General features: G+C 40.4%; 5 protein-coding genes across 10 annotated transcripts in view; all 5 read right to left on the minus strand.

Annotated features, from left to right (window-relative positions):
• Window positions 1-17560: 17560 nt before the first annotated feature.
• Window positions 17561-36573, minus strand: exoc7 (exocyst complex component 7). Of its 6 annotated transcripts, none has more exons than XM_084078903.1 (20): window positions 36388-36573; window positions 36145-36210; window positions 35274-35458; window positions 34903-35008; window positions 34286-34508; window positions 32678-32845; window positions 29654-29746; window positions 28866-28934; window positions 27472-27617; window positions 27082-27234; window positions 26866-26964; window positions 26660-26722; window positions 26272-26338; window positions 24017-24082; window positions 23406-23526; window positions 23044-23139; window positions 22851-22914; window positions 20978-21019; window positions 19795-19928; window positions 17561-19446 (listed from the first exon to the last, which is right to left on the minus strand). In XM_084078903.1, exons 1-20 carry the CDS (start codon window positions 36445-36447, stop codon window positions 19344-19346), a joined length of 2124 nt encoding a protein of 707 aa, XP_083935029.1. In that variant the 5' UTR covers window positions 36448-36573; the 3' UTR covers window positions 17561-19343. The 6 variants fall into 6 exon arrangements, with proteins under 6 accessions (XP_083935029.1, XP_083935026.1, XP_083935024.1 ...); XM_084078900.1 differs by lacking the exon at window positions 29654-29746 and adding an exon at window positions 31715-31726; XM_084078898.1 differs by lacking the exon at window positions 28866-28934 and adding an exon at window positions 31715-31726.
• Window positions 36574-42647: 6074 nt separating this feature from the next.
• tvp23b (trans-golgi network vesicle protein 23 homolog B) lies at window positions 42648-47088 on the minus strand. Its single transcript, XM_084078556.1, has 7 exons — window positions 47007-47088; window positions 45223-45293; window positions 44933-45077; window positions 44739-44828; window positions 43438-43563; window positions 43218-43346; window positions 42648-43094 (listed from the first exon to the last, which is right to left on the minus strand). The coding sequence occupies exons 1-7, from the start codon at window positions 47010-47012 to the stop codon at window positions 43068-43070; spliced, it is 594 nt and encodes a 197-aa protein (XP_083934682.1). The 5' UTR covers window positions 47013-47088; the 3' UTR covers window positions 42648-43067.
• Window positions 47089-48059: 971 nt separating this feature from the next.
• On the minus strand, window positions 48060-55622 carry trim16 (tripartite motif containing 16). Its single transcript, XM_084078534.1, has 6 exons — window positions 54835-55622; window positions 52534-52629; window positions 51756-51989; window positions 51462-51633; window positions 50928-51017; window positions 48060-50738 (listed from the first exon to the last, which is right to left on the minus strand). Exons 1-6 carry the CDS (start codon window positions 55537-55539, stop codon window positions 50125-50127), a joined length of 1911 nt encoding a protein of 636 aa, XP_083934660.1. The 5' UTR covers window positions 55540-55622; the 3' UTR covers window positions 48060-50124.
• Window positions 55623-60451: 4829 nt separating this feature from the next.
• fads6 (fatty acid desaturase 6) lies at window positions 60452-69156 on the minus strand. The gene is made up of 6 exons (XM_084079496.1): window positions 68141-69156; window positions 65535-65701; window positions 64035-64215; window positions 63714-63901; window positions 62239-62418; window positions 60452-61721 (listed from the first exon to the last, which is right to left on the minus strand). The coding sequence occupies exons 1-6, from the start codon at window positions 68430-68432 to the stop codon at window positions 61572-61574; spliced, it is 1158 nt and encodes a 385-aa protein (XP_083935622.1). The 5' UTR covers window positions 68433-69156; the 3' UTR covers window positions 60452-61571.
• An 895-nt stretch (window positions 69157-70051) lies between these two features.
• Window positions 70052-71791, minus strand: part of ush1gb (Usher syndrome 1Gb (autosomal recessive)) — a 9120-nt gene continuing 7380 nt past the window's right edge. Inside the window, exon 4 of the mRNA XM_084077883.1 lies at window positions 70052-71356. The gene's annotated coding sequence lies outside the window, so the exon portion shown is untranslated. The remainder of the gene's footprint in view (window positions 71357-71791) is intronic.

Below are 71791 nucleotides of genomic sequence, written 5' to 3' on the forward strand. Positions count from 1 at the left end.
TACAGATCTAATTGCTCCATCTACATGTTTTACAGATTTAATTGGCCCATCCATGTTTTACACATCTAATTAGCCCATCCACATGTTTTACATATCCAACTAGCCCATCCACATGTTTTACAGATCTAATAGGCCTATCCACATGTTTTACAGATCTAATTGCTCCATCCACATGTTTTACAGATCTAATAGGCCCATCCACATGTTTTACAGATCTAATTAGCCCATCCACGTGTTTTACAGATCTACTGTGATTAGTTCATGTGTACACAGACATCTATAGGTGCGACTGCAGTAAGCCACTTACTGTAGTTAGTTCATGTGTACACAGTGGTTACTCCCTATGGTCTGAGTATCTACAGGGCTGACAAGTAAAGTCTAATAGAGAGTATTAGAGTCTGCTAAAGCCTAGTACACTCTAGTCTAGCCTAGTCCAGCCTGTTCCATGCTAGTATGGCCTATACCACCTTCCCCTAGTCTGTTCTCCCAACAGGCTGGACTATACTAGTTTTGGTGCACTAGGCTGTACTGTACTGTACTGTACTGTACTGTACTAGACTCTACTGGTCTCTAATAGGCTGTTTTAAGCTCTAGTAGGCTTTGCTAGGCTTTGCTGGGCTCTATGAGGCTATAAAAGACAGTACTTTACTGTGGCTCATGCAAAACTATGGCTCGTGAACACAAGCTATGGCCCGTGTACACAGTGGTTACTCCCTATGGTCTGAGTATCTACAGGGCTGATGTAACCCAGGTTTCAAAAGGTTTTCAAAAGGTTTGTGTCACTGCTGTCTGTGTGTCACTGACAGAGTGACACACACAGTCACACACACACACTCAGTCTCACTCAATCAATCAGTCACACCAGTGCTTGCAATTGTCAATCATTGCAATCACAGCCACGCCCTAAAGCAGAGACAGTCTGCAATAGCAGAGTGAGGTGCACACCACTCTGAGGCTACTGCAGACTTCCACCCAAACTAATACTCTCTATTATACTTTACTAGTCCCTTGTCAGCCCTGTAGATACTCAGACCATAGGGAGTAACCACTGTGTACACATAGTGGCCAAATTATTCAAGAAGCCCAATAACCCTCATTTTCAGAACCACATGTTTGTGTGTGAGGAAAGTTATATGGACGCGTCCGGGGTGAAGAGCTGATCAATAATACGTTGTCCGATTGTTTCAGCGCCCCCTAGGGGCCGAGATAATAGTGAAAAACTGTTTGAAAGGAGTAAAAACAAAATTGGACACCTGTTTCTGGGTCAGCGCGTCGCCCCGAACGCGCCCATATAACTCTCCTCGCACACGGCCTTACCATACTCCTTAATTGGCTAGGGTCAAATGTCAAGTTATTTCGCGCAATAAAGCGATATATCTCAAAATCGATGCATTTTTAGAATCCACCTTTCGGATATGTTGTACAGCTCGCCAAGGCGCACGCATGGATGTCTTGTTTGTCCCGGTACGACACTCCTAAGTTGACCTCCTACACTTTCAGAAGGCACATAGAGTCTTATATCTTAAGACCATATCAAAGGACAAAGTCAGAAATAGAAGTGTGTCGTAACGGGACAAACAAGACATCCACATGTGCGTCTCAGCCAGCTCTACAACATATCCAAAAAGTGGACCCTAAGTCCTTATCGTATTCGAGATATTGAGCGAGATAGCGAAGCCGTAACCATAGCCAATTAAGGGATAATTAAATCATGATTTGATATTAGGGTTTGATTATTTCAAATTTTAGCATTATTTTACGTGTAGATTTGGAAAAAAAATGTATCGGAGAAATCACAGGCTTGGAACACCCTAAAACCAACTAGGAAGTGGCCTTTTGAGGCACTTCCTGTTGTCCGAGAAAAAAGAAACTTGCATATTTGGAATCAGCGCCATCACATTAGTCTAAAGCCAGAGTCTCGAAGAAAAATACAATTTCTAAAAATGTAACGAGGGTTGACCTTTGCAGTCTTTTCGCTGACCTTTGAGCTTTATCAGTGTCAGAAAAAATCAGGGCCGGTGCCAAAAAATCTGGCTTACTCTCAATATGGATTGAGAGAAGTTTCGGATTTTAAAAAAATATCTGGAGCGATTAGTTACAGATTTTGTGCTCAACAAAATCAGTTTTTTATACAAAAGTCAACGTCCAATCTTTTTGGTGACCGTTTGTATTTCTCAAGGTCCTAGAAAATCGAGACCTATCCCATTCAATTCAGCGTCTTTTTTTGAGTCTGAAAAGGTGTTTTTTAATTTAAAAATAAAATATTTTTTAAAAATGTGAGAAAAGCTAAACTTTGAACTATTTCAAAAATCTATAACTTCTTATTAAACAATTCTAGACTATTGATGTAACCTACCATTCGACTCAATATCATATAAATAAGAGGGTGGAAGGGTCAAAATAAAATAATAATATGTTTGTGAAAAAAGCTTCAAGTTTACTAAACTTTAACGCTTGTTTAAACCACTTTTTAAGGGTCATACAAAATCGAGACCTAGCCCATTCGATTCAGCGTCCTCTTCTGAGTCTGAAAACGTGTTTTTTAATTTAAAAAAAATATTTTTGAAAATTGTGAGAAAAGCTTAACTTTTTTTTTTCAAAAATCTATAACTTCTTATTGAAGTTATAGATTTTATGATATTGAGTCGAATGGTAGGTTACAATAGTCTAGAATTGTTTAATAAGAAGTTATAGATTTTTGAAATAGTTCAAAGTTTAGCTTTTCTCACATTTTTAAAAAATATTTTATTTTTAAATTAAAAAACACCTTTTCAGACTCAAAAAAAGACGCTGAATTGAATGGGATAGGTCTCGATTTTCTAGGACCTTGGGAAATACAAACGGTCACCAAAAAGATTGGACGTTGACTTTTGTATAAAAAACTGATTTTGTTGAGCACAAAATCTGTAACTAATCGCTCCAGATATTTTTTTTAAATCCGAAACTTCTCTCAATCCATATTGAGAGTAAGCCAGATTTTTTGGCACCGGCCCTGATTTTTTCTGACACTGATAAAGCTCAAAGGTCAGCGAAAAGACTGCAAAGGTCAACCCTCGTTACATTTTTATAGCCTCATTAAGCTAATCATATGGAGACCCACTGGACATAATTTGGGAATCCCCAGTATGGAAACAACTCTCTCAGGAGAGCAGTGCAAAGACTAGCCATGGTTTGTGTAGAACAAGGTGTCTCTGGGGAGGGGATGGGAGGCTGCCAAGTGGGATGAGACATCTGTGACAAGGCTCAAGCCCCATGCAGGGACTGCTGATGTTCTCTGTAAATCTTTGTGAAATGTGCTGTTTATGGCATTCCAGAGATTTCACCTTATGTGTACCTAATGGCCCAGTAAGAGTATGCAGGGACGAGAGGAAAGTTGGATGGACTGAAATGTCACATCCTGTTCAGCTAATACCTTCATTCACAATTTTGGAGAATAAGTGACTATTTCTTTGGTTTTTTGTTAGATCTTTATTTGCTCAGCATACACCAGGGTTTCCCAAAGTGGGTGCCGTGGCACCCTAGGGTGCCTTGATGCCTGTCCAGGGGTGATGAAGAATAATTTGATAATGTTTGGAATTCACCAACATCACTTCAGTAAGTTTAACCACTTAGATCCACTATATATATCAGCGTTGCATCATTTCGTTTAAAGTACTGAGAATTGGGAAATACTCCAGTAAAGTAAAAATACCTCAAAATTGTACTTAAGTACAGTACTTGAGTAAATGTACTTAGTTACTTTACACCAACGCCCTATAGAACCACAAACAGCAATTATTTGATCTGTTTTAATGTTTTAATGTTTATGTCCGGTGGCAGTATAGCACTTGGAAACCATAATACATTATGGCAGTCATGGCGAAACTTTAACCTGGTGTTTGCACTTCTGCATTTACAGCCTGTACATCAACATAAATCTTCACACTTTAAATATAAAATTATTAACTCATGGCCACAGATGTTAAAATCATGTATGGGTTCTCAAAAGTACCTCTATCTTTTGTAATGTTCAATAAAAAGCCTTTTAATCCAATTGCTGGCCATTTTCTCCATATGTTTTCACCTGACCCTATGGGTTGAAAGGTGTACTGCACTCACGCAACATTACAACTCTCTGATAAAATGGCCACCAATCAGATTAAAATGCTTTTTATTAAACAATACGGAAGATACGGGTACTTTTAAGGGCCCGCACATAATTGTAACATCCGTGGCCATAGGGTCAGCACCTTTTTAAAACATTTGAACGTTTAGATAGATCATAAAACATTTGTTTTGTCAGATCTTTATTGACACTGACAGAGACATGAGTACGAACACGCGGAATGCGGAAGTAATCTGACGTGACGTCACGGGGTTGGAAAAGTTAAACAAATCTCTCGTTCTCAACAAACACTTATCGAAAAATGATCAACAAAATATGAAAATGCACAGAATATTTCCAGGTTTGTTTGGGTGGTGATGTGTGTTATGTTGCATTTAAACCACGTCTCTTAGCTCACGTTGTGTCAGTCCAATGTAGATAGATAGATAGATAGATAGGTTTCATATCATGACACTTCAACCTGATGTTTGCACTTTTTCCATTTACTATAAAGTGCTTACCCCATGGCCACGGACGTTACAATTATGTACGATCCCTCAAAAATACCCGTATATTCCGTGTTGTTCAATAAAAAGCATTTTAATCCGATTGGCTGCCATTTTCGTATAGAGTTATAATGTGCAATACACCTCCCAACCGATAGGATCGCATAGTTGAAAGCTGATGAAAAGACGGAGAAAATGGCCGTCGATCGGATTAAAAGGCTTTTTATTGAACAATACTGAAGATATGGGTACTCAAGCTGGAACGTACACCATTTTAACATCCATGGCCTTTAGTTAAGCACTTCATATTTGAAATCTGATCGTTTATGACCTGGACGTTAGCGTTGTAAATGGAGCAATCCCCACCACACCCACCACACCATGTTGAACGTTCCTTTGCACATGCGCAAACCACATAGTCCCGTTTGGACTTTTTAGGGCGTTAGGGAGAAATAACCAGGACTATATTTATGCTAAATAGTAAAGAAAAAGCCTTGTGATGAATTGCTGTAGCAGTAAAATAGAAACATCAACAGAATGAAGTGGTATAAGTGAAATTAAACTTATTTGAAATTAAACAATGAATTGACTTCATGTGCTAATGCAATGGTTCTCAAACTTTTTCGTGCCAAGGACCCCCAAATAGACACTTATTAGACCGCGGACCCCCATTTGAAAAGATAAGCCAGGGACCCCCATAAGAGAAGATTTTTACGGCTCTCTAGCAGTGATTTCAACCATTTTAATTTCAAGGACCCCCAGTTTGACATGCATTAGGCTACGGACCCCCATTTAATGGCATGTAGGTCTCTGGGACCCACTTTCATATTGTAAAATCAATGTTCATTTAACTCTGAGAGTGTACAAATGGAACCAAATGGACCTGTTAGGGTCCATTTGGTTACATTTGTACACTCTCAGAGTTACAGACCCATAAGGGTCCATTTGGTCCCTGTCCATCATTTAGCTGGGGACCCCCTGGAACCCCCTCAAGTACCCCTGGGGGTCCCCGGACCCCACTTTGAGACAATGTGCTAATGGTTATCAGCGGTAGGCCTGAAAGATGACGGTCATGGACATTCTTCAACCTGGTGTGATGAATTGCTCAATTTACAACTGTAACGTCTACACAAACGTACAGATTTCAAATATGAAGTGCTTACCTAAATACCCAGGATGTTATACATGCCGACGTTTCAGCATGAGTACCCATATCTTCCGTATTGTTGGATAAAAAGCATTTTAATCCGATCGTCGGCCATTTTCGCATAGAGTTATAATGTGCAATACACCTCCCAACCGATAGGATCGCATAGTTGAAAGCTGATGAAAAGACGGAAAAAATGGCCGTCGATCGGATTAAAAGGCTTTTTATTGAACAATACGGAAGATATGGGTACTCAAGCTGGAACGTACACAATTGTAACATCCGTGGCCTTTAGTTAAGCACTTCATATTTGAAATCTGATCGTTTATGTTAGCGTTGTAAATGGAGCAATCCACCACACCCCTCCCTTACCAAACTTAACAAATAAACTGATTTTTATCATTTAATAATGAATAAACACGATGGCCCAAATTACATTATCAATATCATTAAATAATTAATAATTAAACACAATGGCAACGCAATTTCGGTCAGCAAAAAATAAATTAAAGAATGAATAAATAAATACATTATAAAAAAAAAATCATATAAATTCACTGAAGGACGGGAAAATAAAAAAGAAATTATAAATGTGACAATATAAATGTTATATAATCAAAATGCATTTAAAACCACCGCAATATTAACCCATGTTGCCATGGCAACCTCTCAATACCATTAAATGGGACTTCTGCAGTAATTTTTGTAACCCGAGTCTGAAAGAGGTGGGCGGGGTGTCCGAGAGAACAGCCAATGGAGAAGACTTTCCATTAAATGGGGTTTTAGGAGTAATTTCGGTAACCTGGGTGAGCGGGGTTGCAGAGATTGTACAATTCCACCCCATAGAATGGGAACATTTGGAGCAATTCCTTTCCATTGAATGGGGTGATTCATAGTAGATCGGGTGCACCTTAAGCGTCCCATGCATTGTGGATGCGGCAAAGGGAAACGAGTACAGGCTACTAATCCTACATACTTACTGCTAGTAACCCCATTCATACTTTAAAATGTTCATCTTACTGTGGACATGTTTGCCTGAAAAGGAATCTTTGAAATGTTTAATAGTTTTAGAATTGTACTCCTTTAAAAGTTCAGAGATTTATAATGGATGTCGATGGAAGAATTTGGGACATCAAAAAAACACAAAAAAAACACTTTCACCTAGAAACTCCATTCACAGTTCAAAAAGTCCACCTTACTGTGGACATGCATGCTTGAGATTTGTTCTTTGAAATCATTTGTAGTTTGGGAGATATTTAACTTTAAGCGTCCCATGCATTGTGGATGCGGCAAAGGGAAACGAGTACAGGCTACTAATCCTACATACTTACTGCTAGTAACCCCATTCATACTTTAAAATGTTCATCTTACTGTGGACATGTTTGCCTGAAAAGGAATCTTTGAAATGTTTAATAGTTTTAGAATTGTACTCCTTTAAAAGTTCAGAGATTTATAATGGAGGTCGATGGAAGAATTTGGGACCTCAAAAAAACACTTTCACCTAGAAATTCCATTCACTGTTCAAAAATTCCACCTTACTGTGGACATGCATGCTTGAGATTTGTTCTTTGAAATCATTTGTAGTTTGGGAGATATTTAACTTTAAGCGTCCCATGCATTGTGGATGCGGCAAAGGGAAACGAGTACAGGCTACTAATCCTACGTACTTACTGCTAGTAACCCCATTCATACTTTAAAATGTTCATCTTACTGTGGACATGTTTGCCTGAAAAGGAATCTTTGAAATGTTTAGTAGTTTTAGAATTGTAGGAGGCTGACGACAGGGGAACAGGTTCTCCTGAGAGCAAGAAGCTGCGATGGAGAGATGAGTGAATGACATGGTCCAAGGAGTCTCAGATTCACTGAAGCAGTTAAACCGTGCAGGGCACAGAGGTCTGACTGTTTTTTTTTACCACTATAGAACTGTTGTGTGTATTTGAGCATTGCCCTGCATGCTCTTCAGTGAAAGATTACAGCCAGCTACAAACATGAAAAAACACCTACAGTGTAGGTCAGGGGTCTTCAACGTTTTCAGGCCAAGGACCCACTACCTGAGAGAAAGATGAAGCAGGGACCCCCTCTATAATTGTATAAAATTGTGTTTCAGATTAAACTTGTTTACTTAGTCTGCTCTTTTTACCCTCTACACCTCTACATCTTTCCCAAAAATAGCCGATCTACAAGCTCACAGCGCCTCGCAGCGCGAGGCGTTGTGAGCTTGTAGATCTGCTATTTTTGGCTAAAGTTCTCCTCAGAAAAGGGATGCTAGGGTTCAAGTGGTTAATGTAAAAAAATAATAATCATAGCACACAAAGTTTTGGCAGACCCCCTGTAGTAACTCTGAGGACCCCCTAGGGGTCCCGGACCCCTGTTGAAGACCCCTGGTGTAGGTATATTTTGCTTGTTGATCTTATTTTTGTTTGTTTTTTCCCACGCTTTGTTTCGATGTCCCTAATTGATTGATTAGCTCCTGATGTGTGTCCCCTCATCACCTTTAGTTTATGTCAGGTGAGGTGTGTGTTTGGGCAGCCTGGCATTCAGTGAGAGAATGGGGGTGAGCTAGGCTCAATATTTTGAGTTTGGGTTTGAACCCCTAACCTCTGGTTTGAGAAGCAACATATCTCTAGCTCAGGGGTGGGCAACTCTGATAATGGAGAGGGCCACTATATTTCCACACTCACTATGCCATTCTATGTAACACAAAAGTTGCGACACGTTTTGAGCTTGTAGATCGGCTATTTTAGCTATTTTTTTTACTGGAATCCTGATTTTTTTAGCGGCGCTAGCCGCTCTATACGGAACCTGCTCTATACCTGACTTTGCCCGTCAACAAAGTGATTGGTCAAGCTTCACATGACACATGGGTGGACTTAATACATTTCACCATTGTGTCACTACCGAAACGAAAGTTGGTCACTACCGAAACGAAAGTTAAATCCGAAAAAATCACTAAGTGTGGAGGCCAAAATCGTCCCCCCAAAAACCTGTTAGGAGTACGTTTCAGGCAATTTAGAGTTGATTGGTAATTTTCGTTTCGGTAAAATGTATTTTACCGAAACGAAAGTTAAATCCAAAAAAATCACTAAGTGTGGAGGCCAAAATCGTCCCCCCAAAAACCTGTTAGGAGTACGTTTCAGGCAATTTAGAGTTGATTGGTAATTTTCGTTTCGGTAAAATGTATTTTACCGAAACGAAAGTTAAATCCGAAAAAATCACTAAGTGAGGAGGCCAAAAAAAAAATCGTCCCCCCAAAAACCTGTTAGGAGTACGTTTCAGGCAATTTAGAGTTGATTGGTAGTACTTTGTAGTGACTTTTTTTTTTCACCATTGGGTCACTACCGAAACGAAAGTTTGTCACTACCGAAACGAAAGTTAAATCCGAAAAAATCACTAAGTGTGGAGGCCAAAATCGTCCCCCCAAAAACCTGTTAGGAGTACGTTTCAGGCAATTTAGAGTTGATTGGTAGTACTTTGTAGTGACTTTTTTTTTTCACCATTGGGTCACTACCGAAACGAAAGTTTGTCACTACCGAAACGAAAGTTAAATCCGAAAAAATCACTAAGTGTGGAGGCCAAAATCGTCCCCCCAAAAACCTGTTAGGAGTACGTTTCAGGCAATTTAGAGTTGATTGGTAATTTTCGTTTCGGTAAAATGTATTTTACCGAAACGAAAGTTAAATCCGAAAAAATCACTAAGTGTGGAGGCAAAAATCGTCCCCCCAAAAACCTGTTAGGAGTACGTTTCAGGCAATTTAGAGTTGATTGGTAGTACTTTGTAGTGACTTCTTTTTTTTCACCATTGGGTCACTACCGAAACGAAAGTTTGTCACTACCGAAACGAAAGTTAAATCCGAAAAAATCACTAAGTGTGGAGGCCAAAATCGTCCCCCCAAAAACCTGTTAGGAGTACGTTTCAGGCAATTTAGAGTTGATTGGTAATTTTCGTTTCGGTAAAATGTATTTTACCGAAACGAAAGTTAAATCCGAAAAAATCACTAAGTGTGGAGGCCAAAATCGTCCCCCCAAAAACCTGTTAGGAGTACGTTTCAGGCAATTTAGAGTTGATTGGTAATTTTCGTTTCGGTAAAATGTATTTTACCGAAACGAAAGTTAAATCGGAAAAAATCACTAAGTGTGGAGGCCAAAATCGTCCCCCCAAAAACCTGTTAGGAGTACGTTTCAGGCAATTTAGAGTTGATTGGTAATTTTCGTTTCGGTAAAATGTATTTTACCGAAACGAAAGTTAAATCGGAAAAAATCACTAAGTGTGGAGGCCAAAATCGTCCCCCCAAAAACCTGTTAGGAGTACGTTTCAGGCAATTTAGAGTTGATTGGTAATTTTCGTTTCGGTAAAATGTATTTTACCGAAACGAAAGTTAAATCCGAAAAAATCACTAAGTGAGGAGGCCAAAAAAAAAATCGTCCCCCCAAAAACCTGTTAGGAGTACGTTTCAGGCAATTTAGAGTTGATTGGTAGTACTTTGTAGTGACTTTTTTTTTTCACCATTGGGTCACTACCGAAACGAAAGTTTGTCACTACCGAAACGAAAGTTAAATCCAAAAAAATCACTAAGTGTGGAGGCCAAAATCGTCCCCCCAAAAACCTGTTAGGAGTACGTTTCAGGCAATTTAGAGTTGATTGGTAATTTTCGTTTCGGTAAAATTTATTTTACCGAAACGAAAGTTAAATCCGAAAAAATCACTAAGTGAGGAGGCCAAAAAAAAAATCGTCCCCCCAAAAACCTGTTAGGAGTACGTTTCAGGCAATTTAGAGTTGATTGGTAGTACTTTGTAGTGACTTTTTTTTTTCACCATTGGGTCACTACCGAAACGAAAGTTTGTCACTACCGAAACGAAAGTTAAATCCGAAAAAAATCACTAAGTGTGGAGGCCAAAATCGTCCCCCCAAAAACCTGTTAGGAGTACGTTTCAGGCAATTTAGAGTTGATTGGTAATTTTCGTTTCGGTAAAATGTATTTTACCGAAACGAAAGTTAAATCCGAAAAAATCACTAAGTGTGGAGGCCAAAATCGTCCCCCCAAAAACCTGTTAGGAGTACGTTTCAGGCAATTTAGAGTTGATTGGTAATTTTCGTTTCGGTAAAATGTATTTTACCGAAACGAAAGTTAAATCCGAAAAAATCACTAAGTGTGGAGGCCAAAATCGTCCCCCCAAAAACCTGTTAGGAGTACGTTTCAGGCAATTTAGAGTTGATTGGTAGTACTTTGTAGTGACTTTTTTTTTTCACCATTGGGTCACTACCGAAACGAAAGTTTGTCACTACCGAAACGAAAGTTAAATCCAAAAAAACATTCGTATTTAATTTGAAATGCATTTAGTTATACTTATATTAACCTTATGAATTTAATTACAAATACATTGGACATAAAAAGACAATAGAATTGTAATACTAGTCATCAAGCTACTAATATAGACTAAAGTAATTAAAGCGGGTCATGTTTGCATGTTTGGAATTGTAACAGCTGAAATCTATAATATATCAGTATTCTGATATTAACCTGCGGGCCGCTTTAAAACTGCACCACTGGGGTTTCTTAGTTGTCTAATGTCTTGTATGCTCTTCAGCAGTGGTGGGAGAAGTAAGGCCCAGCATCCCTATTCTGGCGGCAAACATTTGTCAAGATTTACAATGTGTCGACGTGTTGTGAGCTTGTAGATTGACAATTCTTTGTGAAAAGATTTGGTGTAGATGGTAACAAGGCAAGCGGGAAAGTAAAGTTGCAACTTTACTAAGAATAGAGGGTTTACGTGGTGAAGTTAATGTAGAAATACACTGTGCATCTAAATACTAAAAGGATAAGTATTTCCTTCTCATCGGAATGTTTCGTGTCTCTGTGGCTCAAGAGATGTGTCACTGTTTATGAACCAAAGAGTTTAAGGTTCAAAGCTCTTAAAGAACATTTTCATTGTCCATCTCGATCCTGAAAAGGTGGTTTAAGTATTATGTACTCAGTTGCATGATTCATGCCACCATGGCTCAAGAGAAAACTCTGGGGTTTAGAAACCGAAGGTTTAAGGTTCAAAACTCCTGGAGCACATTTTCACTGTCCATCTAACTTCTAAAAGGTGGTTTAACTATTACGTTCTCTTTTGCATTATCCATACCTGTGTGGCTCAAGAGATAAACACAGGGTCTGAAAGCAGAAGGTTTGGGGTTGAAGGCTCCTGAAGAACATTTTCACTGTCCATCTAAATTCTAAAAGGCGGGTTAAGGATGACATTCCCAATTGTACTTACCATGCCAGCGTGGCTCAAGAGTTAAACACAGGGTCTGAATGCAGAAGGTTTGGGGTTCAAGGCTCCTGAATATCATTTTCACTGTCCATCTAAATTCTAAAAGGCGGGTTAAGGATGACGTCCCCAATTGTACCTTCCATGCCAGCGTGGCTTAAAAGATAAATCAAAGGTTCACAAACTAAAGGTTCGAGGTTCAAAGCTCACTCAAAACAACTACTAAATAAAAACTAAAAGGGTAATACAACAAAAAAACAATGGAGCTGTGGTCAATACAAACTGGTGATGAAAAAAAACAATAAAAAAATGTCTCAAACAAATTCATGTGAAAAAAAACAGTGGCCATAAAATCACAAAAAATACTAAAATAAAAATCTTTAATTAATATGTAAATGTATTAAGCTCCTCCCCTGGAGGTGGGCACCCTCCATGCTCCTCCCTCTCCTACCGGAGCTAAAAGAGGGCGTGAGGAGGGAGGCGGGCTTCATCCATGGTTCTCGCCTTAAAAAGACCGAAAATTGAGATCTTCCCTGACCAAGATTCAAACCCACAACCATCCGCTTGTGAAGCCTATGCTTTACTCTTGCACCACCAGGCCTTTCACATTAATAAGGATTTTGAGGTTATATTTAAAGTTAAAGCGAGAGGTGACAGGTCAAAAGATGAAAATCCACAGCAAACACCTCTACCCCTGACAGAATGACTGGATCTACTAGATACACCCTCTGATGTTCAGGGAAAGGGTTCATTATGACACGACTGAGATTTAGGTTGTTTAAAACCATATGTTAGAAAACGTTCACTCTGGCTGAGTCTGAACCCAGATTTACACTTTCATTGAAAGGAAACAGAGAGATGTTTCGTAATGTCATAAAAATTCATACCCTTTTTGTCATTTATAAATTCCTTAGTTTCAGATGATCAAAACTATAGCAGTTTTGGTGTTAAATCAAGTAGGCTACATTGTTCTCACTTTGGACGGGACATTAAAAAATATGTCTTAAGTTTTCAACTATAGTTCCTCAAACAGTGCTGTATTATGACCACAGATCCTCTATGATTAACTGAATTAAGTTTAAGAAAATACCACTTCGCACTCATGGCATGCAGCATATCAATCAAAACAATGATCAATTATAGGCCGAGCTCCATACTTCGTTTTGAGGTATTCTAGTGACTCAGGGATAACAAATTACATAAATTCAACCACTTAAATGTAATGTATTTATTGCAACAACCAACCAAGAGTGTTGCAAACAGCTGAGTTTGTAACAAAATGAGGAAACTCACACAAACAAAGAACGTTTAAATTATTTTATTAAACTATTAAACTTTTATTACATTTTTATTAACTTAACCCCATATGGGTAACCGGTGAGCCTCAGGGCTCAATACTAGTGTATTTTCTGTTTTGTGTTGTGTTATTATGAGGAAAGTTTTGACTGAAAATAGCCGATCGACAAGCTCACAACGTGTCGCAGTGAGCTTGTCGATCGGCTATTTTCTGCTAAAGCTATACCCACAATACGGATACTGGGGTGGTTAACAGTGCTTAAAGGGCACGACCACTTTGGTAGAGGTTTGGGTTGTGTAGTTACCTTGCCATGATGCATCTCCAAAAGGTGGGCAAGAAATCTAAAATAATTGCTCCATTGATAATAAAAAAATATGCTCCTCATTGAATTACATTGTAGGCTGAAACAGCTCTCAAAGTCACTCTTTTAGCACAAACGAACGCAAATAAAGTTGATTCAGACTATATAGAACATCACCAAACCCAGTACCGTTTGTTTTTTAAATAAAAATGCTAACATCCTGTTGATTTTGCTATTTTTATTAAAAAGAACTCGGACTGGATCCGCGGATCTGGATCTTCAAATAGTAAAATCAACAGGAAGTTGACATTTTTATAAAAAAAAAAACAGTACTGGGTTTGGTGATGTTCTATATTGACTGAATCAGCTTTGTTTGTGTTCGTTTACGTGCTAAAAGAGTGACTTTGAGAGCCGTTTCACCGTACAATGTCAATGAGGAGCATATTTTGAATGATCAATTTCTATTCAATTATTATACAGCAATTATTTTAGATTTCTTGTTCACCTTTGGAGTTACATCATGACAAGGTAACTACACAACCCAAACCTCTACCACAGTGATCTTGTTCTTTAACAAGCAAAATCCAAAAGGCTGGAGTGCTCCCAGTGAGCTTCACGGTGAGAGAGAGAACAAGAATGAAGTCCAACCACCTCTTTTATAGAGGACAATCCAGGTGGGCCAGATCTCCACTGATGACACACTCCGCCCTCCAATCATTCTGACAAACATGACACATGGTTAGTAACCATGACAACCACACCAGTCACAAGAATTAAATATAAAAATAGATAGCTGTGCTGTGAACAATTTAGGCTGACAAGAACAAAGTAATTTTTTAACGACAGGACAGTATGGCATTTTGTTTATATAGTATTGTATGACTTCATTTTTTATGACACAGAACGAGTTTAGTATGACTTTTCTCATATACTATTGTGTCAATGTAGGAACTGAATTAATAACAAGCTAAAGTCCTTTTTGCATTAACTCCTCCAAGGAACAGGCCATATGGTGTAGTTGGCAGGGCTTTATTGAAGAAAAGGTGAAATTAAAAACAAACAATTAGACAAATAATCATACATTGATGATGACAATGAAGTGCACATTAGCATTCACACTGATTTACATGTCAACCTTAAAGTCACATCAGACAATGAGCATGAAACTGTCACTTTTACAAACTGTAATAAAAGTTATCCTTGCCTGACCGTACATATGTGCTGTGTACTCCTTTAAAAGTTCAGAGATTTATAATGGAGGTCGATGGAAGAATTTGGGACATCAAAAAAACACTTTCACCTAGAAACTTCATTCACAGTTCAAAAATTCCAACTTACTGTGGACATGCATGCTTGAGATTTTTTCTTTGAAATCATTTGTAGTTTGGGAGATATTTAACTTTAAGCGCCCCATGCATTGTGGATGCGGCAAAGGGAAACAAGTACAGGCTACTAATCCTACATACTTACTGCTAGTAACCCCATTCATACTTTAAAATGTTCATCTTACTGTGGACATGTTTGCCTGAAAAGGAATCTTTGAAATGTTTAATAGTTTTAGAATTGTACTCCTTTAAAAGTTCAGAGATTTATAATGGAGGTCGATGGAAGAATTTGGGACCTCAAAAAAACACAAAAAAACACTTTCACCTAGAAACTCCATTCACAGTTCAAAAAATCCACCTTACTGTGGACATGCATGCTTGAGATTTTTTCTTTGAAATCATTTGTAGTTTGGGAGATATTTAACTTTAAGCACCCCATGCATTGTGGATGCGGCAAAGGGAAACGAGTACAGGCTACTAATCCTACATAGTTACTGCTAGTAACCCCATTCATACTTTAAAATGTTCATCTTACTGTGGACATGTTTGCCTGAAAAGGAATCTTTGAAATGTTTAATAGTTTTAGAATTGTACTCCTTTAAAAGTTCAGAAATTTATAATGGAGGTCGATGGAAGAATTTGGGACATCAAAAAAACACTTTCACCTAGAAACTCCATTCACAGTTCAAAAATTCCACCTTAATGTGGACATGCATGCTTGAGATTTTTTCTTTGAAATCATTTGTAGTTTGGGAGATATTTAACTTTAAGCGCCCCATGCATTGTGGATGCGGCAAGGGGAAACGAGTACGGGCTACTAATCCTACATACTTACTGCTAGTAACCCCATTCATACTTTAAAATGTTCATCTTACTGTGGACATGTTTGCCTGAAAAGGAATCTTTGAAATGTTTAATAGTTTTAGAATTGTACTCCTTTAAAAGTTCAGAGATTTATAATGGAGGTCGATGGAAGAATTTGGGACCTCAAAAAAACACAAAAAAACACTTTCACCTAGAAACTCCATTCACAGTTCAAAAATTCCACCTTAATGTGGACATGCATGCTTGAGATTTTTTCTTTGAAATCATTTGTAGTTTGGGAGATATTTAACTTTAAGCGCCCCATGCATTGTGGATGCGGCAAAGGGAAACGAGTACAGGCTACTAATCCTACATACTTACTGCTAGTAACCCCATTCATACTTTAAAATGTTCATCTTACTGTGGACATGTTTGCCTGAAAAGGAATCTTTGAAATGTTTAATAGTTTTAGAATTGTACTCCTTTAAAAGTTCAGAGATTTATAATGGAGGTCGATGGAAGAATTTGGGACCTCAAAAAAACACAAAAAAAACACTTTCACCTAGAAACTCCATTCACAGTTAAAAAAAAATCCACCTTACTGTGGACATGCATGCTTGAGATTTTTTCTTTGAAATCATTTGTAGTTTAGGAGATATTTAACTTTAAGCGCCCCATGCATTGTGGATGCGGCAAAGGGAAACTAGTACAGGCTACTAATCCTACATACTTACTGCTAGTAACCCCATTCATACTTTAAAATGTTCATCTTACTGTGGACATGTTTGCCTGAAAAGGAATCTTTGAAATGTTTAATAGTTTTAGAATTGTACTCCTTTAAAAGTTCAGACATTTATAATGGAGGTCGATGGAAGAATTTGGGACATCAAAAAAACACTTTTACCTAGAAACTCTATTCACAGTTAAAAAATTCCACCTTACTGTGGACATGCATGCTTGAGATTTTTTCTTTGAAATCATTTGTAGTTTGGGAGATATTTAACTTTAAGCGCCCCATGCATTGTGGATGCGGCAAAGGGAAACGAGTACAGGCTACTAATCCTACATACTTACTGCTAGTAACCCCATTCATACTTTAAAATGTTCATCTTACTTTGGACATGTTTGCCTGAAAAGGAATCTTTGAAATCTTTAATAGTTTCAGAATTGTACTCCTTTAAAAGTTCAGAGATTTATAATGGAGGTCGATGGAAGAATTTGGGACCTCAAAAAAACACAAAAAAAACACTTTCACCTAGAAACTCCATTCACAGTTCAAAAATTCCAACTTACTGTGGACATGCATGCTTGAGATTTTTTCTTTGAAATCATTTGCAGTTTGGGAGATATTTAACTTTAAGCACCCCATGCATTGTGGATGCGGCAAAGGGAAACGAGTACAGGCTACTAATCCTACATACTTACTGCTTTAACCCCATTCATACTTTAAAATGTTCATCTTACTGTGGACATGTTTGCCCAGGATGCTACAATATCCGTGAATAACACCAATATTGTGGTGTTATGGAACTCTGCATATAGCAGTTGCATAATATGCTGTGGTCAAAGCTTGTCAGCTACATTAATAATCACACACACAAAGAATCCCTCTCAACCATATGAGCAATGGTTTAACAGTTTATGCTGATGCTGTACCTTATTCTACAATCGTGTGTTCGTGTCACTTGCCAAAAATAACAGATTTTTAATAAAGGTGATGCGGCACGTTTTACAGTTGAAAAAGATGTATTTTCGCCCTGCATAACAGTCGTACAACAAAGCACATTACTATCAACATTACAATGTCCATTATGGTTGTTTTTTTTGTGTAAAGCCTCAACTGCTACGTGCTGAGATAACATGATTCTCCCCAAACCACTCATGTCTTTATATTTGCATTTGCCTTGTTAGGACAAGAGTCACAGTCTAATTACTTGCCTGTCCATTTAGAGCCTTTTAGCTCTGGTATCTCCTGATCTGATAGCATGAGTAGAGGATGTTCAGAGAATCTAGCTGGGCGGTGAGGACATACCATTTGTGAAATGGACCAAGTGAAGCACGTACATGTAGCCCCTAACTGATAATCACTCAAGTCACCAAACAACCCCTCTTCTTGGCTAAGGAACTCAAAGCCCAGATAACACATGTTTTTAATGCATCAGATTCAGTTTCAAGTTGTTGTTTTTTTACACAAAACTAGAATCATTTCACAGCTTTATTTTGCTTATTTAATTGAAATGACGACCACCTACTTGTGCTCAAGTGTGTTAAAATCTAAGTGTCTGTCATGTTCAACAGTCTATCTCACTTATTTACATTCCCACTTGCCATGTGTGTGTTTTGTCTTCTCAAGAAAGGAGACTCCATCTGTTGCTGACATCTCATCTAACTTAACCATTTAAACCCTCTATACTTTGTAAAACGGACCCGAGTTGGCTCTACACTTGTCTGCTCTTCTTTCCTTCAACACCATATCTCTGAGCCAGATACAGCCGATCTACAAGCTTGTAGATCAGCGATTTCCGGCGAATGTTCCCCCCAAAATAGGGGCCGTTAGAGTTCAACTGGTTAATTGTGATTATTTATACTTCGTCGTACGATGGTGTGATGGCGTACGATCGTGTGTAGAAAATAACCAATCTGCTATTTTTGATAAATAATTGCCTTTTTCTTTAAAGAAATCTCCCATTCAAGGTTTTTTTCTTTTCTTCACACCACATGCTCCCTAACCTTTATCAGGAAAAGAAACTGTGACTTGTTTGCATAAGGCACAGATGCATCTAAATCAAACATAGAAATCACATTTGTGAAAATGCATGGTACTCTGCACCTCGGACAACAAATCTCCACTGGAAATTCTATTCTCTGCTTCACTATTAGATTATAATAGTACAATTATACTTATAATACAATTATAAGTCCTGTGTTGTGCTGTAGCCACACATGACCGTCACAAAACACATCACTTCTGATTTCCCTTTATTTGTTTCAGACACTTAGAGGGGACAAATTACATATAAATACATAATTTTTACATTGTTGTACAAAAAATTAACATTTATCAGACACAAAGAGCCTAAAGGCTAGTTTACAGATTGTCGTACAATCATGCTGTGTACTGAAAATAACTGAATTTTAACTGAAAAATGTGAGGCAAACACCGGAAGAGGAAGCGCACACCGGCATCGAGGAGGTGCTGACTACGGTAGAAATATAACTGAGAAAAAAGGAGGAAGAAAACAGACTTTTTAAAACAAAGTTTTGACTGGATAGTCTTCCATGCCTGTCTTCCTGAGGAAGTCTATCCAGTCAAAACGTTGGCATGCAAAATCTACTTTGCATCGTGGCTACGAGCTGTGCAGCCTCCTCCTTTTTTTAACTGAACAACGCGACACATCGTCATGTTTTTCATTTGAAAATCAGTTATTTATGGTAAATGACACAGTTCGTACGACGGTGGATATTTTAGGCTTAAGTGGTAGTGTGAGGGGAGGCTAGAGCAGGAAGATGTACCTCAATTGTTATGGAGCCAGTAGTGGTGAGATGCGTTTCCATTCGTAAGAATAACTGGGGTGGGGGGTTATTTTTAGAATCGGCTTCAGGTATTAATGGGGTAAGAAGCACAGTTCAGGCTGAGGTGTCAAACAGCCTTTCGATCATCTCTTCCACCTGATCTGGACGATACTTGTGATACTTCTCTGGGTTCTTGGTGAACGAGATGTTGGCACATCTACAAGTGGAAATATATAAGGAAAGAAACAAAAGTCAGGCTAAATCAAAGATTTAAAAAACGAGCAAAAAAAGTCCAACAATTTCAACCAATTTCCAAAAGAGATCTATCCAATATCTAAAATAAGTTTAAATGTTTTGTTGAATAGCCCATTCTTTTTATTTATTTGATTTTAATTTATTTGCAGTAATGTATTCATATACACAGTATACAACTTCTTTCCATGGGAAAGAGTTGACAGAATATTGTTGTGCAGGTGAGGTAAAAAATGATGTGTGGAAAGTGGTTACCGGTACATTTAACACTCAGGATTTGACAGTGTATCATTATTATCATCATCTTTCTCACCTCTGTAGAAAGGCCCTGTAGGCATCAGACACCACTCTCCTCTGGGCCTGGCGGATGAAATCCCGCTGCTCCTTGTCAGGAATTGCCCACACCTTCTGAATCTTACACAGCTCCTCCAAGCCATCGTTGAACCCCTGGAAGTCAACCAGGAGACAAGACAATCTGAGACTACATCATCTGATATCCACGACAGAATCACAACGTACTGATCTTTATAGAACAGCGCTTCTCCACGTGGGGCCCGGGAACCCCCAGGGGTCCTTGAGGGGGTCCGCGATTAAATCATTAACACATCCACCGCCAGAGGTTAATCTCATAATGTACTCACCAGTGCCAAGGTTTTATTGTTGTTTTTTGTTTTTTTCACGTCGCCATAGACCCCGTTAAAATCCTTAAGAATGCACGATGCACTGTTTGTAAACATCGTGCACATGTCCCTGTGTCTACCAGTGCAGACCACGTGTCAAACGGGGCATCCATGTTGTAGTTAGAACGGTTTATGTTAAACAGTGATGACCGAGGAGAAAAAACTACAAGGGAGAAAAAGGAGTTTTAGTGTGCGCTTTAGAATGGAGGCCAACGGGAACGGCAAAACGGGATCGCAAATAGTTCCGTTTCCGGTGGTGTTACACTTAAAATGGTCCGTGTCGAAAATTGAAAAAAAAAAGGAAAAAGCACCCGGACCATAGCACTACGGTCTCGGCACTTAACAGTTGGATTTAATGGACCGTAAGACTACATTCTTGGCGTTTAATGTGTTAATGTTAGGAACAAAATGGACCCTTAAGGGTCTGTAACTCTGAGAGTTAAATTAATACTGAGGAATTTACTGTGCAGATTGGGATCCCAGATATAAAAACCTTATCAAATGGGGATCCATGGCTTAATGCCTATATAACGGGGGGTCCTTGAGATTAAAAAGGTTCAGAGAGAAATCTGTGTCACCAAGGGTGATTTTTTTTTTTTTTTTTTTTTTTTTTGTGGCTTTTGTATGCCTTTATTAGAGAGGGATAGGGAAAGTAGGCTGACAGGAAATGGGGAGAAAGATGGGGGGGTGACACGCAGCAAAGGTCGTCAGGAACGGGAGTCGAACCCGCGACACGCTGTCAGGCCGGCATTGCAGCCTAGGGTGCCTGGACCGCCACGCTGCGGCCCAGGCCACCAAGGGTGATTTTGACATTACCTTGAATTTGTCTTTGATCACTTGACGCTCCTTGTCTTTCAGCTGGAGCGAGATAAGAAAAAGTGCCAAAAAACAAAATGAATCGGATTTATTTATTCACACACAGAATGGTTGATACCCTTATACTGTAGGTCCATTTACTTCCATTTGAACAGTCTCAGAATTAAATGATCACTCAGGCTTTGAAGGAGTGTATCAAGGGACAAAACATTCTGGTAAATGTAATTACATCCTGTCCTGTCCTGACATGACATTCATATTTTTCTTTTTTTTTTTACCTTTATTTAACCAGTAAAACACATTGAGACAGAATCTCTTTTACAAGTGGGAACTGGCCAAGGGGCAGATTAAAAATTTCACATCACTGCTAAAACAAACAGTACAAATCAGTACAACAGTAATATTAATACATCCATGACTCACTCACAGGAACCTTAAAACAAATCTCCTAGTGAAACATTTTTTTACTCAGCTCAACCAAACCAAGTAACCTACCAGGAAATTAATCCAATTATTACATGTAGCAATTCATAGAATTTTACCCACATGTACAATGACATAGTTTCTCCTTTTTTTAGACATCCAAACAATTACAGGTATGAGCAAGTTTCTCAACAATGAAACTTTTAAACCTTCGCACAGAGATAAGTGTGGCAAGTTTCAAACTCTTTTGGAGGTCGTTCCAAGCCCATGGACCATGAAAAGCAAGGCATTTTTTGCCCACCTCAGATGAGAAACCCGGTACTACACAGCGTATCCATGCATTAGATCTGAGATTGAGGCCATTTTTTACCACCTCAAATTTTGAGGAGATATAAGTGGGGAGAATTCCACCCAAGATTGCCTTATAGATGAAAGTGTACCAATGCTGCTGCCTACGGGCACCTAGGGAGAACCAGCCGACTGCTGCATACAGAGTACAATGATGAGTCCTAAAGGGTAAGTTAGTTACAAATCTCAATGCCGAATGGTACAATGGATCCAAACTGGCCAATGTAGTGGGACAAGCAAACCTATAGATGGCATCACCATAGTCTAGCTGGGACAAGAACAGACCAGCAACCAATTTTTGGCGAGCTGCTCGGGCAAAGCATGCCTTCAATCTATAGAAGAAACCTATAGTAAATTTCAATTTCTTGCTCAGAGCATCTACATGCAGTTTGAAGTTTAAATGCTTATCTAGCCAGAACCCAAGATATTTATAATTATCCACCCACTCAATGGCTGTTCCGTCCAGAGTGGTGATACTTAAAGGGGCAGGAGAAGCACGTAGCGTAAACAGGATGGCCTTAGTTTTCTTTCCATTTAGTAGCAGTTTACTTTTGTGTAATTCCTGCTGCAAGGCAATGAAATCAATAGACAAATTTGCTACAGCCAATTCCATTGTTGGCGCACATGTATACAGAACCGTGTCATCAGCATACATGTGATACCTAGAGTGCTGTGATTGATTACAAATATTGTTTATGTATACAAGAAAAAGTAAGGAACCTAAAATGGAGCCCTGAGGAACTCCCTTGTCCATGGCTACAGGCTCAGACAAAGTGTCTCCCAATTTGACGCATTGTGTTCGGCCAACCAAGTAACTCTTAAACCAATGTGTCACCTTTTGACTCATACCTACATTAGAGAGTCTACTTAGCAAGATAGAGTGATGGACAGTGTCAAATGCCTTAGTTAGGTCAATAAATAGAGCAGTGCAGACTAATTTGTCATCCCAGGCATCCTTGATGTCATCCAAAACATTAAGGCATGCCGTGACCGTACTGTGTTTAGCTCTAAAACCAGATTGCATAGCATTTAGAATCACATGCGCTTCCAAGAACATATATATAACAATAACAAGCCCATAAATGTCTTAATGGAGTCTAACCTTTGTGCCAGGTTGGAAGACGGGCATGTTCCTGTCGGTGAGATGTTCTGTGACCTTCAACCAGCTGGAAGAAATGAAGTGCATTAGACAACAGAACATTTGCACAGTGCTGATGTTGCGTGTGCGGCCGGGCGGGTGTGTGAGTGAGTGAGTTTTTCTCAGTTAAAAGGATATAAACTTGATCAAAGTGTACCTGCGCTGGTACATTTGGATCTGCTGCTCTATGAGCTCTCTGTACTGACTTTCAGCCTTCCTCTGGGTCACTGTTACCAGCTGGATCAAGTCTGACCTGATGACAGAAGAACACAATCAATAGTCTTCTGCGTGAAATCACTCAGATCACTCAGCTCACTTTAAGCCGACTGTTAACACAATGACCATTCACTGAAGACCTGCATAGTTTGACTGAACAAGTTTGCCATTTATAGATGATGCTGTTATACCGAATGATTTACAATAAGCTTTGACAGAAATTATACAAATATAAACAATCTGTAGTCAGGTGTCAAGGGTCAGAGTTCACAAAAGGAATGGAACAGAGAAAATGGTGCCTACTTCTCCAGGGACTTGAGGATGTAGTTGTAGTTGTTGTGCAGGAAGATGGCACTCAGAGCTGAATCCTCATACACTTTGGATTTACTGAGAAGATTCAGCTGCAAGTTCCCCAACACTTTGCCTGAAAATAACGTAGTCAAAAGAAGTAGTACAGTACATCAATTACGGCCACCACGTGTAGCGTACGTGGACGTACAGAAACAATGCACTACTTAAGCCTTGTTTTATACTTTGTTGTATGGCGGTGTCACCTTGTAAAAAATAGCCAATCTACCAGCTCACAACACGCTGTGACGCATTATGGACTTGTTGATCTGCTATTCTTAACCCATTCAGACCGGGATAACCTATACGCTTTAAATCTTGGAACGTGTCTACGTCATTCATTTCTGAAAACTCTTAAGCCCCATTTATACTTCACCATACGACAGAGTTGGATGCCGAAAATAGCAGATATGCAAGCTCACAGTGCGTCTCGAGCAAATCTGCTCTTTTCCAGCATAGGACGTGTCACACGGTGAAGTATAAACAAGGCTTTAGGATTTAGACAGCGTTTTTATAGAATCATCCTCAGGTCTAAATGGGTGAATATAATAATTGTGTTTACTTACATATATATGTGCTGAGGAGCTTTTTGCTGAATTCCGAGCTGTAGCTGCTCGCCGACGAGCTGGTCTCTGCAAATTCCACATTAGCATAGCATATTCATTCAGTAATCCTCCTCACACTCTGACATTCTGTAATTCAAATTCGTGTCAAAATTAATTTATTTCTCCGCTGGGTCAAGAGGGTTGGGGACCTCCATTACCAAAGCGTCTAGGTGTTAATTAAAAGGGGAGTGCTCAGCTCTAGTTTCCATGGCAGCATCTAGGAGTACAATCTATTCTACACGTACATGCACTTCAGTGATCCACATATAACAGAAAAGTGTCCGATTATGAAATGGAAGCTCCTCTCCTGTGTCATATCTCACTAACAAGCAGTGGCTGTTATAATATAATTACACTAATCACCACTAATAGACATGTTACATCCAATAGCACATTCAGAATACAGCCCATCAGAACCCTGAGACTTGAGGGGGGGCGGGGGTCATCTCTTGCTTACCTCGGGGGTCTAAGGGGATATTGTAAGTGTCCCCCAGGACTAAAGGGACAGACGTAAAGCAAAAAAGAGAAAGAGAAGAGAAAGAAGAGGCAGAAGTGCAAAAAGGTTAGAAAAAGATTGTGTTAGTGCAGAGTCAAGCCAGGTAGCAAACTGTTGACAGCCAGAGACCAGGGGATTGAGGGAGAAGGAGGAATACAAAATCCTGAGTGTTAATTCAACCCTAACCCTAGTGTAAAAATGGCTCTGTAAGGGTACATATTTTACACTCAAGAGTTAAATGAACCACTTCTACTTCATCAAACGATGGCGTAGTGTGGCGAAAATAGTGATATACAAGCTCACGACACGTTGCATCTAGACATGTTGTGAGCTTGTAGATCTGTTATTTTTGATCATTTTTGCCTATGACATGCCCAAAATAGGGACGCCAGGTTGAAAGTGGTTATCACTCAAGTGAGAGTAAGGTAAGCATTAGGGAGGAAGTTGGAACATTAGAGCTAAGGAGCCCCTCCTGATGACCTTCTGCTGGTGGTCTACAATACCTATAAAAGGGTATTGTAGACCTATAGACCCCTCGACCTATAGAAACTTCAGAAATTGTGAAAATGGGGATTTCATTAGTTAGTTCAATTGAATATAAATATTGAATTCGTTTTTTTTAATGACTAGGCCATTCCAAGGGCAGAACGACAAATTAGTTTATTTCATTTGAGATGGACATCACAATCTTATTGTAAATGCATCGCGCAATTTGTCCAAATGCATCCAATGTATTGTTTTTTATCTATTTTATTTATTTAGTGTCTCAAGTTACGGTAAATGCCAAATGTACAGCTGTCCACAATCAGGAGGCTTCCTGGCATTTTCTGGTATGCAGCCCCGTGATTCTGACGGCCAAAGACCTTGTTGCAGTGCAGAAGCACATCATGGGGGCTCCTGCTGGAGGCAGACAAAGGCAGTTGATTGCGAGGAGGATGAGAAAATGGGAGGCAAATAGCACAGGCAGCGTAGGAAGTTAGCGGAGGAAGGTAGGGAGTTATGGAACCTAAGAGGAGAGGAAAGCCTACACATCAGTGGGCAATGAAATGAAAGGTGAACCTGGGAGTTACTATCTCTGTCTGCAGTGTACACAGTAGCGCTGAGTCATACAGGTGTGGTGGGGAGAGGTGTAGGGATTTTGTAGGACAGGAATAATCACCCATGACAGATGAGAATGAGTTTTCAGTACAGACAAGTACAGTAACATGGACCCTCACCTGCAATCCCTCAAAGCCGCACAACTGAGACATCATCCTACATTTACAGTATATTAGAGTGTGAAATGGATGTTTGTGACTGAATTTGGCGTATAACTAAAACACAATGAATGCATGAACCCCGTGCTGTTATGTATCAGTGAGACTTACCAAACCATACTTTTAACATGCAAGCTTACAAGTTTACAAATATAGACATCTAAAGAACTACCAGTGCTGTTGACGCTGGAAGAACAGTGCACTAATGCAAAAAAAAAAAGAGGCAGAAATGCATAAGTCCTGTGTGCATGTCAAAGATGAGACCTGACCCAACATGCCAGTTACATGCACAGACGTGGTAAATCATTTTTGAAATGCAGGCGGCCGAGCAGCATCACTACGAATGGCATCTTCTAAGGAATTAGAGTTTTCATGGGGCTGGTGGGATAGAGGGAGAGCAGGAGATGTACAGTATGCGGTGGAGAGTAGTAACCTCCGGGCCACAGTGACGCGGCCCTACCTACCCTGAGAGGCTAGCATGGCTCCGGCAGTCTCCTGGAAGTCAAGCAGCTGCTGCAGAAACAGGATGGCCTAAAAGGTAATGGACCAAAGGTCAAGATCACGTCACTTTATTGATTTAACTGCCATCGTCCGCTCTGTGCAATTAGCAGTTGCCCAGGAGACCGTCCGACTTCACAGAAACATTCAAACAGTGAAAGCCCTTATAGGGGGGAAGTTGAAGTGTGGTGGTGTTGTGCACCTAATGCACCATTGCCTAATGCCTGAGTTATAGTAAATAGCGTATCTACAAGCTCACCACGCACCATGCTTGTAGATTGGCTATTTTGAGCGCCCGACACCCACACGCAACTCAGTATGAATAGAGCCTAAGAGTAAATTGGAATAGCTTACATTGCTAGTCAGCTCATGGACGGTCCCATCCTTGGGCATGTTGTATTCCTTGTCAGGGTCATTCTGTGATTGGACAGGAGAAACGGGATAATGACATAACTGCGGATGTTTGGGTGGATAAATAGTAAATAAATACAGGAGATAATGAGTGCTCTGTTAATCTTGCAATGTTTAACGGAGCTCTGTGCGTAGGAAGGGTTGCTTGCCTTTATACTGTCTGCAAACTCTTCCAGAGCCTTGGCTCCGATAGTTTCCATGGAGGTGATGAGAGTTGGCAGTTTGTTCTTGGTGCTCGCTGCCGTGCCCTGTAAACAATGTAATAACACAGCTACTGTGTCTTGCATCCCCTGCTGATCATTTAGGCGATAATGCAAGTCTGATACTATAAACTATGCATGTGATGTGGCTACAAAGAAACATACTTGGAGCGTTGTGTCAAATTCAGGCTTGGTCATCTTGAGATGTTTGAGGATAGGGAAGATGGTGAGGACAGCAGAGTAGTCATGACGCATGATGGCCCTGCGAGCCGCGGATACGATGTTGTCACCTTCAAGCATCAGGTTGTCCAGGGCCTCCTGTGGAGAGTATAGGCAAAGAACACAATTAAGTTAAGTTCATAGCACATTTAGCCTTTTGTTTCTCTGAAGCGTTTTGAAAAAGTGGCGGCTAAAAGTATAGGTTGTAGTTTCATATACACAGATTGTACTGTAGTTTACAGCACAACTTCAGCGGCTAAGCATATAGACAAATATACATAGATCATGTGGAAAATAATGCTAAATGAGAAAGGTGTGTTTTTTTTCTTCCCTGACCTGGATGAGGGAGTCAAAGGTCTTCTTCTGGTGGTGTTCAGGAATGATCTCAGTCAGAAGGGCATACTCGCTCTGCGCCAGCTTGACAAAGGCACTGATGCAGTGGATGTATGAGTCGATCTCGATGTCCAAGACGTCATCCTTTCCTGGGACAACATGGGGTGCAAGGTCAAGTGAGAGGGGAAACCAAGACAGGGGACTTACTTAAGCCAGTTGCACGGCAGTGTTGTGCGCCAAAAATAGCTGATCTACAAGCTCATAGCGCGTTGTGATGTGAACTTGTAGATCAGCTATTTTTAGCAAGCGGCACTGCCACGCAACTGAGGATAATTCAGCCGTTAATGTGAGCCAAAGGACTCTCTCTGTGTGTGTGTGTGTGTGTGTGTGTGTGTGTGTGTGTGTGTGTGTGTGTGTGTGTGTGTGTACTCCTACGTGTGGATTTAGAGGCAAAACACAGTAAGCTTTTTAGCAAGTGGTAGTGCCGCACAAATGAGTATAATTCAGCCGTTAATGTGAGCCAATGGACTCTGTGTGTGTGTACTCCTACGAGTGGGTTTAGAGGTAAAACAAAACACCGTAATCTGTGGGGTGAAAATGGACACAGGGAATTGCTGACGGAGAATTAGATTTTCTGTTGTTTATACCCATTTAGATTTTGTGTTCGATTTTCGTCCTTTGTAGTGTGGTTCTGGATTGTTCTGTTTAAATTTTGTGACTGTCTGTTGTCTGTGTGTGAAAATAATAAAGTGTTTAAAAGAATACAGTAATTTTAAACATGTATGCACTTACTAGGAGAGGGCGTTCATTACGCAGTACTACCATGTGATGTGACAATGTGTCACATTTATCACAAACCACAAATTGGGGCTTTGATCATGTGTGAAGTGAGCGAATCTTCATATTCCATTAACGTTGTGGATTTGCATGCCATTTACTTAAAAGAAAAACCCATTTAGGTTCATTTCTATGCAGCAGATATCCCTGCACTAAACAGAATGGCAATCAGCAGACATCCACTGACACACATTCTACTCACAAATCAATAGAACATTATCGATTTCATAAACACAATCATTTCTCTGTGTGTAAAAGTGTGTGTGTGTGTGTTGACCGAGATAATTTAAGTCATGTTTGTCTTTGTTATGTCCTGTAATGTTGTTACTGGCAGAGCTGTGTAACATTTATTTGCCTCTTCTCTTGGCCAGTGCACACTCGTAAAAGAGACAATGGTCTCAATGTGATTTTACTGGTTAAATAAAGGTTAAATAAAAATAAGCTCTGTGTACAAATGGACTCTTACAGGTCCATTTTGACATAACAATTAAATCCAGGGTGAGAGGCTCTTTATGGGTAATGCAGTCTCTTTCTATATCACAACTGCTCCCCTCACTCACCTGCTGCGGCCCCGTGCTTGTCAGTCAGGGCATCGGAGTGGTGTTTGACCCGCGGGTCGTGATCGTGACCTAATGGTTGGGGGTGGAGTTATCAGGGACTTGTACCTGGTCATGCCACCACCCTGGGTTATGACTATAAAGCCAAGGGCCAAGCCTGGGACTTGGCGTGACACTTACACCGACCACCAAGCAGCCAGCAGGGGGGAAGCAGGGGGTTACCCTCCACAGCAGGGTAGATGGGGGGGGGGGGAGCCACGGGCAGGAGGAAGCGCCCGGATGTCTAAGTTAGTCAGTGGGTGTTACGCTAACAGTTTACCTATAGAAGTTTTTTTTAAAGACCATTGTCCAGATGTGGCACCAGCTTTAGAAGCATTGCATCTCTCACTTAGCCCACATAATGTCAAGAAGGGATATCAATTATTTAGATTTACCGCTCCGAGCGGTTTTAAAATTCTCAGTTCCAGTTGGAATGATTTGTATTCTTGATTATAACACATTTTTAAGATGATGCAATGTCTAAGAGCTGTTGTAACTCTGAGGAGCTTCATCTATGTCTGTTGCTCTCCTTAGTTGGCCATATTAACACGGTAGCCATTTTGCTGTCACACCATACTGGAGGGGTGGGGGTGAGGGGGGGTCGGGTTATGATGTAAGTTGACATACTATAAACATGAGAGCAACATGGCCACCGTGTGAATAAGTCCCGAGATGCAACAGTTGCCCCAGTTACCTGGGGAGAGTGCGGACAGAGAGAGAGAGACACCAAAGAGAAGACAGAGGTGCGTTACCTTCCAAAGGAGTGAGGTTAGAGCCCCCCTTTTTCCCCTCCAGCCCATGCTGTGAGTACTGTTTGAGAAGGTTCTGAGCCTTGCGAATGGTCCCTGGTCCCATACACAGAGACAAGGTCCAGGGAGGTCCAGAGAGCCCAAGAGACAGAGACCAAAGAAGAGGAGGAGAAGGGGGAGGGAAGAAAGAGGAAGGAGGAGAGGAGAGCTAGGAAGTGAGTGATGAAACGCACACACCACATCCCTCCCACCACCGAAGCACGGTCCACACGGAGTGGTGTGAGCGGGCACGGTGCCCAGCGGAAGCACAACCTAGCATCACCACAACTACAACACAGAATGACCAGCACAGCTAGTACATGACGACAAAAACAAGCAAACAGACTAGACTAGAGCATGTGTGCCAAAACCCCATCACACACCCCATAACGTAAAAAGTTAAACAAAAAGGTTAGGTCAATTACAAAGTTACAAACACAAAACAGCCAATATAATTATTAAGTCATAAACAGCATTATTACATTATTATTATTATTATTAATACTCATTAGAAAAACAACAACAATTTGTTACATGGTTTGTGGTGCAAAATACATATACAAAGGGTTCAGGGCCCACAGGTAAAACAATACAGTATATTGACTCTGTTAGTGGGTTAGTTAGCATTAACATCAAATAAGAGCATGTTAGCATAATGACCGGAACTGACAAAGCAGCTTGTGGCATAGGGCAGGCCGTACGTCGCTCTACGTTTCAGGATGGCCGCCTCTCGCTCTACACTGCATCACATGTTCCATTATAATGGCGTTTTCTTTTTTTACTATATCATGAAAACTGACTTTTCAACAAATCCTTTACTCAGTGAATGTGATGTTAAGGCGTTTTAGTGCAAGCAATAGCAAAAACATGCTGTGAGTGCACACTGATTACGCTGCTTAACCACTTGAGGGCTATATATTTTGTCACACTGCGAAAATAGCTGATCTACAAACTCACTATGCATCGTGATGCGTTGTGAGCTTGTAGATCAAAATAATTGGTATTTGAAGGTACATTTTTTAAATGTTTATGAATTCTTTCACATATTTCACCTATATTGACATGCCCAAAATAGGGACACCAGGTTGACTTGAAAGTGGTTAAGCAGCATTGTCACACACAAGCCTTTTCTCTGCACAGCTAAAGCTAAACGGATTGGCCTACAGGCTACTACACTACCTGTCCACCCTAACACTCATTAATTCAATATGCCAGCTATTTTCACCACAGAGAAAGCACAAAACACACACAAGCACACATCAACCCAGCAGTGATAAAATAATAACTTCACTCTTCTACAGTATAGTAGCAAGAAGCTCCATCGCTCCAGACATCGAAGCTACTGTATGTCTGTCTAGCACAATTGGTAAAGGTTCTACATCCTACTTACATTGCATGTTTGAAGGACTGCTAAATAAAAATAAATGCGGCCACTTGATCCCCTTGTTTAATCCATTAAGACCGGGAACGCATCTCTGTCATTTTAAGATTTCTTTGGATATTCAAGAAATAGCAGATCAACAAGCTCATAGTGCGGCACCGAGTGCAGCGCTATGAGCTTGTAGATCTGCAATTTTTGAAAAATCTAGGAAACGTTGTGCAAATCTTTGAATATATATCTTTTAAAGCAAACATTTTGAGATGGGGGTCCGCGGCCAAATACATATAATTTTGGGGGTCCTTGACATGGAAAAGTTGGAGCACCACTGAAATAGCAACATACCGTTAGGATTTTGAAAACATTTTTAGATACGTATTTGGCCGCGGACCCCATCTCAAAATGTTTTGTTCCAGGGACCCCCCAGAAGCAAAGATTTGAGTACTAATGTTGTCTTTAAAAAATATATCACTCTGTGCCGCACTATGAGCTTGTATATCTGCTATTTTTGAACAGCCAAATAAATCTAAAATGACACAGATTATTTCCCGGATTGAATGGGTTAAAAATGTGCTTTCAATTGATAAAAGTGTTAAAAGCCCCGCAAATGATGGCACTAAAAACACACACTAAAGCTTTGTCTTTACCTGGGATGTAGACTGTCATCACAACACAAGGATTATGAAAGAGGAAAGGGTGAAATGTTAGTTAAGTCACAAGACTAAAATCACAGGAGGTAAATAGTGGAGGGCTGGCTGTGCATAATGGTTCAGTAATCAGGTTCATAGACGGGTCTTCTTGACAGTGGAGCATGCACGCAACGTGATTGCTGGGTTGTCTTGAGGCGGACACGTGGGAGCCGAGGAGGTCCACAAATCGACAGATTCTGAATGTTCAGGTTAGGTTCGTGTTGGTTGTGTTGTCTGATTAACCACTTAAACCCTACACACCGTGTCATATGACAAAAAGCAAAAAATAGCTGCTCTACAATCTCACAACGTTGTGAGATTGTAGGTCGGCTATTAGGCTTGTCTCAATGATTACATAATCGCCTAATAGCAATTATTTGAGATCAACCGCATAATCGTCATAATTGTTTCCATGTTGAAAATGTTTCAAACATTTTTCAAAAATAGCAGAAATAGCAGAGCTTTGTAAGCTTCTAGATCAACTATTTCCGCATTAAAAAAAAAAGTATAACATTATTAAATGTGTCAGTAATTTCTTTGTATATTTAGGTTATTTGTCATATCTGCCCAGTGCAATTTTTGATTATGAAGAAAATAACAGGGAGGGACTAGTGGAGAAGAGATCCAGTAGAATCAAGACAAGTCATTTCATGCTTGGTTGTGCGTAGATGTCACACTCTGAAAATAGCCGATCTACAAGTTCACATTATAGATCGGCTATTTTCGGTAGCCGATCCACAAATCAGGCATTCGGACGCCATCAAGGCCTTAAAATCGTATAATATTTCGTCACCTAAAACTAGACTAAAAGTAAAACATTTCAGATGACAAAATTATGACTAAAACTAAACTGAATTTTATTCAAAAGACTATGACTAAAACTAAATCAAAGTTGGCTGTAAAAATTAACACCGTTCTGACCTGGTCTCTTGGGAGCCTTCTTGGTTGGCGTCTCCTTGCGCTTGGTCTGGACTGCCGGTGAATAGAGGATCCCAGAAGAAGCACTGTTCTTGCGAAAGTGATCTTTCAGGCCCTTGATGGAACGGTCCAGCTGGCTGGACCTGATCTGACAGTACACATTCATGAAATCTGCAGGGCAGACATAACAAAACACAGTTAGACACAACACGATTATAAGAATCACCTGGGTATCGCCAAGACTATGCTTACTAGGGCTGGGTAATCAGAACCAATAACCGACTTAACCTTAAATAATTGAGGAGCAAGTTGTCTTTTCCTTATATATCAACGAACCAACACAAAAATGTTCTGATAGATTTTTTATAATTGATTACATCGATTAGTCTGTTTAACCACTTAATACAATGTGGTGTGCAAAAATAACAGAAAAGCTCACAACACGTAGCATTGCGGCACGTTGTGAGCTTGTAGATCTGCTATTTTCACTATTTAAAAAGATAATAATCGTTCATTAATCGTAAACGAGGCAAACGTTTGACATAATCGTGATATTGATTTGAAGTCATATTGCCTAGGCTAGCCCTAATGCTTACTGTGGTCCCAAACATGTATCAAATTAAAACTTTGCAGAGTCTCTGTCTCGGCTACAAGAATTATCCTCTATAAACGTACATGCTCTCCAAATCTTAAAAAGTGGACTATGTTAGAAATAGTGTCATTGGAACACAAGACTTGAAAGGCTTTACACTCGAATAAAAGATCAGAAAATGTGTCTGCGAATATTTTGCATCGAACTATTCATATAGTTGATGCCTCATTCATGCAGGTTGATGTGTTTATTTGTGGTGACATATCAATCTCGTTCTGAATAAAAAACTATTCACTTTATTGTTGCGTAATATTCTTTGTGGATACTACAATATCTAATGGCTCACTGGGTGAGTCATCCTCCCACCACCATTGGCACTAGCCTTCCTCTAGGAAATCTAGGTGACAATAATAAGCAACACTACTGGCTGTCATCGCCTTCTGTCTATCTGCATTTCACACTCACAGCTATTTGCCGGACATACTAGTCTGGTGAAATGGAGAGAGGATTTGTGATAAATGACACAAGGAAACAAAGATATTTACAAAAAAATATGCACCACTATTGATAACGCAGCTTGAAGGCCATTTGACATTCTCGATCATACTAAAAACTGTTTAAATCCAATGTCTTAAGTGTCACATTACTGTCACACATTACTGAACGTGTGAGCAACAGCCAAAACTAAACTTGGTCCTGGTCATTGTCAACCACCTCCGTCTCTCTTTTCGAGAATAGGGATACAGGAAATCCAAAAGAGGAAATAGAGAAGGAAGGAAAGACCAACAGTGCATGGTGGAGCGATGGACAGGATGTACTGTTGGTTGTGCAGAATCACAAGAGTGAGTTGTAACAAGCTCATGTCTAATTTACACATAGGCGAACATTCTGCGAAAATAAGCAAATATTCCCCGAATATAGCCAAATTGGCTATTTACGGTACACAACATGATACGCAGCCACGTATATATTAAATCAGGCCATTAGCCGCAGTTTCTCCTCGAAAAAAGGACAGGTACCCTGGTTGCGTCCATATTCCACCAGCCAGCCAGAGATGCAGATGATATCTTGGAGCACATTCTCGGGCAGGTGTTCGAGTATGACATCATCCTGAACCTCGAGCTCCTCGTCCACGGTGATGGCATCCAGGATGAGAATGGGAGGAACGGCCTTGCTGTTACGGGTCAGCAGGCTGCGGAACTCCGCCTCCAGCAGCTCTTTCCCCTTCTCAAAGCGGGCTTTCTGCAAAGGAAACACTAAAATGGGAACGTCGTCCCTTTTCTGTGGAATTCCAGTAGAACCTTACTAGGTTGTATAGCTACGTGGCCATGACAATCTTCACCGTGCACAGATAGTGACTTCCTGTTCCTTGCTCCCAGGGCACAGAAGCCAGAGATAAAGATATTCGGTCTTATATCATGCCCAGCAAGCTATCCCAGTTTCTACTAGAGTTAAACAATTACAACTTTAAGAATAGTGATGGACCATTTGGGTATGGGGTTGCCTGCAGTGCAGGAGGTATTGAATGGGAAAAATACATTAATTCATGAGTATGTGCACAATAGCAGCCCACAGGTTAAAGTAGCTTAATGATTTAGTGACCTGAATGACCGATTTGAGGCATATAATACTGTACCACTGTGTTAAGTTCTGGACTGTCAGGATTGTTGTCTTGGAAATATTCCACTGCTTTCTGGATTTTAGCGATACAGGCCAGGTACTCATCCAGTCTGCCTGTGGGTCTGAAAATAAATAATTGTTTATTATCATCATAACATATTTAGAACTATTATTTATCCCCAAGAACCCAGTATCTCCTTAAGAACAGCAGGAAGTGAGGATTTGGGTGTGTCAGACAAAGATGTGGGCATGGGAAATGGGTTATTTTTTCCCACGGTACATATGCACAATGCACATACAAGAAATGTGTCCGCCAGACCATTTCTATTTAACCTATCCTAACAATTAGGAACAGTGGGTGCCATTTACAGCGGCAGTCAGTCTCACCCCTCTCTGATGATCCTGTCTGTGTCTTTGGCCACATGGTAGTAGCTGATCACATGGTCCATGCAGGACAGTGTCTTATCTACATTTTCCTGCAGCCGCTGCAGGTTCTCCGTCTGTTTGTGAACTGGGATGATGGAGTTCTCCAGCTGCATCAGACGGCTCTCAAAAGAGGACAAGATGGACACCTTTGGAAGGGGGGAAATGTAAAACCATAGAGCAGTGGTTTTCAACCCTTTTCATATGCGGGTCCATTATTCATTCGGCATCTGAGCCACGGACCACCATTTGATGAGATTTAGCCTCTCAGACCCAAGACTTAGAATATTTTGTTATCGTTGGATACGATTTTGTCCACAATTCCATGCTGTATTGATGTTGGTACCAATAGGAGAGATAACAGGCAAACGTTAACAGGCAGATGTTTAACAATAATTAAACTCTTGAGAGCGTAAAATGAAACCAAATGGACCCGTAAGGGTCCACTTGGTTTCATTTTACACTCTCAAGAGTTCTTGTGATCATGTCTATGTTTTTGTTTATGTCTTGTGTATGTATGTTTACAGTGTTTTGGAGTTTCTTATTATTATCTGCTGTAACATAAATTGCCCAGTTTGGGACATAATAAACTTGAACTTGAAGATCTATAAGGGTCCATTTGGTTACCAACTCTCCATAATTTAGCTGGGGACCACCTGGAACCCCCTCAAGGACCACTGGGTGGTCCCCGGACCACTGGTTGAGAGAACCACTGCATAGAGGGTCAAGTTTAAAATATGTAATGTAGCACTGCAGTGAATCATTTAGCATCTCATGATTAAGCATATATAGGGTTTTCATGTAAATAGAGCCTTATCCGTTTTGTTCATCATACCATTCCCTTAGTCTGTTGATCGCTCTTCTCCAGATTCTCTCTGATGAATGACAATGTTTCTTGTTCCTGCAATAATGACACATTACACAATCACTCAGGCAATGTCAAACTAAACCCAGGAGTGACAAACAATTAGACCGAATAAATTGTAATTTAAACACCGGGTAAACTGCTATGAGGGCAGATTATTGAGCATTATTTATTGCTATGATTGTTGCTCATACTGTTTCCCATATCTCCGACCTGTCTTAGCTTCTCCTCGATCTCCCTCTTCCGGGCGGACGCATCCTCGGTGGGGATCATCCTGAAGGTTTGAAGCTATTCCCATTCAAATAGAACCAACTGTCACGCAAAATAGGCTTACAGAGCACTCCTTTTCACAAAACAATAACAATAACAATGACCTCTCGGATCTGCTGCTCTGCTGCTGCTGTTTGAGGAGCTGTGTTCCGTCAGCAACGATAAGGTGGCAACAATAAGACTTCCGGTGGACGATCTCTTCAGAATAAGAGTACCCTCTAGAGCAAAAAGGAGCCATTGAAAAACGGTTAATTTGCACATTAAAACTATAAATTAAGCATTTAAACGACATATTATGTTTCTATACAACACATATTATGTTTCTGTGTAACAAAAAGGGATTTAAAACATTAATAATTTATATAAATGGATAAATGCTGTTCAAAGGAGTGCATAGCCTATACAAATTGGACACTGCACAGGAGACGGCTCCGCGAGGCAACACTTTGGACATACGCACGCGTTCAGGGAGACCTCCTCTACAATACCACACTCTCCGCTAAGCGGGAGAGGTGTAAAAAAAAGTGTGGCGGGCCGTCCAGTGAGGTCAGAGGTCAGAAAAGTGCCACTTTTAGACAATAGTGGGCGCTGCACAGGAGACGGCTCCGCGAGGCAACACTTTGGACATACGCACACGTTCAGGGAGACCTCCTCTACAATACCACACTCTCCGCTAAGCGGGAGAGGTGTAAAAAAAAGTGTGGCGGGCCGTCCAGTGAGGTCAGCGGGAGAGGTGTAAAAAAAAGTGTGGCGGGCCGTCCAGTGAGGTCAGTGGTCAGAAAAGTGGCAAAAAGTGCCGCTTTCAGACAATAGTGGGCGCTGCACAGGAGACGGCTCCGCGAGGCAACACTTTGGACATACGCACGCGTTCAGGGAGACCTCCTCTACAATACCACACTCTCCGCTAAGCGGGAGAGGTGTAAAAAAAAGTGTGGCGGGCCGTCCAGTGAGGTCAGAGGTCAGAAAAGTGCCACTTTTAGACAATAGTGGGCGCTGCACAGGAGACGGCTCCGCGAGGCAACACTTTGGACATACGCACACGTTCAGGGAGACCTCCTCTACAATACCACACTCTCCGCTAAGCGGGAGAGGTGTAAAAAAAAGTGTGGCGGGCCGTCCAGTGAGGTCAGTGGTCAGAAAAGTGGCAAAAAGTGCCGCTTTCAGACAATAGTGGGCGCTGCACAGGAGACGGCTCCGCGAGGCAACACTTTGGACATACGCACGCGTTCAGGGAGACCTCCTCTACAATACCACACTCTCCGCTAAGCGGGAGAGGTGTAAAAAAAAGTGTGGCGGGCCGTCCAGTGAGGTCAGAGGTCAGAAAAGTGGCAAAAAGTGCCGCTTTCAGACAATAGTGGGCGCTGCACAGGAGACGGCTCCGCGAGGCAACACTTTGGACATACGCACGCGTTCAGGGAGACCTCCTCTACAATACCACACTCTCCGCTAAGCGGGAGAGGTGTAAAAAAAAGTGTGGCGGGCCGTCCAGTGAGGTCAGAGGTCAGAAAAGTGGCAAAAAGTGCCGCTTTCAGACAATAGTGGGCTCAATCATTTGTCATGTAGGCTCTGTGGCCAAAGCCGGACACCTCTGGGCACATTTGCTTTATGACAATGTTGTAATTAAAGCAGATGATACAAATATAAAGATCCTCCAACCAGCAAATGCATTGCAAGTGGCAAAACCACATGGGTACATTTATTTCTATGTGAAATGTAATGATGCACCACTTAATGCTGGCATCACAATAGAGGACAATTTGGAAGATATTGGCCATGATGTGGATGTGTTTTTTTGCAATGAAAGACCAAATCACATTATGTGAAGCCATACCATTAACAATACTAACATTTCTAAAACAGACATCTGCTTTCCAAAAATGTCACACACGGCTAGCAGCAGCAGCGCAGTCCCCAGCATTGTTTATAAAAGCGCTTGAGAAACTCAATTTTGCCAACACTCAGGTGGTGTCATTAGTGTCTCGGCAATTTTCTATGACAGACGTGTGCCACATATTAAACAGCTTTGTGACACACTTGGGGCTCCTTTCCTTGGAAATGACCTGCTTTGCCTGAAAAATCTTGGTCACTATTTGTACTCAATGTGGTGACCAGGCCGTACCATCTAGAAAGAACATGTCACAACTCATAGTGCAGCCACTTGAAGTGTCACAAAAAGGCATCTTGGACACAGTTGCAAAAATATGTTCTGCTCAACTTTCCACAATTTTTAACATTCACAATTATAAAGAACATAAATAATGAATGAAAATATACTTTTAAGTGCATACTTTTAGTGGCATGTCTATTACATCATGTGTACTTACCAGCTTAATATCAATCAGGCAATGGATGTGGAGCCATTTCAAAATGTGTGACATTTTCAAAGAGAACTCTGGAACTAATCTGAACAAGAATCAAGAGGGATTTATTTGTCACTTACTCAATACAGATACAAGCAGTGAAATGTTGAGACCTGTTTCTACAAAGACTGTGCTAACACAACCAAACAAAATATGTCAGTAACAAGTAACAATACTGATGTAATGAAGTAGAAATAAAATTATAGATAACAGAAATAAAATTAAAGTACAGATGGAATGGCAGGTATGATAAACCTTGTGCGTATGTCACAAGTGCCACGGCAAATAGCTGTCTCGTGTCCAGCGTCCAATTTGTAAAGGCTATGCACTGAAAATGGCCCTTTTCTGACCCCTGACCTCACTGGACGGTCCGCCACACTTTTTTTTACACCTCTCGGGCTTATCCGAGAGTGTGGTATTGTAGAGGAGGTCTCCCTCAACGCGTGCGTATGTTCAAAGTGTTGCCTCGCGGAGCCGTCTCCTGTGCAGCGCCCACTATTGTCTGAAAGCGGCACTTTTTGCCACTTTTCTGACCTCTGACCTCACTGGACGGTCCGCCACACTTTTTTTTACACCTCTCGGGCTTATCCGAGAGTGTGGTATTGTAGAGGAGGTCTCCCTCAACGCGTGCGTATGTTCAAAGTGTTGCCTCGCGGAGCCGTCTCCTGTGCAGCGCCCACTATTGTCTAAAAGTGGCACTTTTCTGACCTCTGACCTTACTGGACGGCCCGACACTTTTTATTTCACACCCGTCCGGCTTAGGGGCACTTTTCTGACCTCTGGCCGCACTGGGCGGCCCACCATTTTTTTTTTCTATCAAGTTCAGGGGCGCATATGTGCTGTTATGGAACAGCACATATACTACAAATCTACCAATATGTCTTTAATCTTTTCTTTTTATACTGTGTCCATGTTGTATGTATGTCGTTAAATAATATACGTTTTAAATGTATTTTTCTGATTACATTCTTATTTGTATTGTATTTTATTTTTTAAATAGGTGAGATCAACTTAATAAACCCTATACTTTTTTTTAATTTATATTACCTAGACTGCATCTACTATTATTATTTGTAGCATATTTATTGTTGCTTTTATCATTGTTCTTTTGCTCCTGCAAATAAACAATATTGTATCATAATAATTTTCAAAAAGAAAATACATATATCTAACACACACGAAATTAACACAATATCCAAGTGCAAAACAGGATCAGAAACTGTGCACATTTAATGGGGATCAATAGCCAATTTAAATCTGGAACAACCTCACTTAGAAGTGCTATAGTAGGCCTACATTGGTTCTCAAAGTGGGGTCCGGGGACCCCCAGGGGTCTTTGGGATGGTTCCAGGGGGTCCCCAGCAAAAGTAGTTAACCACTTTATCCATTTATAAGTTCGCTATTTTAAATATAGCAGATCTACAAGCTCGCAGCGCGTCACTTCGTGCCGTGCTGCGAGCTTGTAGATCTGCTATTTTTTAACATTTTTGAAAAATCTTGAAATTATTTTTAACTTTTTCATTTGCAACACAAATCTTCTCTTCTGGGGGTCCCTGGCACAAGATATTTTCAAATATAATACAAATAATAATACGATACAATAATATAATACAAATATATATATCAATTTTGGGGGTCCTTGACATGAAAAAGTTTGAGAACCACTGCTCTAGTTTAAGCCATTTAAAAGACATACATCATAAATGTATTTTTTCAATAAATGTGTGTCTTAAAAAAAAAACTGGCAATTAGAAGTGTTCTAGTATGCGCCATTTAAAAGATACACATCATAAATGCATTTTTAAAATAGATTTGTGTCTTTTAAAAAACATTACAATCTCGTGATCTTATTTTGAAGGCAACCGGAAACCTTATTGTTGCTAGCTCAAAAACCGGATGTCCTATCGTTGCTGACGGAACGGAGCTTGTTTGAGGGGAGGAACTCTTCCGCATCCGTCTTGTGAGCAGAGTTAGACACGGGTATGAAAAAGACGCCATCTTTGTTGTGGCAAATTAAATTGTATGTTGTTATATTAATTCTGACCACTATATGGTTATAACCTTATACGTGTATTTAGCCATGTTGTGCTAATTATAATACTCTGCACAAATGTTCGAACACAAACGGCGCAATATGTGATATGTAGCCAAGTAAATACATATAAATGTATTAGTACACTTCTTAAACATTCCACAAAGTGTCACTGTAGTCCACAAGATGACGTCCTTCGTCTCTGTCCATGAGCTAGACAAGAGTTAATTATTAAATGAATAGTGGGCAAAACCTTACAAATATTACATTGTTTATAGGTAATTGTATAAGTAAATTAATATATGATAACCACAGGAGTAGCTTTTTCATATTTATCACATTTTGTTATTTTCACCTACAGTACATAGTATAAGTGATTAGCATAACACAAAAAAAATAACGAATAGACAACACCATGAAACTTCCCCAGTTGAGTTATTTATTGTATTACACGTTTTGTGAAATTGAATGTTTAAATATGAAAATTAGGCATTATATAGGCAAATGCCCCAATTTGCATAATTTGCCAGAGCCAAACTCTGAACACTGGATGAAGCCAGATTCAACATTCTTCTTTCATTTTGCAGACATGGAGTCAAAGGTTTCTAAATAGGGAATATTGAGTATTAATTAGTATTTGTTTTTACTAATTATACACCTCAAGTAAAACTTTTTGTTTGTTATATATGTCACATTTATCAAGTGAGATGGGTTAGTTATGTTGTGGAAAAGTGAGGACCCAGAAGGCATACAGAGGCAGTTGTATCAGTTGAAAATATCAGGCTTTGCTCTTGCTGATCAAAAACATGATCCAAAATCATGATCATGTCCTAATAACCTTTTGAGGTTGGTTATCACATGTTTGCAACTTACACAGAGATGTACATTTCAGGCCATTGCTCAAGCCCTGGTATTCTGGGAGCTTGCATCTACAGCTGCAGTTGCAGGACAGCAGCTGCAACACTGCTGAGTACGAGTCTTCTTGGATCAAATCAGATTATACATAATCACAAACAGGTACTAGAATCTGAACCGACCCAGACCCTTTTGACCTTATTAAAACACGGTCCTGTATGCGTACGGGTGTCGGGCCTTGTCAGGTATTTCTGGTAGACCCTTGAAGACTGCTAATGTTGTGGTCAGTGCAGAACTGTCAGAACCTAACTGTCTACTGGGTGGCTAGGCACGGGTAGTGAACGAGTGTAGTGGGGCTATGGAGCCCCTAAGGAAGGTAGAGGGGGTATATGGGGTGGGAGTAGGTATGGAGGTCACTGCAACGCTGTCAGAACCTACATGTCAACTGGGTGCCACTCCTCCACTCCATCCGGGGATCACTCTGAATCACTGAAAATACACCCTGAGGGACTCCGGTCAACCATAGGGTTTAAGTGATTAAACATTTTAATTTTTTTCCTCAAGGTCGCAGATACCCCAACTTTCAACAGCTGTCTCAGGTTCGCCTAGGGGGGTTGAATTTTAACCTTTGTGAAATGTGTTACTAAACACCTTTACAAACACATTGGTGAAGAAATGTCTTGGTAAAGAATTGATTCCAGGTGTTTTGTAATATCCCCGACTACAAGTGCACTGATTGAACTTTTGAAGAAGTAAAATCACCATTCCAATCAATTTCCCATACTTGAATTATGCAGAAAACTTTTGGGGCTCTAGCTCATGGACTATCTGGTCGTTTTGAATTCATTCCCATTCCAATATTATGTTTGCCTGCTCATAATAACAGTTCATAATAATTACATTTTGACTAACAATAGAGTGATTGGAATGCAAACACAAAAATAACACATTTTGGAAATTGTTAAAAATGTATTTGCACACAAAGGTGGTCCACATACAGTAGTTTCTTTACATAAATAATTATTTACAAATGCACCCCATACCTTTACACTGCTTTACTTATACACACTTCTTTACAAACAAAAATGTTTGTACAACATCTTTCAAAAGAAACAACCATTGTTTAACAGAGGTTAATAGGCAATGGAAAACAAAACAAAAAGTAAATAAAATAGATCCAGGGTTTGTGTGACCCCGTAGCAAAGCAGAGATGCCCATCACCTTCTCGAATTGTTATCAAAACCACAGAAATTCAAATATTTCCGTTTTCACATCGCTGCAAAATGTTTCATTCAATTTATCAATGTGCTAATAAAAGTCTATTTACTATAGCATTTAGAATAATGCAAACATGTTCCAAATCGAAGAGTTTCGCTCTACGATTCCTCTTCCTTGGACATTGCCTGTAAAAGGGAAAATGAACATGAATTACTGTATATTACATCACGTGGGACTCTTGACGAATCACTTGAAAACAGACTAATCAGCTGTTTGTTGAGTTTATGTTTTCACAAAAATCAGGTCACCTGTTTGAGGAACTGACGACCAAAGTAATTTGTAGCCATGTTCTTTAAGCTGGTTTTGCCTCCCACTTTGCAGCGCACATATCCGTACATGTTGGCCCCTTGCAACGTCAGACCCATGATCACCACAGGCTGTATGCAGAAGAAGAAAAGAAAAACGTGGTAAGAATAATACATTTATGTCACAATGATTAAGAAGACTTTCTCATCCTTTAGGACTTACCAGCCACTTAATGTTGAGAGCGAAGAGGGCACTGAAGAAGAAGATACCCCAGAGGATGGGACAAACAACCAGTCCAAGCCAGAAGATACGTGACTCTGAATCCGAGACCAGCTGCTTTCCACTCCCCTGTGGGAAACAAGAGGATATTCTCATACTGACATCTGCCAGTGCAATGAAGCTTCCTGACAGTGAGCATTGCATTCAGTATTTTTTAAGAAATGTGTACAATAGGTCAATAATGTATCATGGGGTTTTAAAAGCACACTGAGCAGGATTCCCCCTTGAAATAGCATAATCCTATCCTGAAATGGTCCTACACAATCATAACTTATGGTACATTAGTTGTCTATGTCTTCTGCCTCGGTTTCTTATTTCTGAATGTTCAGATTTTTTTTTTTAAAGATATTTGTTGGGCTTTTCTGCCTTGCCATTGATAGCCCAGTAGGTGGACGGGAATCAGGGAGCGAGAGATGGGAAGTGAGTGACACGCAGCAAAGGTCCTCTGGGTCGGGAGTCGAACCCATGACGCACTGTCATATAGCCCTGAGAGCCTATATGTGATATGCGCCTGGACCGCTAGGCCAGCGGGCGTCCCGTTCAGAAAATGTTTGTGTGTCACTGTCAACCTTTTGTGTGAGCCTTTAACACCTACAACTAATACCACTGCTTGACAACCATCTAGCCAAGCACATTTGCAAAATGTAACATGTGAACCTAAATGCTCACAGATTTATCCAACAAACTGTTCACACACACCATACTGTTTGTGAAGAGAGTAGACTACTCTGCCTAAAGCCTGCTTTCATGTCAAGCATGCTAATGCATATAAAGTGTCCCAGTGGCTGCGAGTGAGCGGTGCTTTGCTGAAGTGACTGTGCAAAGCAATTGGCAATTTTTTTTGTTAATATCAGAGTAAACAAATATACCATTCTGACACAGTGGCGGGCCTTTTTAGTTAAGGGGAAACCCATAGCTGGGAGGATGAAACGATAAAGGTTGACAACAAATAATGCAAAACACTATGAAGACATGGGCACAGCTCAGAAAATGAGTGTAAATCAGGATTTAGCTTTTCCCCCTTTGGTGATAATTGAAGGAGAGGTGAAGTGTGACAAACAGATGAACTGTTTTCGTTAGAATTTGCTAGTTGTTTTTACAAGTAATAAGCAGCATAATGCTACCTCAGTATACCTTCAAAGGCTTATTGTCCACACAATTACTGTAAAAAAAAAACACAAAAACAAAACAAGGCATAACATCGAACAATTTCATCAATCAAGTTTAAGATAAATGTGCTATACCTTTCTAGACTCAAACACCCAGTGGTTCTGACCATCATCAGACACCTGGTTCCACCATCTCAGACCAACCATCAATCTGCCAGTGATGTTCTACAATAGACAAGGCAAAATATTATGTACATTGTATGTGTATATCAATAGTTGCAAATAATAATTGATCCATTTTCAACACGAGGAAGCAGACAGTGGCCCACCTTTACAGTCCAGAAGTCACACGATAGCAGAAGGATGACCGTGACCATGGGGGCAATGAAACTGCTACTGAAAAACTTACAGAGCAGGTACACTAGGATAGCACTAACTCGGAAGAAGAGGTGAAAGAATGATGCCAGTGGATGCCTGTGAAGAACACATTGGCTTTGTTTAATACACATATGATATAGTTATTGTTACAGTAAATCAGCATGTAATATATTAGGCATGTGAATGTCAGGCATTTGACACAAGGACCCTGTGACTTGAGTGAACATGCGAGTGAGCTTACTTGACAGTCTTCTTTGACTTTCTCCCAGTATCCTCCTCTGCATCAAACAGGGACACGTCATCATCATTCTCCTAGGGGATCGATAAGGAAGAGACATTTTGAACTTTTGGTGATAGTGTGCAAGACCATCTTGTCTGTTATTCAATTTATCCATATCTATCTAGATATGGACTAGCACTACAACACATTAGACTAAATACAAGGGATACACAATATTGACATTTTGGACAATATCCGTCCAATAACTGAATATTTCCATGGCTACTGATATTATAATACCAATTTCCACCAGTAAGGTTTAACATATATCCATTACTGTAAATGTGATACCGGTACAGTTTCTATTCTAAACACTGTTTTATAATCTATCGTATGCTTGACCTGTATCTGTTTGATCTCATCTGATCTGACTAGTGTCTGTACTGTACCGATTCACTCTCATCTGCATAAGCAAACATATGCTGATGACGGTCACTGCTTTACTGAAAAACTGTCAGCTCAGTGATGCCGGATGCATTTGTTGAAGTACAACCCGACTACATTGTAGAACATCATGTGTTATTGTGTACTTATTCATATTGGACTCCATATCTGTTACGACTCATATGTGACCAGTATATACTCTCTATGTATGTGTTTAATTAAGTTTAGAACTTGTCATGTGATAATGCCTGATGTCATCATCTTCTCTTAAAGGAATCTGAGAATCACACTGCACCACCATTAATAGAGGAATGCTCTTAGGATTACACAACATATTAGGGAACTACTAAATTCACAACACACTGCTTCCATTGTGACCTGATTTATTAGGCCTAGAGCAACACTCTTCCATGGGCCGGATTTAAACAAGCTGCTACTAGTATAGTATCTCATTATGATCACAAAATTATGCGTTTATGATCCTTCTCTCGGAAATATACACTACAAATGTGCAGAGGCACACAATATATTTCGAGATGTTGTTGGATCTTCACATAGGCCTACAAGTGTGGCCTAAAATATGCATTGGTTCTTAAAGTGGGGTCCGGGGACACCCAGGGGTCCTTGGGGGGTACCAGGGGGGTCCCAGCAAAATGTGTTAATATAGCATCACAATGATTTCAACCACTTTAACCTTGCATACTTTGTTATTCAAAAATAGCCGATATAAGAACTTGTAGATCTGCTATTTTTGAAAAATCGTTAAAATTTGTGCAAACCTTTGAATATATATATTTTTTTTTAAAGCGAACACTTGTAACTTAAATCTTTGCCTCTGAGGGGTCCCTGGAACAAAATATTTTGAGATGGGGGTCCGCGGCCAAATGCATATCATTTTGGAGGTCCTTGACATGAGAACCACTGGCCTAATGCACATCAAACTGGGGGCACTTGAAACTAAAAGGTTTGATAAACGACTACGACACGTCTGCTAGTTAGACAGATGACGTTGTTTATCTAGTGTTATAACAACAACGGGGTTTAAATTGACAGCAACTCTACAAACACATAAAGATGACATTTACGCCTATGGTGTGCTAATGTTGCATTAGAGCGTCACGCGTTATAATATGTGATGTTAATAAACGGCATGTTGTCGTAAAACACATGGTATGTACATATCAAAATACAGATGCTAACTCGTTAGCAACACGTACTGCAGCGGCAGATTCGTCCCTGGGGAGTTTTGAACGCAATGTTCAGAATTCTGCCACTGTTCTTGCGGCACATCAAAACAAATCGACAGTTTCTATAGTGAACAAATGACAACATCAGAGTGACATTTGTGTCTCTTTACTTACCATCATGTTTCAACCTGCTAAAGTCTACTGTCTTGTTGTGCGTGTGTGTAGCTACTTCCTGGTTCCACGTCACTACTCAGCGATGTTGAAACGGATACAAAACATGTAGCATCCGCCTGGGTCTTGACCGGATACGGAAACTGTGTGTGTGTGTGTGTGTGTGTGTGTGTGTGTGTGTGTGTGTGTGTGTGTGTGTGTGTGTGTGTGTGTGTGTGTGTGTGTGTGTGTGTGTGTGTGTGTGTGTGTGTGTGTGTGTGTACGTGCCTGCGTGCGTGCGTGCGTATTTATTTATTTGATCCCAATGCAGTGACAGTCACAGTGGCATTGGTAGGTCCTAGGCCTACACTACAGCAAAACATTCTTAAAGGTCTACACACCATGAATTTAAAAAATAATAATAATATTTAATATCATATTGTTTATGTCCCTCAAACGTTTTTCAAAACGTTTGATCCTAAATCAAGCCTCAGATATACTCATTCCAACTAACTTCTCTCTGGCTTATAAAGCACTTTCACCTGCAATACCACATTGTCCTGTTTGGCACGGGGCGCTATTGAGCCAGTTTGTATGCATGTTATCTCCTGGTTCTGTGTGGAAAAAGTAAAAAAAAAAAAAGAAAAATACATATATATTTTTTTAAGATTTTTTTTGTTTTTTGTTTTTTTTGGTTGGAACTGAAAAATTGGAGTGATTATAACGCTAGTGACGTCACTTTCAGGGCCAAATCAGTTCTGTTTTTAGACCAATTTACAGAAAACCCCAGATTTGCTGTGAAAGCCTAGAGTGTTCAAACTGGGGTATTTTTGAGGATAGAAGAGAGGTAGGGGAGACCAAAAACACACAAAAAAGAAGAAAAAGTTAAAATTCATGGTGTAGACCCTTTAAAGAAATAACTTTCTCTTAATCCAATGTCTTTCTCAAAGCATAAACTGAATGCTGATAAACCGAACCTTGTCTCAGGGGCTTTGAACTGGTGGTCTGTGGACCACAGGTGGTTCTTGAAGGTATTGCATGTGGCCCCTGACCATGCATTCAGTGATGTAGTGAACATTTCTTTCTTTTTTCATTATTTTTTATTTTATTTTGGACAAACTTAGACCACAACTGTTGTGTGATATGAGAGGACAGTGGAGTGAATTAAAGTGCTATCATTATCGTCAACAGTGGTCATTTGAGGAGGCTTGTGTTTCTACTTAAAACTTTAAATTATGATCCACAGACACATGAAACACAGCCTCTTGTTAAGTTCTGTTAAGTTCTAGTTGTCAGGCAAAATTCCCAGTAAAAGATTGTTCGATTGATCGACCGACCGATCGTCGATATTTTCAACTACATACCTCTGTGAGAGTGTGTGTGTCTCCCCCACCCCACACACACTGACACACCTGAAGAATAATACAGGGAAAGTCGAAAATGACATTAGACTCTGTCCCTGTCCACCTCTAGAAAGCATAGAACAGACAGACACTGTACAACTCAAGAAAAAACATAATCATAGCCCATTTCCCCACTCAACACAACAGTGGTCCCTAGGTTGATTCCTAGTCAGGATTGGTTAAGTTGAAAACCAGTTGAAAACCCCTGGATTAAGATGGCAAGAAAGAAGTGACTTCCGGGCGTTGTGCATTGGTGATGCAAAATCAGACGACATTGATTTATGTCAATTACAATTACAGTACAACACCAGTTTCACTGTCTTCCAAGTTCCATACGTCCCTGGTTATTCCCTCAGCCATGTGTAATTGTCAATTTACAGCAGGAATTGAAGAACAGGCCATAGCAACTTTCAGTATGGTGTATAGGCCATAAAAGCTATTTTGATCAGCATTTGTCTAAACAAAAAAAAAGGCTGGGATTCCGAGGATAGCATTTGTCAGACTTGGTGTTTATATTCACAGATGGCTCCAGAGATCATGATTTCAAGGTGTGCGGTACAGTGCGTACAGTATACAGTATATGTCCAGAATGTTTAGAAAAGTGTGTCAGACCATTTGTCAGTATACATATACCACAGAACTGTTGGCCCTTGAGACGAAAATAAGACCGTTATTGTAGCCTATCTGAACAGCTTTTTAGCACTAGAAAGCATTAGATCTGGTAGAGCTTCATTCAGAATGGACCTTATCAATAAAGAATTTTGCAACGTAAAGGATGTAAAATAAGGCCATGTAAACATGTTTCTTATGGGTTCTTGTTGATGTTGGTGTAGAGGGAAATTAGCAGGTGGATAATCTGGTCTAGCAAACACTTTGAATTAATGTAAACATAAATGTATTATTAAGCGAAAGTGAAGCCGAGTCATTCATTGGGACATATACACAATCAGTGTTGCATGAGTATTGGGATGATAAGTTAATTGGAAGAAGTCTATATAAAATACTGTACAAAGACATGTTGGTGCTGGAATCGAAGGGAATATGATTACTCATTTGACAAGGTCATGCCGGTCTTAATAAAACATATAGAATAGGTAAACACTCAACCAGAAAATACACACTGTAACCAAGAAAAGAAAACTGTCAAACGAACATGTTCTACTCCTTTGCATTCAATATATCATTGAGAGGAATAACCATTTTCGGTCACTAGGAAGGGCAAACACCATGACTTATTTTTGTCTATTGGGTTTCCAAATGCTACAGCAAAACTTTGAGTATTACATATTTTAAAGAGCCTTGAAATATCAAATCTTCTCAATAGTTCAAAGCGTAAAGAAACTGACTACTTTCTTGTCCATTAGAATCTTAGATAATTATCAATCAAGCTAACACTTAACAGCTTTGTTTGCAAACAAGTGACATACTCTTTATTTATATTGCTTAGCATAAATTCTAAAGTCACAGTACAGTGATAAGTAACAGCAGTCCCCAAATTATACAATAGAAAGAAATATGAGTTGATCCCAAACACGTAAGTTATAAGACACAGGAGAAGAATGTCATTGCTGTTTTCTTTATGGAAAAATCTAAGAAAAACGACTGTCCCGTTTCAATTATGTTTGGTAATTGAACTCAACAAGCACCATATATGGAAATGCACTTAGAAATACAAAAAAGAAACTTTGTTAAACAGTTTGAATGGGAAAAGTTAACAGGTACAATATGACCTTTTGAAGTTACTGGGTTGCTGGTTCTGAGGCAACAAGTTTGTTTGCAGGGGATGTGGGAGGGGAGGGGCTTTTAATTCGAAGCGGCTCACCAGGGACAACCAGAGTGACAACATTTTCTTTCTTAGATAGCCAGAAAGCTGGGTAAACAGGCTCTAAGAACTTTGCCTTGTACTCATGGATGAGCGTCATGGTTTCATCCATACCATAAAAAGCCAGAACACCTTTGGTGTAGTCCACATACACCCCGATACGTCTGAACTTGTCCACTTTGAGAGGGGTCTCCACATCGCTGTGCCAAGCAGAGAATGTGCGGCCATTCCACTGAAGGCACCATGAAAAGTCATTGCCCGTGATGCAGCTGTTGCTCTCGTTGCCCTTGCGGTCAATGCTCTTGTAGGTCAGGCCGATGTGCGTGCCTTCCCCGCTTATATCCACTTCGAAGTAATGACGGCCCAAGTAGAAGCTCTCTGTGGCCAGTACCTGGCGCCAGTTGTCAAAGCGCTCTGGTACATCAGGATAGGGATGTTGCCAGGGAGTGGTGTTGGTCACCTTCCTGTTTTCCTCCGTCAGACGTAGGAACTTGTGGGCAGTGTCTGCATCGAAACTCACATGGGTGGCATCTGGGAGAGGATGCAAGAGATGAGTCAGCATGCTTAACTGCTACTCATTTTGCTGTGTGGCATTTGATTGATTGACAATTGTGACACCTGAGTAACAGTGTGATTACCCAAAGCATTTGTGACACTTGAGTAACATGTAATTACCCATATTTTACATCTATATATCTATTCATATACACAATATCTTACACTTGAGAAAATCTTCATGCGTCTTCGGATCTGGCAGGGACATGTTCCGTTTGGCCGCAACAATTTCATGCACAGTGGTCTTTATTCCCTCTGAGGAAAAGGAAGAACAATATTCCATGCTTCAATAACACAGCATTGCTAAGATTTGCATTTGTTTGTTATTATCCCCACCCACACACACACACCCAATAGATCAAACGGTCATTAGGCAATAAGCCATCGTTCAGCCCTGAGGGTCACTTCACTTCAGGTGTGCTCGTGACACACAAATGAGGTGACTCAGTCGCTCAGGTCGGTGGCAAGCTACATTTACATTAAACACATTCTTATCTCTCAGGCTCAGCCACCACTTGTTGCCTTAGCTTCAAAACTATGACACACAGTCTAAGATTCCTCAGCTCTCCAGACAAGACTGAGCAAGCCGAGGGAGTCAAGGGGGATTATCTTTACATCAGACACACAAGGTCGTGTCCCTCCAAATAGCATTTTCTGTTTTTGCAGGTTTGCACTAGGTTTGTCACGCAATACACTTACCATTTTTACATGTTTCCTTGAGTTGTTCTATGTAAGAGGACACAAGCTTCTCACACAGCTCCTCAGTGGCTTTGACAATGACACGGCTGAAGGAATTCAAGCGATCCATCAGGCCAATGTAGACGCCAGGCAGGGAAATATCAGTCGTCTCTTTCTTCCATTCCGAGTACTCCTGTAAAAACAACCAGAACTTATATAAAAAGTAGGAACAGTCAAGTCGATAATTTATATGGAAACATGAGTTTGAGCATGTCTTGTAAACTTTGACCTGGTCATCTAATAGCCATTGATTACCTGTAGGAAATCCACATCATTCTTGTTTTTAGAGAACTTCTCCACCTGCGCCTGAGTCTTCTTCAGCTCCGTGCACCTCTGCTCCAGGTGAACCCGGATTCCCTCCGCCTGTCTCAGAGCCTGCTTCTCCTCTCCCTCCAGGATCTCCGTGACTTCCTTCTTGGCCCTCTCCACAACAGCCTGGAGCTCTGTGAACTGGGTCTCGATCACTTCCCGCACCTCCGTCACCGAATGCTGCAGAACAGTTCTTGTTATGCATTTGTTGTCATATTTGTTGGATTATACACAGTACAATCCTCAGTGTTAACTCAGAGTACAAATGTATACAAATAGTGTGCATTTGGTTACAAACGGATAAATTACCACTGATTATTGTGTATGCATCATGTTCAGATGATTGAAGCAATTTATCAGCAAGCTGACAGTGTGTCAACATGTGTGACAACTCAACCAGATGCCAGATGAGGTCAGGTGACGATAGGTGGCTTTTACGTAACAGCAGGAGGAATGCTTCATGCCTCAAATGGGAGCTGACACCACTATGAACTACACAAACACATGGATTTCCCCCTCCCACGCCTGAAGAAACCTGTCAGGTTGAGGTGGCTCCGATACCATGAGGCTTTAAGACTAGGGATTCTCATGGCCAAAAATAGCTCTGTCTTAACCAATAATTACAGCCTGTACAATTTACTATGACATACTATGAAAGAAATGTCATTAAATAGTGATCTCATGTAAGGTCAGGGATGTCACAGCATATTTCATTGTAATGTACCTCGATGGAGACCGTGTTGACTTGAAGTTTGTTGATGGCGTTCTCTGCTGCGGTCACCGTCTTGGCCATTTCACTCTGTTTCTCATTTAGTTCCCTCTATGTGCATAAAGGAGAAGACAAGATCATTCGGTTTGTGTACATACAAAACCACAGTCATGCAGTCGTTCACTGTGAAAGCATGCATAATCCCAACAATTCGCTTGTACACCAAGACCATTCTGAGGAATGTAAATATACTGGACAACGGTGTTGCTGCTTCTAAATTACAGATGATGACTTGTGATAATCAGTTGTATTTTAAGGCATATGCTCTCTATATTAAGACTGACTTTCAGTCTCTAAGTGTGAATTCTTTGGGCAGGTCCTGGCAAAACTGGAATGGCATGTTGCATTCTTGTCCATACAATTTGTACCCTGAGGAAACAGCTATGTTACCCAGTACTTGACTCAGGTAAATCTATATTGCATTCATTATTTATAAAAGAACTACGCTTGCTTGGGCCAGCAAGCAGATGTCACATTTGCAAAAAGTGCTTATATTAAAATGTCTAATCAAAATTGTTTATCTGTAAGCGGCATTCAGTTACCATTTGTTAATAAATGACCTCTCGCAAGAGCTCCCTTTTATCTAAAAGATAAGAAGACAGGCATACTCTTTTGCAGAGATAAAACAAAGCTGTTCTACCAGTTTGGGCTCTAAACTATTAGCTCATACGGAAGCTCCAAAAATATGTGTGAAGTTAAACCAGGAGCAGTATTAAGTGTTAAGTGCTGGCAGCCAATTGGGCAAAGCATTTTTACCACAAGGCATAGCTACTCATCTTTTGTGTACCATGGGATGTAGTGTGAGTGACACAACAGGAAAGGAAATTAACCCTCCGGGCTTATGTTATATGTTGGTTTGAATCCTAAAACAAATGTAGGTCGTTCAAAAATGATTTATGACTACAATACTCTATCAGCCATGTTACAAGTGTATGTATAGCAGTAATATGTTTGATCAAAACCTGCCCGTTGAGTTATGTAACAAATTAGGTGAAGGGGAATTTTCTGGTGAACAAACTAGGAACAGGAACATACATTCTCTTGTATTAATTTCCAACTGAGTGTCCTGTGTAAACCTCACTTCTCTCAAAGAGGAACCTTTCACAAGTGGAGAGACAATTCTTGGTTATCCAAATGACTTTGTTGACATTTAAAAAATAATAATCTACTTATGTTTTCAGAGAGTTGATAATTTTACTGAAATGGATTTTTTTATGTACAGTCTGTCAGCTTAGGTATAATGTTTGACAGATATTGGTTGCATACATATAAACATAATTTAAGTTACATAATTTTAAATTATGCCTGGCCTGGCAATTGCTACAAATATTGCCACAAATAACAGGTGTGGGCTAAGCAGAATGGTGTCTCTGGGAATCTGAGCTGGAATGTTGATGTCCATGAACTGTCACTAAGAAAGACAAATGATTCTTAGCTTAAGCTTAACCTTTTTCTTTGTCAGTCAGTCAAAATAGAATTGAGCAAGAAAAATAGAATTTCAAGAATGCACTACACAGAAAGCCCATCAGAGATTGTGTTGGATAGACTCATAATTCAATTTAAATAATCCAATTTCCTCTCTGGGACTTGTGAAAAGACAGTTCCATAATAAATATAAATTAGATATCGATATCAAGTTTTGTACCACAGTCCTCCTGCTGAAGCATTATTTTAACACCGACTATGCAAGTCCTAAGCCAGTCTATCAGTGTTATTTATAGCAAATGTTGTTTTATGTTTATGTTGTTTTGTAATTTTATTACAAAGTATAGAATAACCTAGGATAATATTGAATAACCAAGGATAAGTGGTGCAATCTGACATGATGTATTGTTGTTTTAAGAAGCTTTCTGTTCACAAATTAAATGACATGATTAAATTACAGTTTTGCAGCTGGGTCAGCTTTAGTTCTATGCACCTGTTTCTGTGTACCTCTACTCCTGTAACAGAGTGAAACATTAGTGATCAAAGAAAACACTAAGGTGCAGTTTTTCAGATAACAAAACCGCACAAAAGATAGGTCATTTGAGAATGGTGTGGCCTTGCGGTCTTAACACACATAATGGTACAAAGCTGAATCCAGAAATCTGAACATTCTCTTTTTTAGGATGGTCTTTAGGGGAAGTACATTTTAGAGAACCAAAACAAAAAGTCAGAATAAGAGAGAAAGTGTGTGTGCGTGTGTGTGTGCGTGTGTGCGTGTGTGTGTGTGTGTGTATGTCAGACAGACAGACAGACAGACTGAGAGAAACTCGCCTCTATCCTCTTGCGAGCTTCTTCCACAGGTATGGTGTTGTGGCCCTTGTGTTCCTCAGCCACACATTCCTGACACACACAGCAGGCATCGGCACAGCAGAACAGGTCCAAGGGCCACTTGTGGCTCTCGCAGGTCCGTCTCTCGATGTCCCTCAGGGGCTCCACCAGCCTGTGGTTCTGGAACTTGGGGTTCTCCAGGTGAGGCCTGAGGTGTGCCTCGCAGTAGGACACCAGGCAGACGAGGCAGGACTTGAGGGCCCTCCGGGGGTTCTCGATGCACGAGTCGCACACCACATCATCGGGGCCCAGCAGAGGTTCTTTTTCATCCCCCTCTTCATCCTTGACCGCACCGTCCTGCTTGTCCTCACCTGGCTTCTTGGGATCTTCCGATTCCTTCAGATCCTCCTGTATCTTGGTCTCCTCTGCTGTCTGCTTGCAGTCTTGACTCTCTTCCTCCCTGCACTGTATGACAGGAGATTCAGCTACTGTTCCATTCCGTTTGACACCGCCTGCACGTTTAGGCTTGTTGGTAGGGCTCTGCAGACACCGAGGGCATCCTTTACCTTTGTCCCCCAGGCAGGAGTCACAGACAGAGTGGCCGCACAAAGCAGACACGTCTCTGGTGAGGATACCAGAACACACGTCACACAGTTGCTGCTCCGAGTTGAGGGTTGCAGTTTCAATTTCAGGTGCTGTGTCTGCCATGGTGGTTCTGTTCCTTCTCTCTGTTCAGCCTCTCACTCTCCCTGGAACTAACCCGCTCTGCCACTTCAGCTGCTGCCGGCCAACCTGTAGTTCCTTGATCAGAGGGAAGAGCCTCCCACACACCACACCTAAACTATGCAAACGTCAGCAGCCTCCTGTAGTTTCAGTCAGCATGTTAACCAACCAAGTACAAGCAGGCATACATTAGTCACACAATCACTTCCCTCCTCTTTTGGGGGAAAACAAGAAGCTACACAAGGCTGTTTCAAATCAGAAACAGTGAGGTGTTGTATTGCATTCCCCGGCATGCTTCATGTTTGTGTTCAACTCTAAAGTATCATGAGGTAACTTGTTTATTGACAGACTTTTGTACGTCACTCACTGATAAATTCATTGCATTTTTCAGTGGTGTCTGCTCTAGCACAGCTGAACCTGTTTAACATAATTGTATCAATCCAGCCCATAAAACAAGTCATTGTTTTAGTTTCTTGCCTTCTTGTTCAAAACAAATGACAGCAATGAGTTGCATTTGTGATTCAGCTGCTTTGTTAACCTAAGTGGCATTCATGGGGATTACTGGGGATTTATCTTATTCCAAAGTACAAGTAGTTTTTCAATGCAGGCAAACATTGGGGTGAGGGGTCCGGTGTCATTTCAGGAAAGGTGCAATACTGCCACCCAGTGACAATACAAAGCAAATAAATTCTAGCTAGACATTTTATTTCATTCACGCTTTTTAAAAACAGGGTCTAATAAAGGCTACTAGGCTTCCCTGTGCAGTCTGTAGCTATCAATAGCAAGTTACCGGGTGTCCTAACAGAGCTTTAGGCTACATCTTAAAATGTAAATATACTTTTTTTTATATAGTAAGGCAAAAACAGGTGTTACTAATTATACTAAAAATCAAGGTTCCCCTGCATTTACTGTAGCAGTCTTTCCAGTGAGACAACATGCACAATAGCAGCACCCTCTGTATGACCTGAATGGAACACAGCCTTAATTTATAACATTGGTAACACCTGTATGGTATATCCAGAACTAAAAGTAGCATTAAACATGAGAGCATGTATTTCTATGATATTCCATTTAATTGGTGAAACACTTGAAGGTTTGTATTTAGGACTGAGTTTGACCTTTGGTCAAATACTGTAAGCCAGAGAGAGATTTCACCCAACTTTGTGTGGGCTCAGCTGTAATGCAATCAGTTCAGAGTTCCTGGCCATTGTAGAGTCCAGGTAAAGAGGTAAGAGGTGAGAGGCACAACAGTCATTTTGATAAACTTTTTGGTCCTTGGTTCAGAGGCATTGACACCCTCTGTCTTGTCTTGATTATCAGAAGAAGTCTTTTGTATTCATTTAAACTAATCAGAGTAATCATTACTCCTTCCTGGGCATAGGTCACAGGCAGCAAATGTGTAGTGATGGGAGCCAGGTCAAGATGGCTAAACAGTAAAATATATACACTTTTATTATTCTTCAGTCTTAGGTCTGCAGTGTGTAGTTGAAATGATTAAAGTCTGGATAACTATGACTTGTGTTGTTAACAAAGAGAAATGTCATTTAAGGAAAATATTCTGTCTTAAAGTAACTGTTGTCTTTGTTGACTCATTGTATTTCTAACTGCTGTTTGCAATTGTGAATGTATAATGTGTGTGGACTTAATTCGAAGCTAATAAGATGTTAAACAAAGATTTCATAATATGAGCTTGTGTAAAAGTATAGTTTTATAGATAAGGGTTAAAGTAAATTGTCACATGTTTAAATCTAGGCGGATCTAATTCCTTGTGATGACTGAGAAGGGCTGGCCAAGAAGCCTTTTGTTTCTAAAAGCTTGTTTGTGAGTGGTCAAGAAGGAGGACTGGGAGGAGGTCCTAAGTCAAATGTCTGTCTGTATAAAGTGCAATGTTTTGGTGATTTCAGGTACACTCTGTGGATTGGCAATGCAGGTGTCACGTCTATGGAAATAAATTCATTTCTGTGGACAAACCCTTTTTTAAACTGGATCCTTGTTCTTCTTGCACTCAGGGAATAGTTATGGAATAGTGTTTTTCCTGTCTGATCAAATGGGACCATATACGACACCTGTCATAGTCAGCTCTCTGTGTCATAGTAGTGCTCAAGGTGTTGTAACTGCTATATAATAGCACTTTCTAACCACTGGGTGGTGCTGGTACTCTGTGTAGTAACGCAATTATCTTCCAGTGATCGCTGAGAGAATGTATTCTATTTACAAAGAGTGGTGGGTGAAAAAGAAAATCGAGGTGGTTTGTGGCATACCAGAACAGCTACTTATGTTAAATAAAACTTATGGTGCAGGAAAAAAGAAAGTCCACAATCCTCATCAGATATAAAATACAGCTGCCTGTCCAGCCCAATGGATGCTGCTCATGATGCTTTTTCCCCAGAGCCTTTTTCTCAGTATGAACAGTTCTGTACACCAGTGGTTCTCAAACCTTTTTGTGCCAAGAATTGTTATCTATTTATTTTGGCTGCGGACGGTCTGCGGAGATGACCCCATCTCAAAAATAAAAAAATTGTGCCAGGGACACCCAGAAGCAAAGATTTGAGTTAACTTTTCGGTTTAGAAAAAAAGAAAAAAACTATCATATTCCGGTGGTGTGTTCCGGTTGGCGTCGCATTGTTTTTGTTCCCCACGTGATGCGAATCAATTCGTTTAGTCTCGCTAGTCACGCTATGAGTTAGAAGAATTAAAGAAACATACCAAAGGATTATTAAACCAAAAGAAACGAAACGATTATACCAAATTAAACTAAACTAAACTTTAAACTAGGGGAATCATTTTGGAGGTACACGACCCTCTATGTGCACGACACCGGAGGTTCCGGTCTTTGGTTCCGGCCGCTTGATGACGTAAAGTTATTTCCGTCCAGACCGGATCAGAAACCCGAAAATGTCATTTTTAACTATTTTGTAAAACATTTTAAAATTGTTCAAGTAGCCGGTCTACAAGCTCACGTGTCAATGTAGATCGGAGTTGAACTATTTTAAAATGTTTTTCAAAATAGTAATATATGGCTTATTTTGCTGGGGGAGAGCAATCTGTGCTGACCAATCAGATCTTGACTTGAAGGCCTAGAATTTCATCATTTCAGGCCAAAGGCAAGTGTACAATTACAGCAAGTCTATTTATATAAACAACATACATAACATATTCCTATCACAGCATAATCTCTCAGGAACAGATTGTCTGGCTACGCGAGACTAATCACAGCATTGTTTATACATTCATTTACCTGTTAACAGCTGTGTTCCATCCGGGGCTGCCAACCCCCCTGGATCCGGCAGGAGTCTCCTGGATTTCGACCACATCTACTTCTGCACTTGTTATTTCCTGGATTTCTCCTGGATTTGGTATCAAATTCCCAAAATTCGCTAGAACACAGGACATTACAACTACTATGTTAAAATAAATACGGGGGGAGGACCCCCAAACCTCCCCACTTGGGGTGTGTGGTCAGTGTATAGACCCCTTAACAGACGACGTCATACTGGCTGCGTGCAGCCAGTATGCGCGCAACGAACCCCATTATATCAGGTCTCGTTAGGACGCGTCTCACTAGCCAACACACACAAGAGGGGGTTGGGGTGTGCTGAAACCAGTGCACCCCGAAACAGGTTGGGAATTGATTGCGTGAAACAATCACCTGTGCGTCCAGGCTCAATGTTAGTAAACAAATAATTGGTCTATGCAACCATACAGAGACATTCACTTTTAAGTAATGAGGTGAGTACAGTTCATTGACTATCAAATGATGGTATTAACATTGTACCTTTCCAAAGACATTAGATGGTGGGCGAGAACGCAATGGCCAATTTAGGACCTGGAACTTGCAACAAACAACCTTATATACAATAATAATAACTGTATTGTTATAAAAGTTACTACATAAAGAAAGATGTGGTATAACAATTGATAGAAAAGCATGTGGAATCAAATGTTACAGGTGAACACAGAAATGCTTATGTAATCCTTTTTGTGCAGGCTTCATCCTTGAATGTTTCACTTAGAGGATATAGACAACATTTTATCTGGAGACAGAGAGTACTCCTTTTCGAACAAGAGCTCTTTCATGGTTCAAGGTCTCTTAGAATGGAGAGAATCAATGTATAATTTAAGGCATTGGTTCTCAAAGTGGGGTTCGGGGACCCCCAGGGGTACTTGAGGGGGTTCCAGAGGGTCCCCTGCTAAATGATGGATAGGAACCAAATGGACCCTTATGGGTCTGTAACTCTGAGAGTGTACAAATGGAACCAAATGGACAAGGGCGTATCGTCATAGAGACCAACGGGGCCATGGCCCGGTCTATAAAACTCTGCTCCCCCAGGGGAAAGAAAAACAAAAAAATCAACATAACATTAGCACCCCTCACCCTATTCTGTTGTTGCCAACCACAGAAATTCGCCTTTGTTTTCAAATCGGGCTTATTTGCATTCGGCCGAATTGTTAATGGGTGGCCATTAAAAAAAACGGTTCTCTTGCCAGGCACCAGCGGCTGCTGGTGGGGGGCCAGTGGGGCCACAACCAGCCATCGTTGCGCGAGCTCCCACCCGCCCCCCAGATTCTAACCCCCCCCCCCTTTTCATTGGATTAAATACTTTAATTGGGTTAAAGGCCTTTTTGGTAGAACAATCCAAGTTAGAATATAGGATCAGAGATGTCCAGTGTGTTCAGACCTTTATTGTTCTCCATAATGGTCAATTATATTTTTTATTGAGTGAAGATGGGTGTGAGTAATTATTTTTTTGCAGAAGATGAGGCTATGTGGAGGAAACGAAGGAACATACAGCACATAATGATCTCAGGAGACAGAATACAGCAAGGTATTGATAAAGTGGAAAAGTGAGGGCATTTCAAGTTCAGTGTGAAAAACCGATGTTGTTGATGACATAGATTGATAATACTGTGATCTTGAGGATGTAGAAAGAGTTGCCATGTTTAGTTTTCTGGAAGTTTATTTTCTTATTAGAGTAACATGATAAGAGTACACAAAATAAAACAAATGCAAAAAATGTAATAATGTCATCAGATACTATGAAATATGTATGTTGTATATGAAAAGTGTTTATACGCTCAACTCTTATGCCTACTTTATAGGCTACTCCTTCGTACAACAAAGTATAAATTAGGTTTCATTTGGTAGTGCCCAGATGACATAAAAATTATAGCCTGTGCCCATGGGCTTGCAGCTCATACTCAGTTGAAAAGACTGGATGTAGTTCACAGGCAAGCTCTTGGGTTGTGTTGTAGGGTTGTTAAATCGGCTCCAATTTTAGCAGTACAGGACGAGGTGGGAGAGTTGCCATTGGAAATGAGAAGAAAACAGCTGGCAGCTATTCTGGGTACATCTTCAAGGCCTACTAAAGCGGCCCTTCAGCCTCATTGGGACCATGTAATATCTCAAAGATCATGTTACAAAAAGGTCCCATAGTAATATTTTCCATTTGCCATGGAGTTCTGCAGGAATTGTGTAGGTATGACAAATAATTCTACATAATGTATGCATTGACGCCCTGGAGATGAATTCCTGCAAGATATAGAGTAAAATGCAGTTTGATAGGTGGGTGTATAATATGAGAGAGTGGATGCCAATGATATCAGTACTTGTTAGTACCTTCTATATTCGTGTTACATTAATGACATATATTAATATATATATATATTATATATATAGATATATATAGATATATATTAATATAACACATATGAAGTATAATTGCTACAGTATGTTAGAGCAATCCTAAGCATTAATCATAATCAGATCTTGCTTTATCAGTGCATGATTGGTTCACAATGTATTGCTTGCTGTAGGTTGTCCAAACATGGACTGTCCATGTTGCAACATTGAAGTACTGTACATACAGTACATGTTGAAGCTTGTGCTTTTAAGCAAATTGTCCCTGTTGACAAGAGTAGAAAATATCTGGGCAGCAGTGTTTATGTAAATAGCAGCAACAGTTAAGAGTAGTTTTTGTCATACATCTCCACTAATGTTTTCCATCACCTTCCCTCCATCATTGCACTCCCACCAGCTCTGTAATGGGTGGCGCGTACACCATCAGTTCCTTGTATTTGTGGAAGAAGAGGCGCAGACGGGAGAAGTAGCTGTCTTCCTGGTAAGGAAGCTCTTTTTCCTTCAGATACTTGGACACAATAGGTTTCACCTGGTGAGTTGTGTGGAAGGAAAGGGACAACAGAAGTACTGTAAACATAGGTGTGGTTTCTCGGTCATTGCCAAGACAAATGCACATAAACAAACAGTCTTACACAGCATGCATCTCTGTTTTACAGCCAGTACGTATTTAGCGGCAATTTTCTCATCAGCAATATTTATCTCTAAGTTCTGTTGTGATTAGCACTGAACAAGAACTAACCATGGCTAATGTAACCACAGCTGTACCAACCGAGGATAGACTTACATCCCGTAGCCTATTAACCCTGTTATGAGATGATTGTTTTACGATTGGCTATAGTTTGTTGTCAATGCTGTAATCTGTAGGCAACATTTATGTGTTTAGGGCTGGCTCGCAGGTCCAGCCGAATATCAAACAAACCACTGTATGCTTTGGAAAATGATCGGCAGTAATGTCACTAAACACTGGTCTAAACATGCCAGACCGGTATGGTACCTTAATGACATATTTTTGTTACATATTTACAATAATAAAAAATAAAACAAACCTTTAAACACATGTTGTCAGTCAAAAAGGGGAAGAGGTGGTGCTCAACATGGCAGCTGATGAGAGAATGTCCGAATGTCACGTCTAGGAGGGGATTGCGCGGCAGGTTAAGGACCCCGTGGGTCATCTGGTAAATCCTCTTGGGACGGCTGGTGGGGGAGAACATGGAAAGGCCAATGTGCTGTGGAACAGAAATGGTTTAATTGGATCTTTTTTCATTAGTCAGAACAGTGTGATGAGATCTCATAATGACACTAAGGTATGTCAATGTTAGATATCGATTCATGGGACGTACAACAGCAGTATATGGTTAGCAAGGGAAATACTGACAATATGTACTGGACTGTTTGTTTGCTATGATATGTTTACAGTGACACAGGCTGGACTGGATCCGTACTGGATCCGCAGGTCCAGATCTGGATATTCTTACTAATTCGAATAGTCTATTTATGAGACTATAATGCATTACATACATACGTATAATGCATTATAATCGGTTTATAACACTTAATAATTATAGCTAAATGAACTCATAAATACTCATAATGCTTTATAACAATATTTAAGACATTATAAAGCATTTTATACTGGCTTATGAGTCCAAGTATTATAATACTTCATAATAGCTGGACACTCACTGACATTTGCTTGGCAAGGATTGATTGATTCATTGAATACTTTTATTATAAGTATGTTTGAATTATAGACATGGGCTTCATAGGAAGTGTTACCAATCATGGCAATGTAACTAACACAACCCAAACCTCTACCAAAGTGTAATTGCGCTTTAACCACATGAATGAAATGTCATAATCATGGGTGTACATTTGGCAAAAATAGGCGAACAGTTGGTGAAAATAGCAGATCTAAGCTTGCACAGCTTTGGTGTAGAGGGAAAAAATGAGGGGACCAACTATAGACCCATTGGGGACCCCGGTAAACCAAGTACAGTATATAGGGTTTAAGTTGTTAATGTAAAGTGCTCCTGAATGTTCCTCCCTAAACCCCTTCAAGCCCCATCAAGAGTTCATATTTACTAATCCATGATCAAACAGTTAGACCAGAACAATACACAATGAACTCTACAGGCAAGGCTCCGTCTGGGAAAAATCATGCATGAATTGTTCCTTTTGCTCCCCTTTGTTCAGTGACCGGTCTCCTGGAATTCCTGGGTGAAACACTTTGAGGACACAGCACCACATTGAAAAGGGTTTTCTATAAAAGGTCAATGGGCACAAGAAGTGCACTCATAATTTATCCCACATATTCTGGCTCCATATTCTGAACTGGCTCCAGACTAATCCCATGATCGTGCCTCCTTGTGTGTCGATGCCCGTACAGCGTACACTTTGAACACTGTACTGCCACCATGGAAGCCAAACTATACAATATACACTTTGTAACATGAATCATGAGTATCTTTGTATGCTGTTTGGGAGATTGAAATTTCTCTTTATCTTGTGTATGGAGGCTTACCTGAAATATGTTGACATGGATGTAGGGCATAGAGGACATTGCCCTGCACACGAGCATGCAGAGTAAGGCGCTGTAAGGTGACTGGAACCCAGAGACATGTATCAGCAGCCAGTACTGGGAATAAAATCCCAGTATTACCAGCAGTGTGGTCCTTAGGGCCAGGGCCAGTGAATGACCTGTCATGTGACCTGCAAAAACCAGAGGGCATCATAACAGTGAGAATAACTACTTCAACAATACTTGATAATGTAGATGCACTGAATAATAAGAAGAATGTAATCATCGCCTTTAAAAGTACTTTTTCTTTATTGCATTTCTCACCTAGTGCAACAAGAGGCGTAATGATGGGCACTGCCAGGGGGGCTATGAACAGGTAGACATTGCGTGTCAGCATGGGGGCCTTCCATGTGCTGGAGTCACCAAGCCCGATGATGTTAGTATGGGCATGGTGCATCTTAATGTGTCCGTGCACTCCTGCTTTAGCTGTGAATGCGCCACATATCTGGATGGAGGCACAGACAGACAGACAGTCAGTGAGTCAGACAGACAGACGCACAGGTATTAAGTGCAGAGTAAGTGCAAGAGTGTCTGCTAAATGCCTAACATCACCTTTGAAATGACATACACACAAATAGCTCTGAATAGCTGGAGGACCAATACCATTACTGATTAACTAAATACACAAAAATGTAGAGAAGGTCCCGAGAAGAAGACGGCCCGACCTGATAAGCCAGCCTTCACCCTTCACCCATGGACCTTTCAGTCCAAGGGTGAAGAGGAGCAAAACTTACATGACAGTGACTCAGACTTTTTTTCTCTCTTTTCTTTTGCTCTTCCCCATGAACCGACCTGTGGATTAGTGTCAGTTTACCTCATGTGGATTATGCGGTTGACATGCACTGACATTTTGCACTGACTGACTTTTCTTTTCGCAGAATTTAGTTTTTTGAGTTTTTCTCGCACCTTAACTAACATCCATAGTATCACGTGCAGTATACATCTGCTGCTATGCTCACGCACCTTTATATCTTACCTCAGGCACTATGTGTAAATGTGTAGATCATTTGTTTGTTTTCTTTGATTGACCTCTTCCCCCTTGTCCCCCCTCTTCTTACCTTTCTGTTTTTTTCTATGGAAATAACAAAACGATTGCACAAAAACTAATTTCACCCACTTTTAAAGGTTATTCTGATTCTGATACTACATACTAGTTTTGTTTTGCAGTGAATGAGCCAGACTCGATAAACATCCACTCAGGATGTAAACAAAGTGATTTGCAGTGAGGTACATTGATTAACTGATTATTTTTTAGGACAGTAAATAATCAACAAGATGGCCATGGGATACTCACATTTACGTAGATGTTTACCAGTGGTGGAAAGTAACTACAAGTACATTTAATCAAGTACTGTACTTGAGTAAAAAAAATGACTTTACTTGAGTATTTCCAATTTTCTGTACTTGTACTTCTACTCCACTACAACTCAGAGGTAAATATTATACTTTTACTCGGCCATTTGAAAATAGCAGATCTGCAAGCTCTGCATTGTGAGCTTGTAGATCGGCTATTTTCAAAATATTTTTTATACATTTTGAACTTGTGAAACGGGACATTCTGCACAATGAGTACTTTTAGTTTCAGTACTTTGAGTATATTTTCATGACGATACTTTTGTACTTTTACTCAAGTGCATTTTGAATACGGGACTTCTACTTGTAACAGAGTATTTCTACATTGCAGAATTGATACTTTTACTTTAGTAAAAAAAATAATGTAGTACTTTTTCCATCACAGACATTTAACCTGAACAATTCTCTCACCTCTATGAAGAAGACGGCCCAGAACTCCCCCCAGGCCTGGGACTCGCTCAGGGAACCGTGGCTGGCCAGGTGTGTCCCCTTGATGGTGATGATGGCGTGAGCCAGCCCCATGAGCAGCAGCCCCGCTGCGAACCAGGGCAAGTGGAAGGAACCCAGCAGCAGGAAGGCTGCAGGAACCACAACAGAGGGATTGTAGAGATGGAGAGAGAACAGAGGGACACGTGAAAGATAGTAGGCAGCTGACAAAACTTTTCATTTTGGCCTTTGGACATCTGTAATACGATTTGTAACAATAGACACACACTGTGAAACTAGAAGACACGACTAAATTACAGTGGTCTAAAGTAGCTAAGTACATTTACTCAAGTACTGTACTTAAGTACAATTTTGAGGTACTTTTACTTTACTGGAGTATTTCCAATAGTCTATACTTTTACTTCTACTCCACTACAATTATTTGAAAACTTTACTTACTAGTTACTTCTAGTCCTATTTTATACCAAGGCTAATTGGAAATAGCAGATCTACAAGCTCACAACACTGTGCTTGTAGATCTGCTATTTTCAAAATGTTAGTACTTTTACTTTTGGTACTTTCAGTACATTTTGATACCAATACTTTTGTACTTTTACTCAAGTAAATTTAGAATTCCGGACTTTTACTTAAGTAAAACATTTGAATACTTTTTCCACCACTGGACACCTGTAATATGATTTGTAACAATAGACAGACAATGTAAAACTAGAAGACACAACTAAATGACATGCAGCAAATGGTGTACCCGGCCCAGGAATCAAACCGGGGACTCGCTGTCAGGCGTTAGAGCCTGTGTAGTACACATCCTAACCATTCGGCTATCGGTTCAACCCTATTATGGTACTATATTAGTTGTGGTAGTTCGCTGTAGTGGTAGTATTATATTTCTGTTCAGTGTTCATGCTGCTATTTAAAACAGACATGCAGAACATTCTCATCCCACTCCCAGCATAACGTGAGATTTCCCAGAGTGAATGTATGTGTGAGTGAAAGAAAGAGGTCAATGTGATACCATGCATTTCCAGCGGTCAGTGACCCGTTTCTTTACATTGTATGAAGCCTGAATTTACATATAGTTGTGTCCCGGTGTAGCGCCAAATATAGCAGATCTACAAGCTCACAGCCACTCTCGCTGTGACACAATGTGAGCTTGTAAGATCAGCTATTTTTAGCGCGCAACGCCACATGCAACTGAGTATAATCAAGCCTAAAGAATGCACACAGCATTAGGCTATCTCCTGTCTGTGTCTGAGCACCCAGCCAGCTACCCCATGCAGCGATGGTGTGCGTTTCTGTTTGTGGTGAGATCGGGTGATGGAGGGAAACTCTATCCTATTTTGGGGGTGAGAGCCCTGCACCTTTCATCACAGACACGGTATGATCGTACAACTATGACTACTTGAAATGATATAAAAATTAACCCATTAGATGCCATTTTAACCCCCTTTTTTATTTTGTGTTATCTATTCTTGGACTGAGTTAAATTGTCTTTATAAAGATAGTCTACATATTATATGCAGCCAAACCTTTCATATCAGTACTATAATTTAATTAGTTCAATACAGAGACATTTGAATTTCACTTGTGTTTAAGTGTCATGTTTCACTCTCAGTTTGAGAGGGTCATTAAAATGAGTCACTAGGCTGATTAAATAAACACATTGGGTGCTGAGTTGACTGGGTCTGCAGGTGGTGAAGAACTTAGACAACATTTTGTATGTTCAATGCGGCTGTGTCATTACAGGGTTTGTATACTAGTATACCCTGATTGTTATGTTCCCAACTTCCTAACATGGCAAACTGCATTAATATTCACAACCTCATATTTCAAAGCAGCTCATGTAAGCCAAAAGGTCAGTGATGCATACCAAATTAGGGCGCAAATTAATACTAAATATAAATGTCACTTAAAATAAAAAAATCAGTCCACAGTTTGAATGCTATAGTATAGTATATCCTCAACCTCACTTGACTGTCATAGGAAAATGTTGTGGAGACTTGGAGACTACGAGTCTAGATTACAAAACATGTTGCTATGGTGTCTAATTTCCATATTATGTAATATGTACCAATAAAGCTGTCAGGTCCTTTGCTCAAATGACGCTAGTGACAAACCTTTATTGAGGTCAGTAGTTGATCGCCAGTGACCCAGTATTGGACACATGCTTGTGTGATCCAGAAATGACAGCCATATTAGATTATTAATTAGATTAAGTTGGGCAGCATTATATTCATTTGGGCAGCAGCACTAAAAATAGTTCGGTTTGGGTCTTAAATTTACATGATGAATGGCTTGAATGTTTTTGTATAGTTTCCAGTCAGGTCATGCAAAATTCACAATGGAAAATATCATTCAGTGCAGGCTTTTTTAGAATTATTTGTGGTCAGCAGGTATTGTATGCATAAAATGAAAAATATTCAAAGTCTCAAGGTTGCCAGCCAAGTCTGCTAGTGATTAGCTTATCTGTCTGTTCTCTCTGTACCCAGCTCAAGTCATAACATAAACTTATCATTCTGAAGTGGACCACAAACACCGTCGCACTACGGAGTATAAATGAAAGCACACGTTACCCGGTGGCAGGCAGAGGAATGCTCCAGCTAGGATGCTGCAGTCGATGCCTCTCTTCTCCCACCAACTGCTCTCCCTCACCACCTTCTGGACCAGCCGCGTCAGCTCCATCATCAGCGACTCTTTGTCCGTTACCTTGCCCTCTCCCTTCATCTCTCCGTTGCACCTCTCTTTCTGGTCCTGTTTTGAATCCGTGGAGTGCAGTTTCCTCTCAAACAAGGTCTCCCTTTCCCAGGATGTGACATCTCCTTGCTCACTCTTGCCTTCCCTCCACTCTGCTGATACAGTCTGCATGACAGCTCACAGAACTGTCAGTGACTGAGGAGAAACTCAGCTCAAGCACGGCTCAAGGCTTCACGGTCACACAGCGCGGCGGCGTCCTGCAGTTGCCAGCACTTCAGCCAGAGTACAGAGTCCACAGGTCAACGTTAACATAACGGTAGAGGCCTAATTGGCAAGGAACCCTAAGAGAAGTCCAGCCCCCTTTTTGCTCCTTCAAGTGACTAGAGCTTCCTCTTCTCTCTTCTCATAATCTTTATCACGCTGTTCTCTCTTTCTCTCTCCCCTTGTCAGGTTATTTCTGATGCAGTCCCTGGCCAGGTAACCAGCCTTGAGATTCCCTGTCCCACAGTGGCATGTAAGGCAGGCCACGGATGATTTAGGGGTCGTCTCGTGATGTGACAGAACCCCAGGAGGGTTTCCGCTGAATAGTCGAACGCGGGGCTGCTGCGCGGAACTGCAGCTGCTCAGCTGCAGGAGCGAATGCACGTCTCTCTCACTCCCCAACTGTCTTCTTCTTCCCTGCCGTCCTGCATAGCTTTTCATGCATACTGCATGTCCCCACCCTCCTGGCTTTGTCTACGCAACTCAACCTCCCCTCCCCTCTCCCCTCCCCTCCCTGTAACCTTGGCATTCGTCCCGGGAAAGGGGAGGGAAGAGAGGGTCTGAGGATGGGATGGAAGAGGATTAGCAATGGCTGCTCAGTAGTGTGTTATATAGCTACTAGGGGAGGGGTCAAAGTGTAGAGGGGGGAATAGGCTTGTCAAGTGTACAAGAATGTGTGGATGTACTCTGTGTGTTTATATGTGTGTGTGTGTAAGTGCTTTTATTGGGAGATACAGTGTTCTGGGCTTGATGCCATGGCGCTGACTCCAGTTTGCTCTTTAACTGAGGCTCTGGGAGTCCATGTTTTGAGGCCAAAGGCAGTGGTGTAAAGTAACTAAGTACATTTACTCAAGTACTGTACTGAAGTACAATTTTGAGGTACTTTTACTTTACTGGAGTACTTCCAATTTTCAGTACTTTACTTCTACTCCACTACATCTCAGGGGAAACTTTTGCTCCACTACAATTATTTGAAAACTTTAGTTACTAGTTACTTTGTAGATTTTGGTTATTATAAACATACATTACCCACTTCAGCCCTAAAAACATTTCGCCCATTTGAAAATAGCTGATCTACAAGCTCACAATGCGTCGCTTGTACATCTGCTATTTTCAAAAGATTTGTATACGTTTGAAAACTGAGTACTTTTACTTTTGATACATTAAGTACATTTTGATGCCAATACTTTTGTACTTTTACTCAAGTACATTTTGAATTCCGGACTTTAACTTGTAACAGAGTATTTCTGTATTGCAGTATTGATACTTTTTTAAGTAAAGACATTGAGTAATATTTCCACCACTGGCCAAAGGAGACGAGAAACCTCAGCGCCAGGCTGTCTGTAACCCCCCCCCCCCCCCCCCCCCCCACACACACACACACACACACACACACACCCCCCCCCCCCACACACACACACACACACACACACACACACACACACACACACACACACACACACCTCGTCCCCCCCCCACTCACTCATTTGGAGCATTCAGAGCTGGACATTTTACTCCGATGGTGATGATGGGATGAATATGGACAAAGCCAGTATTTTCTTTTTCTTTTAATAAAAGATCCATACTGTATGTCACTGGGTACATGTGAACAGGAATCGTTTTGTATTACAAAGACTGGTTATCTTTCTTAACATAAAAATGTACATTCATGCACGGTCACACTTTCAAGTGCACAAGCAGACCTTTAGTGAAATATTACACCCCCATAGCAACCTGAGATAACAGTGTTATCTAGCGACTAGCGCACACTTTGCACAACCTCAGTGTTGTTTCTTTCTCTAATAAATGTCATTCCAACATCATAGTCAGTGGCTATTTTCATCCATTATAAATATCAAGCTATCTTCATATAGTTTGCATGTGTCATTGAATAAATACATAATACATGAGATCACTTAAACAACTCTGTCAATAATAAAACTGTGCAATGAAGGTTAATAAATAATAGCATATCAGGGGATAAAGTCAAAATCATTTATCATTATATAAATACATAGAGATAACTGTTTCACAATGGCAGAAATGTTTTCGGAATTCTTTCAGGCACAACACATGACCACGTGTTTCACGTGTGGCAAGGCTTTCCTATATATAAGACTTTCCTTTGCGTCCCCGATACGTTTTCTGCCAGCTGCCAATACATTCCATAAAATCTGCCTCCAGCGATGATAACAAGGGGGCTTTAACCCAATAAGACCTGAGGCTGATTCTACAAATGTCTTCTTCAGTTTTCTGAAAAACGTATGTTGCTAGAATTCAGTATTGCTCAAACCTTTCCATGTCAAGGACCCCCAAAATGATATGTATTTGGCTCCAGGAACCCCCAGAAGCAAAGATTTGAGTTAAAAATATATATATATTCAACGATTTTCACGATTTTTCAAAAATAGCAGATCTACAAATCTTCTATATCTGCTATTTTTGAATAGCCAAAGTATATATGTGTGAAAAGCCAGTTTTAATGGGTTAAAGCCCTAAATACGTCGTTGACCACGGACCCCCAGGGGTCAATACTTGGATCCCTCCTTTTTTCTCCTCTGCACCAAACCAGGCGAAAATATCCAATCTACAAGCTCACAATGCGGTGTGAGCTTGCAGATCTGGCTATTTTCGCTTGCTTATTATGACAAGCCCAGCATAGGATACGCTAGGGTTCATGTGGTTAATCAAAGAATTTGGGTCTCTCTGGAGCCTCCTTCATCTACTGCCAGGAAGTATATCCCCATGGACATGTCATGTGAACAACAGCTGCTGTGGAGCTTCGTATTGACAAGTCCATGAACAGTGTGTCACAGCTTTACTCTATTTCTCTCCTGTAAACACAGTACCAAAAAAAAGAAAATAGTATTACTATATCATTTTACACTCTTAATATGAAAGTACTTTTAATACTAGAATGTTTTATTATATTCTAAAAGCCTACTTGCCTCTATAAAGCCTACCAAAGGCTATCTATTTCCCAAGTGTCCACTAGATGGCCCCGTTATTCAATATAACAGCAAGCTGCTGAGAAAGCAAGGTCTCCAGGTCCAGTGGAATTCAATGACTAAATAATGTACAATTCACCCAGTAGACTTTGCACAGGGGTGGTTAAACACCCCTTTTCCATCTACCAGGTGATCAATGATGAGATTGGGCTACTGAGGCGATCAATTGGTTGATCAAAAACAATCATTATTAATTATTATTTGATATGCATAAAGCTTTTCTCACCAGAAAGTCAGCATTTACTTTCCTTTATTATTCAT

This window comes from Gymnoscopelus microlampas, assembly GCF_963454915.1.
Source record: "Gymnoscopelus microlampas genome assembly, chromosome: 14".
In the NCBI taxonomy this organism is placed as follows: Eukaryota; Metazoa; Chordata; class Actinopteri; order Myctophiformes; family Myctophidae; genus Gymnoscopelus; species Gymnoscopelus microlampas.

What these genes read in the sequence shown, in the direction of transcription:
- exoc7 (XM_084078903.1), bottom strand. Translation starts at nt 36,447, where the DNA reads ATGATCCCCACCGAGGATGCGTCCGCCCGGAAGAGGGAGATCGAGGAG. An exon ending in TCGAGGAGAAGCTAAGACAG is followed by an intron (nt 36,211 to 36,387) that starts GTCGGAGATATG and finishes TCATTATTGCAG; the next exon opens with GAACAAGAAACATTGTCATT. An exon ending in TCCATGAGCTGACTAGCAAT is followed by an intron (nt 26,339 to 26,659) that starts GTAAGCTATTCC and finishes ATTACCTTTTAG; the next exon opens with GCCATCCTGTTTCTGCAGCA.
- trim16 (XM_084078534.1), bottom strand. Translation starts at nt 55,539, where the DNA reads ATGGCAGACACAGCACCTGAAATTGAAACTGCAACCCTCAACTCGGAG. An exon ending in TCAACACGGTCTCCATCGAG is followed by an intron (nt 51,990 to 52,533) that starts GTACATTACAAT and finishes ACTGTTCTGCAG; the next exon opens with CATTCGGTGACGGAGGTGCG. An exon ending in GCATGAAGATTTTCTCAAGT is followed by an intron (nt 50,739 to 50,927) that starts GTAAGATATTGT and finishes ATCCTCTCCCAG; the next exon opens with ATGCCACCCATGTGAGTTTC.
- fads6 (XM_084079496.1), bottom strand. Translation starts at nt 68,432, where the DNA reads ATGCAGACTGTATCAGCAGAGTGGAGGGAAGGCAAGAGTGAGCAAGGA. An exon ending in GGGCCGTCTTCTTCATAGAG is followed by an intron (nt 64,216 to 65,534) that starts GTGAGAGAATTG and finishes GCCTCCATCCAG; the next exon opens with ATATGTGGCGCATTCACAGC. An exon ending in CTGACAACATGTGTTTAAAG is followed by an intron (nt 61,722 to 62,238) that starts GTTTGTTTTATT and finishes ACAACTCACCAG; the next exon opens with GTGAAACCTATTGTGTCCAA.
- tvp23b (XM_084078556.1), bottom strand. An exon ending in GTGACTTCTGGACTGTAAAG is followed by an intron (nt 44,829 to 44,932) that starts GTGGGCCACTGT and finishes TGTCTATTGTAG; the next exon opens with AACATCACTGGCAGATTGAT. An exon ending in CTCTCAACATTAAGTGGCTG is followed by an intron (nt 43,347 to 43,437) that starts GTAAGTCCTAAA and finishes TTCTGCATACAG; the next exon opens with CCTGTGGTGATCATGGGTCT.